Source organism: Neomonachus schauinslandi, chromosome 1, assembly GCF_002201575.2.
Source record: "Neomonachus schauinslandi chromosome 1, ASM220157v2, whole genome shotgun sequence".
Taxonomy (NCBI): Eukaryota; Metazoa; Chordata; class Mammalia; order Carnivora; family Phocidae; genus Neomonachus; species Neomonachus schauinslandi.
The window spans coordinates 174,492,823-174,564,911 of NC_058403.1; positions in this window are offsets into that span (position 1 = coordinate 174,492,823).

A 72,089-nucleotide genomic window follows, 5' to 3' on the forward strand; every position below is an offset into this window, starting at 1 on the left:
AGTAACACTGACATGAATTCCTGGTCCTTAAAGATGAGCAGTGTCTCAATAGATGCCTAGCAGAGTGGTGTTTCTCAAACTTTAATATGCATGAAATTCTTCCCAGGAATCTTATGAAAATGCAGATTGAGTAGAATTGTGGTGGGATCTGAGATTATGCATTTCTAACAAGTTCCTGAATATGCCAATGCTACCAGTCCCAGAACCACACTTTGAGTAGCAAGGCTGTAGTGTGCTTGATCATGGTACTTAAAAGACACCACTTCCCCACTCCCACCTTCCATAGAAACATACACTCCCAACGAGGACTTTGAGATGGAAAGTTGGAGGTCCTATGGTACTGATATTGTTTGCTTTGCATGTCATTCCAGTAAGTTCTGAGCTCCTACTTTCCTTTGTAATGCTGACAAGAAACTCAAAGTCTCCTCCATGATGACATTCGCAGGGAGAAATGGGGAGTCCTTCCATCCCGTAGCAGTGGTCAACGGGGTTCCTGAATTAGGAAATGAGACAAGAAGAGTTAAATGTGCCCCTCTCTGGGAGACTTCTCTTTGTTTCCTCAAGATGACTTCCAAATTTGCTGGTTTGTTTTTTCATCCAAATGTTTTATTCCATGGATAGCCTAACAATATAAATGTGTTTCAAGTACATGAATAAACAACATAATAATAAAAAGCACATGACTTTCCCAAGAATTTACCCCTGCAGTTCTGAGTTAACCAAAAGACAGCAACTTTCACTTTGGGGGAAGGGAATAAGGACAAGTTTCAAATGTGCTTAAGAGACTCAGAGAAGAGAGGGAAAAAAGAGGGAAAGAAAGAAGTATTGGCCTGCACGTACATTCCCCAGAACTGTTTGGGAGGATTGGGGAGGAAAAGGGAAACTATTACAGAAGAGATAAAGTGGCAAGAAAACACACATCTGGTTTTGGACTGGTTTTAGAGACAGGAAAAAGAATACCTTTTCCCGAGGAATATGAGAAAGAGCACGAGCTTTGGAATCAGGCACAGTCTGGAACAAACTGGCGTCATCCCTTTCCACACTGGACAAGCCTGTTCTCTCAGCTGAGTCTAAGTTTCTTCATCTGTAACATAGGGGGACTAATACCTACACTACTGCATTACTCTAGGAAGATACTAAAAATCACACATGGAAAGTACCTTGCTCAGTGGCCACTTAGCTTAATATATGCTCAGTAAATGGGTGTTTGCCACCTTCCTTCTCTAGGGGACTAAGGCTGTTGATCACAGACCCTGAGACCAGAAAGAACACCATATCCTAATTCCCCCGACCCACCTAAGTCATCAGGACATTTCTTTTACTGGGTGCATGTTCTACCCCAAGATGGAAGACCTTGGTACACATTCATGAGATGTGTCCAAATGAGCACTGCCATCAGTTTGCTCAATACCTCCTTCAGTCCCCATGGCCAAGCAGTCTCTCCTTCAAGCCCCACTTCACCCAGCCCTTACCTATGCCCCACCCCATGTGCCTTGGACACTGTCAGGATGCCAGCCTAAGCTCCAGATTGAACTGAAGCTTTCTGACTCACTAGCTGTGGGAACCTAGGCATATCACTGGAGTCTGCTAAGTCTCAATTTCTCCATCTGTAAAACAGGGAGACAATGAGTATAAAATGAGGTGTTAGCCCAGCGCCTGTCTCATGGAAGTCACTTTGCCATGTTAGCTGTTGTGTTGGTGGTGGTGGTATTTACATTGTTCGTAGGTGAGGAAATTGGCATTCTAGATGAATGAGTGATGAAGCCAATCTTTTAAGTTTGCCAGTTTCATGGAGGAAAAGGAGGCCCCAAAATGCAGAATAAAAGGTGTCTGAGCCAATAAAAATTGGAAGCCCATGATCTTTGCACAGCAACACCCTGCTAAGCACTGAGGAAGGTACAGAAAAGGTGCTGCCTTAGAAGCGCTTTCAGGGGTCCAGGTATCAGTGAATCCTGTATGTAGCAGAGAGCTGTGAATGACAACAGCAGTGCCCTGCTTGGTTGACCAGATGTCAGTGTCAAGGGATACTTTTCTCTCCTGTCAGTTTTCCCTCTATCCAAGGACTTCCAAGTACCCCCACCTACAAACCCTCAGACTTGTTCTGCTTTAGTAATTGGTTTCTCTCTCCAAATGAAAGATAAGAAAGTCACCTGAATAAGGCAAGATGAGACCCCATAAATACCAGAAGTAATTTAATGAATTATTTGATGTTACTTGATCATCACATCTGTTCAACTGGCATCTCTGCTCATGTTCTAGGTATTTGATGAGTACCTGGATTTGGACTTTCCACCTTCTATTTCAGGGTCTTGGAACGGCAAGATGCTTATCTACTTCTTGCCCATTGTTTCCCTGACCCATCTCTGGGGGCTTCCTGACTTCAGGTTTGCTTGCCTTCGTGGTTTTGACTCCTCACATGATTCCTTGAAACTTGCTTAAGTTTCCCCAGCACCTGCCCTTCAAGCTGCATTCACAATTCATTGCAATAGAAACTCTGTATCTTCTTCCAGTCTCCTCTGCCTTGATTAAAATTTATCTCTGAGTAAGAAAACTGCTATAGTGATTCTATGTGCTTACTGACTTTCCTACTCTTTAATGAGAAAGACTGTACCAAGTGAAAGGGAAGTGATATTAGGTAAAACAGAAGCAGAAAGATTAGTGCTTTTGTTTTGTAGCTGGTTACACAGTCCCATGGCTTAAACTTTCTGTCTCACTTTTTTTTTTTTCTAGCAACTTCCTCTTCTTCCCAACATCTAAATGATGGAGTATCTTAGGAGCCCATTGAAGCTCTCCTGTCCTCTGTCTGTATTTACTCCCTAGGTGGTTTCATCCAGTCTCACTTTTAAATACCTCCATCCACTGTGTCTCGCAAGTGCATATCTCCACCCCAGACCTCCCCTTGCACTCTGGACTTACGTATCCTCCCACCACCTGATCCATCATTCAAGCGTCCAACAGGTACCATATACTGAGTAGATCCAAGCCAAACTCTTCTCTTCCAGTCTTCTCTGTCTTACTTAAAGCATCTCTACCCTTCCCTTTATTCTTCCTACACAACACGGTTCTTCTTATGTGCAGCAAATCTTATGGGTTCTACCTTCAAAATATATTTAGACTCCAACCCCATTATTAATCACCATCAGTTCTTGCCAAGATTGTTGCAATAGTTTCTATATTGGTCTTCTGTTTCCACCTCTGTCGCCTGACAGTCCTTTATCAATAGAGCAGCCAGAGAGAACCTAGTAATTCAGAGCATGGTGCTCCTCTGGTTGCCTATTGCTTTCAGTGTAAAAGCTGACATCCTCATGATGGCCTGCAGATCCTATGTGACCGGGCCTCTCCCAACCTCATCTTATTTCCCCCTCTTCCTTTCCCACATCTTCCTGATGCACTGGCCCTTGAGCTGTCCCCACGCATACCAAATATTCTATCCCAACCCAGGATCTTTGTACTTACCCTTCCCTATGCCTACAATACCTTCCTCCAGATATCTGCACGGATCATCCCACATTTCATTCATGGGTCTGCTCACTTGCTCATGCTACCATAAGTCCTTTTTGGTCACTGTATCTACAGTGTCACCCACACTCCTTAGCCCCCATCATCCCTAGCTAGCCCTTATGTGCTTGGTCTCTCCTGGTACTTGTCACCACCAACCTCATCATACACTGATAGATTTATTTATCATCTACCTTCCCAAACTGACTCGACTCTCACATACACATACTCCACAAACACAGGCACTTTGTTTTGTCACTGTGTCCCCAGTGCCCCAGTAGTTCCTGGCATATAGTCAATACTTAATAAATATTTGCTGAATGAATGAACATTATTAATAATCCTGGCTCATTTTCTCTGTGAGTCTAGGTGGACCACAAGTCATTCATAGAACTCATATTAGGAGTCATGTGTTGTTTTTGTTGTTGTTGTTGTTGTTGTTTTTTAATATCTGAGTTGTCTCCAAAGGACTTAGCAACCTAGAAACCTGCTTATGACCCTGTCCTCCTACTGGTTCAGGCCCATCTCAAAGCCACCTTTACAGGATTAGCTCTTTATTTTTTTTTTTTTTTAATTTTATTTATTTGTCAGAGAGAGAGAACAAGCAGGAGGAGTGTAAGGCAGAGGGAGAAGTAGGTTTCCCACTGAGCAAGGAGCCCGATATGGGACTTGATCCCAGGACTCTGGGATCATGACCTGAGCTGAAAGCAGATGCTTAACTGACTGAGCCATCCAGGCATCCCCAGGATTAGCTCTTTAAAATGTCTATGTTTTTACATCTTTCATATTGCATTATTCTGAATTATTTCAGTTGCAAGTTACAGAAACCCAATTCAAACAGGCATAAGGTTAAGGAAGCAAAAAGGGGGTGGGGATTTATTGGTTAGTAGAATTGAAAGTCTCAGTACAAGAGCAGTTGGAGAAAGGTACTGGAAGGATTTTGCCAGGGGTGCACTTCATTCCTTTTATCACCTTTGCTTTTCTCTGTTTGGTGTGATTCAGACTGATATTCCCCAAGTAGGGCTAAAGATGGTCATCAACATCCCTAAGCTTCTATTCTACCAAGTTAGCAACCTCACTGTCAGATCTCACGTTAGATAGGGTCAGGTCCACCCAGATCAAATGGCCTAGGAGAGGTTGGGGTGGTTTCCTCAGGAAAAGTTAGTCTCTTGAAACTAAAGGAACAAGGATGGTTGCTGAGCAGATGAAAACAGTCCGTGTCCACTACACTGATTTCACCTCACATTCTTACCTTCTAGCACCTCTGTCCTAACCCTGAAATATCTAAGGATGGAGAGTAGGCTTGCTTCTGTATATCTCCAAGATCCCATGGGGGAACATACTTGGGCTAAACATGCAGTAAATGTTTGATACGAATGACAGAATCATCCCGAAGCCAAGTAGCTCAACACAGAAGTATGATGTGTTTTTAAGTATTTTCCATCCCAGAAAAATTTGAATTTCCTTTCAGAGTCTTAGTTTCCTTATTCACACAAGTCCCCTTGATCCCTACCTCCTTCCTTTCATGGCGTCTGCTAAAATCTTGCTGCATTAGCTATCTCTTGCTGTGTAACAAATCAACCCAGTACTGAGCAGCCTGAAAGCAACCGCATTTATTATCTCATAATTGCCGTAAGTGAGAAATCTGGGTCCTCTGACAGCATTGAAAGTGTCTGCCAAGGCTCCAGTCATGTCAAAGCTCTGCCAGGGAGATGTCTACTTCAAGATTACTCACATGTTTTTTTGCAAAATTCAGTCACTTACTGTCTTTTGGACTGAGGGTCTTAGTTCCCCGTGAGCTATTGACTGGAGGCCTCCTTTGGTTCCTTGTCATTTGGTCCCCTCCATGAAGCTACTCACATATGGCATCTGGTTTCCTCAGAGTGAGAGGGAAAGAGCAGACTGCCAGCAAGATGAAAGTCACAGTCTTTTGTTACCTGGTCTCCCATGAGACATCCCATCATCACTTTTGCCATATTCTATTCACTGGAGTGAATTGCTAGGTTTGGCCCACACTCAAGGGGAGGGAATTACATGAGGGTACAAATAGGAGGAATATTTGTTGATGATGGAAAGCTGTCAAAAATGCAGGACACACTTGTGTCACCCGGAGGTAGCCCCAGTAGATTTTCACATGATGACAATTCCAACACGGATGGACTGACTACATGGCGCCTCACTTTGACAAGCTTCTGAGGCCTCGTGGACTTAGTGGGAAAGAGTGCCATAATCGATTAGTGATGTCTGCCATGGGTGAGGCATGGAAGAACGGCAGCCTGTGTCCACATATTGTTGAGCCCCATTCTAACAGCGTCAAAGCCAGTTTGCCTGGGGCTTAATAGACATAACAATTTCTCTCTGGCACTAATCAGAGGAAATGATGAGCTGGCTAAAATTCACATATCTGATAGCTGAGGCTGAATGTGCTCTGATCAAATGGCACAGCTTGAGTTACTGCTAACTGATGCCTTGTCTTACTGGCTTTTTTTTTTTAAACATATGCCCACATCCATATTGAACCATTCTGTACATTTGCATCTAGTTTCCCACTACAAACATACTTAAGAAGTGGAGCAAGGCATATTTGTTCTGTTTTTTGGTTTGGTTTCAAGGGTTGGGTGAGGAGCTTGGCCTGATGGCTGCAATCGGTCCCAGGGTTCCCAGCTGGTGTCATGATGGCAGATAACCAAGTCTCCCCACTCTCAGAATTAGTAACTATAAAGGCTGGGCCTCTGGGCAGAACAGCAGAGAGAACAGAATCGCATTTCACATGGTACTTTCTCTTCCTCGAAAGAACTAGCAATATGTTTGGTAAATGGCAAAAACAATAAATAAAATAAAACAAGTCTGATTAAAAACATTGTTAACATTCCCTTCTTTTTCACTTAAGAGAATAGAGCTGGCTTCCTTTGACTTTACCCCAGAATAAGTGTGTTTGGAATAATGTAATAAATGGGGGGAAAAGAGCAAGTATCTCTTGCCTTAAAATATTAAATGATGTTCCAGAAATGAAACTACTTCTCTATTCATTGAATGTTATGGCAGCAGTTTTGTCTTTCACAACTTCTTTAGAAGGCCAATTATCTAAAATTAGTATTGCAGTTTCCTTCCTTCCTTCCTTCCTTCAATTCCTTTCCTTCCTTTTTTTTTTTCTTTCTTTCTTTTCAACCCAGTTGTATTCAAGGCTTGGGAGTTAACAGTGGAGTTCACAAAATGCAAAACAAAGAACCAAGACCAAAATAAGTTGTACACATGCTTTATTTGAGAGTTTATTTTTGTCCCTTCTCTTTGAATTGCTCTGTGTGCCGTGCAGGGACCAGGGCTACCCTGAGATTGAAATTTGCTGAGAGAAGGAAATCTCCACTCCCAAACTCCTCAAAGTGCACTCCAGGAAACCAGTCTTCACGGGGTTCGCATGTTAGTATGGCCACATGTCAAACTCAATCTGTTACAGGGCATACAAACCCCCCAAATCAGCATCTCAGGAAATGTAGCCTACATCCTGTGGCCATCTGGAGCCCGCTTTGCTGAGCCGTCTGTTTTTCCCCGGAGAAGTTGCAGAAAGGGTTAATCAATCACTGTGCCAGTTCAAACACAAAGCCTCCCTCCTGCCTCCTGCTCACTGCAGCTCTCCCTCCCCAGTCCCAGCCCCAGCCCCAGAGCCAGCTGAACAAGGCCCCACATCAAAGCCGGAAACTCAAAGCAAATGTGCCAAAAGCCCAAATGGAAGTGGCGGGATTGGAGATGCCTTTATTAAGTGTCACTTCTTAATACAGCCCCCAACCAGGCAGAGGTGATGACAGTCACACCCAAAGCAGAATTTAGGCACGCCCCCCTGGGTGGAGAGGAGGGCTCCCCAGCGAGATTTCCAGTCCCCCCCACCCCCGACTATTGTTTCTTTACTAACTCACCTGGAGAATGTGGCCAGGCCAAATGACAGCAGGGCCGCCTCCCCCCTCCCCAGGTTTCCAGAACAAGCCATGCCCTGGTGCTCTCTCGTGGAGGCCCACGGAAACGTGCAGGCGGTCTTCCTACTGTTCCTTTTGGAACATTTCTTTGAAGTGGACACAGATGACAATGCTTCCACCATCGTGTAGGCCCTCTGAGAAAGTGAGGGCTGGTGTGGTTCGGTTATCTTTCTTGACCTGGCTCTTTGCCCCTTAGTTAGAACATTGTCATTATCCTTCAGGGTAATAAATACGCGTGGTTCGATCTTCCAGTTTCCCCATCTCTTGCAAATGGGGGCTTCGCAGTCAGATGGGCTTGGGTGAAAATTGTGGCCCTGCCACATACCCATTGTGGAGCAGTGCACCTGCAGGGCTCACTTTCCCGGGTCTCCACTCTACCTCTGTAAAATGGGGACGAATCAGCCGTCCTTGAAGAATTTGAGTTGCTGAGAAGATTAGTGAGAAAATGCGTGTGAAGGCTCAGAACAGTGCTGGCCAGTTAATAAACACTCAATATAGGTGCTTCGTGACTGTTGTTGATCACATAATCATTCAACAAACATTCTCCGAATGCCCTCTCTGTGTTTGACACCAGCCTAGGCATGGTGGGTGGTGATGAACAAAATAGGCAAGATCTCAGTTTCCATGGAGCGTATGATCTCAGCAGAGGTAACAGAAGATTAAAAGCATACGAACAAATAGACAAGAACAAGTAGAGGCTAATGTGATAGAGAAAGGCCTGAGGTTGGGACACTGAGACTAGGAGCTCTGAAAAGTTCCTCTGAAGGTGAAAGGATGGAGCCCAAGACCTGAGTCCCAGGAGACACCAGGCACACGAGAATCCTGGGGCAGAACATTCTAGGCAGAGGTTACACGCACAAAGGCCATGATTCAGGACGGAGCTTGGCATGTAATCTGTGGACAGAAAGAAGGCTGATGTTCTCAGAGCACAGGGAGAAGGACGCATGGAAGAAGAGAGAGCAGGATGTGGCCGTTGCCTTACTTCTGTACAAGTTTGAAGTGTTCACATGACTCAAGGAGTAATTTTGCACTTCGCTCCCCACCCCCTTCCTTCTCGAGTCTGCCAGTGTGTTGCACAGGACAAGGGCAGAGTTCCCTGATTCCTCTGCAGCCCAAAAGCCCCCTCTGGCATTCATAAAGGCACAGATTGTTTCCAAGAGAAATGCAGAACCTCAGAGCCAAGCAGCTTTGAAATCTCTGGGGGGAAGTTTCCACACATGCCAAAGAAGGCAAAGTAGAAACATGGCTCTTTTTTTTTTTTTCCTTTCCCAGAAGTAAAATGGACATATTAATGTTAGAATACATGGTGACTGAAATCTCAGTTTCATTCCATTTGGTTTTTCATGCTTTGTACAAAGGGCTAAACGTCTGATTGCTATCTGCATGGCTTTTCTGTGAGGGTCTGTGTGTTCCGACAGCAGGAGCATGCCATGAAGAATCGTGTTCCATGATTGGCTTTTCAGTTCTGCACCTTAATCACTGTGTGACCTTAGTTAATTTACTGACCCTCTCTGGGCAGAGCCTCTCTTTCCTCATCTGCAAACTAAAGATCATAATATTTATGCTGTAAGAACTGCATTAGGATTAGTAGGAGAAGCACTTACCCCGGTCCTGGCAGCAAGAAGGGACCCTCAGTGAGTAGGCACTTAGGCAGAACTAGCAGTAATACAAGTCCCTAGCTCAGGGCACAGCCAAGTGCTGCCCGTGTGCCAAATCGGGACTACAGCCAGTTTTCATAAATAAAGTTTTATTGGAACACAGCCACACCTGCTTGTGAATCCTCTGTCTGCCACTGCTTTCCCGCTACAACAGCTGTGTTAAGGAGTTGCAACAGAGGCCGTAGGGCCCACAAAGCCCAACCTACTCTCTGGCCCTTCACAGAAAAAGTTTGCCAATCTTTGCTCTTGACTCCAAATGTCAATGCCCTTTCTAGTCTTTCAAGTTGCCTGAAACTTTGTTCCATGTCACAAAATTGTCTTGTGTTCCCCATCGTGACTTGCTCATAGCGGGCAGTTAACTACAGTGATTCAGTTGAATTAAATATGCATGTACACACACACACACACACACACACACGCACACACACCCATTTACATTTCTTGGTGTTGCTCAGCCTTTTATTATTCCCAGAGAGCCCTTCCCTCTGTTGCGTATTCATTTTTTTCAAACCGTTTTGGTCCCTTTATCTGTGCGGGGCTGACAGATGCTATAGGTTTGCAGCCACCAGATCACCTTTGCCCTCTGCAGGATCTCATGTTCCTGGGTTGACCAGACCCTGCTGACCAGCCGTCACCTTTGCATTCTATCTTAACGCTCTCTGCCCCTCCCCCGCAGATGTCAGAGGTTGGAAGTGGCTATTGAGACCTTCTCAATGTCCCCAAGCAAGAATTGCAAATAAGAGACCAGCCAGTAGGGGTCGGGTAGTGGGATCCTAAGCCAAGCAGCTGGGACTGGAATATCCTACAGAGTGTCTACCACCCCTCACCCCCTCCTCCTTCAAGCTTCATGTCCTGCCACTCTAGCCCTTGCTTCCTCCAGCCCAGGCCCCCCTGGCCTCCTTCCAGTTCCTCAGTCACCCCCAGTCACTTGCTCTAGCTGTGGAGTACCCTTCCCTCAGACAGGGGACCTTCACTCATGAGCCCTCTCCTTGAATCCTGCCCTGACCACCACGCTGAATAGTGCAACCTGCCACCACTATGAACATTCCTGCTGGCTCTCCCAAGGGGCCTCTAATTCTCCCATAGAATTTCTGACCTTCTACCATACTCCACTATGTGTTTATTATGTTCACTGTTTATCATTGATCTCTTCCATTATATGTAAGCTTCACAAGAGCGGGGATTGTGATGTGCTTTGTTCATTGCTCCATTCCAATCAAGCCCAGAACTTACGTATTTACTGATTTATCAAACACACAGCACTCATTTTATACTTGACACCATTCTAACCTCTTTAAAGATATCTACTTACTTAATGGTAGGTACACGATAAATAGTCACAGAATTGGGAGAAAGGAGAGAGACAGCAAGGGTGTAATAGTTCTGGAGTCAGACTGAGTGGCGTTCCTAGCCCGCACTCTTGACACATTCCTGCTGTGTGACCTTGGGCAAGTCACTTAAACTCTCTGAACATCAGTTCTTTTTCACTGAGGAAAGAGAAATAAGAATTCTCATCCAAAGAGTTGATGGGAGGGTTAAAGAGGACATTGCTGAAAAGGTCTTGGTATCATTTGCTGCACAGAGAACGAGCTAATGGTGGCAACACTTTGGTAGTGATGGTAGCATGTCACTAGACAGAGTCTTGAAAGTGCCAGGCAGGCTGTGACCTCTTGTTTCTATCACTATCCCTCTTTCTGCAAAGAGCAACAAGACTTATTAGGATCATCCATAAATGTCAGTTTTTTCAGCCAAATTAAGGAAGGAATTGGAAAAATTTTCTTGGGCAAAGTTCCATTAAAATTAATGGGAACTATTTCAAAAATTTCAGTTCTAGTGCCTTTTTTTTTTTGGATATTGTGGTAAGAACACTTAACATGAGCTCTACCCTCTTAACAAATTTTTAAGTGTGTAATACAGTTATTTACTGTAGGCACAATATTGTACAGCGATCTCGAGAACTTAGTGACCTTGCATAACAAACTTTCTACCCATTGAAAAGTCCTACCCCATCTCCTCCTCTCCACGGCCCCTGGAGACCACCATTCTACTCTCTGCTTCTAGAAGTTTGATGACTTTAAATACATCATATAAGTATTTGTATGTGAGATACTGCATCTAAGTGTCACAGTATTTATCCTTCTGTGGCTGGCTTTTCCCATTTAGCATGGGGTCCTCCAGGTTAGTCCCTGAAGCCTTAGATGGCAGGATTTCCTTCTTTGTTAAGGATGAATAATATCCCACTGTATGTATGGTGCCTTTTTTTCATGCCTTCAAAGAAATACTAAGAATGGGTAACTTAAATATAAAAATGGATTTATTTAGCCATTCAACAACCATTTCGTGTATTTATTGAATACCTGATATGAGCTAAGACCTTTGTCCCAGAAATTGAGGACACACAGGGATTACTCTACTTTGGGTAGCCAGTCTCCTACAGGTCACACTGTTACAGTAACGATGGGTGGGCTAACCACACGATAAATGTTGTGATGGAGAAATGCAGACCCAAAAGACACGCACATCTCCTGTGGTCGCTGTGGCTAGTGGCTATTGATCACTATCTTTCAAGTCCTGGGTACTACGCTACACACCGATGAGTGTTCATATTTATGGCATTCCTGTGATGTACTTTCTATCATTATCTACTTTTTGCAGGGAGCAAGTGAAGTTTAAAGAGGTTAAACTGTCCAAGATCAGTTAGTAAGAGACAGAGGCAGGAATGGAACCCAAAGCTCAAGCTCTTCAACTGGCCATAGATCAGTAAGTGGCTGATGTTAGCTCTACCCACATAGAGCTGATGGGCACTTTCTGAGCTCATTGCCTTTTTAGAATTTGTTTTCTCATCTGTACCGCTGTAAGACCATTAGAAGAAGTACGTAAGACAATAAACAGAAAGTAATGAGCTAAGACCTAGCCCATGGTATGCAGTAAATGTTAGTTCTCATCCCTCTTTCTTCTTAAATAACTTTTTGATTGTAGAGTCCTAAGTGGGCATACAAAGATATATACCAAATAATTACATTAATAACAACTAATATCAGTGAAGTACTTCCTATGTGCAAGGCACTGTGTGAAGCTCTTTCATGGATGAACTTACTGTATCCGCACAGTAACCCTCCAGGTAAGTGCCGTTATTATGTCTTTCTGCGAAGGAGACAGAAGCACAGAGATATCAGATAAATCGCCCAAGGTCGCCGAGCTCTTACAGGGCAGGCCAGGAGTCAATCCCTGGTGGTCTGGTTCCAGGGTCTGCCCTTGCAGGGTTGCAGATACCCTTAGAAGTGGCTGCTGGGGGTATGGTACCACCACTGGTAGGAGTCCCAAAACCCGGGTGATTTATTTGTTCTCAAAATAATGCGATAGTATTTATGCATTTATTTTCACACTGGATAGATTTTTCTGTGTCCCTGACAGCCTCATGTAGCTCATGGCCCCATACATTTCCCCTTGTAGCATCGGTCAGTGCCATGATAAGGCCTGCGTTAGCTTTCTTAGAATGGACTCCTCCACCCCACCATCGGCTTGCTTAGCATCAGTACACAACCAAGTACTGTAAATGGGCCCCCGGATAATCTTAGCGAGCTTGCAACACCTCCCAAGATTTGTAATAGAGCTCGTGATTTAATTTTGGAATGGGATATTGGGAAGCTGTCCCCATCCTGCTACCCCTCCAACTGCTCAGATATTTCTATGTCATTTAACTAAAAGTCATGTCCACTTTCTCAATGACTCTGTCCAACCCAATAAAGTGTGTTGTCCAAATTTTGGAAAATACTTTCCATTCCCCCACAGAATTACCCAAAAAAGACTTAAAGACAAGGAAGGAGGAAGGGGAGTCATTCCTTTGTGCTCCTTTTCAAAGCTGCAAACCTCAGTCACAGCCCCCAAAGCTTGAGTTCCCTCATCTGTATGCTGCTTTGCGAAGAAATCGGTCCTTTCTCGGGCAATGAAATATTTGCTAACTTCTCCTAATGAGTGTGGTTTTGCAGACTGTAATTTTTCTGCAGCTACGTTGCCAGGGCAGGTTTAAACAGAAATATGCAAACAATAAAGCACGACAGGGCACGCAGAGCTGGGTCATAAAATGCATGTCCCCTGTGTGTTGTGAGGCAAGATGCCAGTGGCCTTGTGCCCTCAGCCACCTGCGTGCGATTCCAGCCGATCATCTGTGACTCACTGGAGGCTGATCAGACTGTTTCTGTCCCGAGGCCATTTTATTATAACGTTCGGTTGTGAATTTCATTAAGTTTACAGTCCGACACGTGTGTGTTTATAACAAAAGCTATCTCCCCTTGTGGGATGACATTTGCTTTTATAAAACAAAAATTAAATCAAAATCTAAGCTTACGGAGGTTTAAAAAAATGTGTGCAGAAAACAATAAAAAATAAATTGTCAGCATCAACCAACATGAAATGTAAATCAATGTCAAGCGAGAAGCTTCAAGAGCCGTTTTAGGCATCACGCAAAATGCCATAGGAAACGTGGATGGGGATGTCCCAGAGGCCTGCTCCACAGACCACTGAGTAGCTGGGTACTGAACTCCAGCCAGTGTCAAGGAACACCTAGGGAGAAAAATACGAAATTTTACCTAGGCAGCAAAAAAGGAGGCATTTCTTTCTTCATTACAGAAGCTGGTGGATCCGAGTTGCCGTCTGGGGAGAGTGTTAAGGGAGAGTCACGGATCTCTGTCTTTGAGCTTCCTGCCTTTCTCGAGGTGGTGCGGATTCAGGGGAGGCAAAGGGACCCATCAGATATTGTGTTCATCTCTCTGTCTCATGGTACAGAACGGTTAGGCCTCAAACCTTCTAAGAAACATATACAATGACCGCATCTTATATTTGGGTGAATCATTTAGTTCGGGGGCTGACAAATGTTTTCGGTCGGGGGCCAGTATACATATAGTGAATATATTGAGCTTTTCTGGCCCTACGGTCTCTGTCATAACTACTCAACTCTGCTGCCGTAGCCCAAAAGCAGAGAGAATACATAAATGGAGGAGCACGATGAGGTTTTAAGAAGGACTTTTTTTTTATGGCCACTGAAATTCAAATTTTATTTATTTTCACACATTACAAAATATTATTTTCTTTTTTTAAAGAAAGCATGTAGAAACTGAAAAACCATCCTTAGTTCACAGGCTGTACAAAAACAGATTTGGCCTATGGGCCATCGGTTCTCTGACCCCTGATTTAGGCCAGTGCCAGAAACCCCGGGGTGGACGTGGGATATTGCCATGGGGTAACCTAGCTAGTTTTGTTCCTCAGTGAGGCTACTTCTCCAGTGGGGGGAATAGAGAAATTTGAAGAGGTTAAAAGCCAGTGGCAACTTTCTCATTGACATTCTGATATTTAATAATACACTCAACCTGGGGCGCCTGGGTGGCACAGTCGGGTAAGTGTCCGGCTCTTGGTTTCAGCTCAGGTGATAATCTCGGGGTTATGAGATCGAGCCCTAAGTGGGGCTCTGCGCTCAGTGCAGAGTGTGCCTGAGATTCTCTCTTTCTCTCTCCCTCTTCCTCTGCCCCTCCCTCTCATGCTCGCTCTCTCTCTCTCTCTCTCTCTCAAATAAATAAATAAATCTTTAAAAAGTATACACTCAGCCTAAATTATAATTTTTATGGAGATCACTAGGTATATTTAATCTTGACTTTTTATAAATGTAGTTAATAACCATTGTTACCTCATGTGATATTTGGCAGGATCTATTTCTCCCTGCCTATGTGGTCCAAAGCCTTATTCCACAAATTTTAAAAAGACAGATACAGTTGCTACACCTGAAATCAAGTTATGGCAAATTCTATTGTTCAGCCAGTGGTCACTTCTCACCCCCCTCCAAGGGAGAGGTAGTCTCCCCTCACCCTTACCCCCTTCTTTGATGTTAGGTTTGGCCAGATGACTTAATTTGGCCAGTTGAGGAAGCAAGGTCCATGAGGGTGGAAGAGACGGAGTGGCAGTTCCGAGCATAGACCATCCGAGGAATGGTGTGTTCCCGTCAGCCCTTCGGGAGTTTCTGACCTCCTCTATGAGACGATTATGCCCCGAGGAGCGGCGCCAGCATCAGAGACCCCAGAGTAAGCCTCACTTTGCTTGGCAGCCTGGAGCAGGGCCACCCCAGCTGACCCACAGACTCACGGCCAGAAGCAGGGCTGTGTCTGCCAACCCACAGTCCTGGGAGGCAGAAATGAATGCTTACGGTTGCATGCCACTGAGATTTGGGGTGGTTTGTTTTGCAGCATAATTAAGGCAATAGCTGACTAAAACACAAGTTAATGGCACAGCTGAGACAAAACCCCAAATTTCCTAAACCCAACCTGCTTTACTTGCCACTTAACTAGAAGGAAAATAAATTCGCGGAAGGCAGCTCTCAGCTGTAGACTATCCTGTCGGCGTGGCCTCATAGTCACAACTTCCAGAACAAGACAGGAGATCAGGTATTTGTGGGGTGAAATTATTGATGAACGCTTATTCTGTGTGAAACCCCTGAGCTTGTCTGGTGTGTGCGCCGCTCCCACATGTTGCCCCTCCTCCTTTATATAATTGTTGCATTTCTGTTTCTTTCTTTTTCTCTTTGTTTTGATTGCCAGCAAAGCTTGGCACGCTGTGAGAGAGAAACCTCTTTTTGTTTATCTTGAAAATGGATGTGAGAGAAAAAGATCATGTCTCTAAGTGGAAAAGGCAGTGTTAGAAAGAGAGGAGGAACATACCCTTAAATTGCTGAAGAATGATTCAAGTAGCACCGAAGGGCACAAAAGAAACCCTTGGGCAGACTAAGTTCCCATGAAATTGTGGGTGTCTAGAAGTTTCCGAGCTCATAAGCACATCTTCCGATTGCCAAGAACCAGCTCGCTTTGTGTTCTTGAACGGTTGTAAATTTGGTGCTAAGCTCGATTTAATGATTGACCTAAATAGGGCCAATATTTGGCACAGTGGTTGTACACTTGAGAAGGACAATTCAGAGCAAAAGAAAATGGATTCAGTGAAGTACCATATTTTCCCCTGTTGCCATTAATAATTTTCCCTGGGCACAGTGCTTTGAGAGGAGAGCTTGCCCAGGAAACCGTTTGGGTTTTTCTCCTTTGGTTTTGTAATCATTAAAATCATTTTTAAAAACAATTTCAAAGGGACGCCTGGGTGGCTCAGTCAGTTAAGTGGCTGCCTTCGGCTCAGGTCATGATCCCAGGGTCCTGGGATCGAGTCCCGCATCGGGCTCCTTGATCAGCAGGGAGCCTGCTTCTCCCTCTGCCTGCCACTCCCCCTGTTTGTGCTCTCTCTCTCTGACAAATGAATAAATAAAATCTTTAAAAATAATAATATATAAATAAAATAAAAAACAACTTCAAAGACTAAATATGTTCCCTTTAAACTGCTACCAGTTTTCTAGAAGCATCAATAAAGAGCCATAAATGGGGGTCCCTCTAGACCACTAATAAACAGAAAGATAAAGCCAGAAAAGCATCTGAAAAGCAAAGTTGTGCTTTGAGCGTAGTGTGACTCAGCACTGTAAGGAAAGAGCAGCCTTGAAAATTAACGATCTCCTGAATCATAAGTAAAAAATGGATCAAGTCTGCCGACTTTCCCTGTGGAAAAAAGAAATTATTCACGCAATATGATCAATTGTCATCAGTATGATGATAAAACCAGATTATATACTGGATCAAATATTGGGAAATCAAATAAAAGAAAAAAGGCGTGGCTTTTTTTTTTCACTTTTTCTTTAAAAAAAATCACCAAAATAAAGACGAGGCAAGCAACCTGAGAGCCATGATTTACATCAAAATGAGATTAAGGCAAAGCAGAGTCACTGGCATGTTCTTGTTGGCTGTGCCTGACACAGGGGTGCCCGAGTAAGGGGACAAGTGAAGCCCAAGTGTACCCTGCAGTCCCCGGACCAAGCTGCACTGCCTGGTGTGATGCTACACTGATGAGGACGGGGGAGGGTTACCTTTTCCTAATTCACACAGACACCCTCTAAGATCACCAAGTCAAGCATCTGCCGTAGTGGGTGTCATTTTCCTATTCACACAAAGGCTCTAATGTGGGCTAGTGGCCGCCCCAAGCCAAAGCAAAGTGATTGCCAAATACTACATTTGAGCAATAAATAATACTTACAAGCCTCACCAGTATTGTCAGCATGTCAAAAAATCACGGAAGTGTTCGTGAAATTACGTTTTAATTCTGGGCCTTGTCCAACAATATCATGGAGTTCTGTCAACTGAGCAATAGCATTCTTGCTTTTAGGACACATTGTTTTGCTCTGTGGATACCATATTTTGCTGGCTGAGAAAAGACTAAGCCCAGGATTAGAGACTAACGAAACGGTCCTTTGGTAGAACCTACCGAATATGACTAAGCCCATCCAGTTACACTGCTGGTTTGTTCACTAGGGATAGACGGATCTCTTTTAAGCCCAACCCAGATGAGCTTTTAGTTATGGGCTGTTAAAGGAGTCACAAATACTGTTAAAGTGGGATTTCTTATATGTTCTTGCAGATTCACTCAGGCTTACTCAGCCTCCTCCATACCATATCCATAGTCCAATAGTTTTCTATTTAAATTTTATCATTAGAATAGCTTAACTCAATGGAGTATTTCAAATGCAATACAATTTAATGTGATATAACGTTTCTTAAGGGCAATTTTACTTAAAATGAGGCCTGGAAATACTAGATCCTTTTGAATCAGCAGTTCCTGGCAACCTCCTCGCTATATCTCCTTTCATAATACTGATCTTCATTTAGTCCTTTGTTCTAGCATTTTCCTTCCTGTCTTTAAGTCTCTATACCTACTGTTCTTTCTCCCTGAGATCCTCTTCCTTTCTGTCTTCCCCTAATTATTTCCTGTTCATCCTTTGCATCCCAGCTCAAGTATGACTTCTTCGGTGAAATCTTGCATGACCTCCTTAAATTATTATTTCTGCATGGCTATTTGATTCGTGGCCTGTGTCCTCCACAAGTAGGTCAAGAGCTCTGTATCCCCAGAACCTCACCTATGGCCCAACACCGAGGAAACATTCATCAGTTGTTAGGATCTAAATGTTTTGTGTCCATCCCACAATTCATGTGTTGGAACTCTACCCCTCAATGTGATATTATGGGGAGGTGAGCCCTGTGGGAGTTAATTAGGTCTGATGTGGTCATTAGGGCCAGGGCCCCCATGATAGAAGTAGTGTCCTTATAGGAAGACGGAAAGAGACAAGAGCTGGCTTGCTCTCTCTGCAAGTCTGGAATACAACTCTCACCAGGAACTGAAGCTGCCACCACCTTGACTGGAGACTTGCCCGTCTCCAAAACTCGGAAATAAATGTCTGCAGTTTAAGTCCCCCAGTCTGGTATTTTGTTACAGCAGCCCAAGCAGACGAAGACAGCAACTATTTGTCGATGGACAGATGAATGAAAGGGTGAGAGGAAGAAGGGGAGAAGGGAAAATTTATCTGAAGGAGATAACCAGATACGTGTTCAAGATTTAGCCATCAGGATATAATCAGACCAGTAATCATGAGAGCAGAAGCCTGGAAACCAATGTTTCTCACGTGAGTAATCTACATGGCCTCTACCAATGACACCCTGTCGTTAGAGGGATGACCTCAGCGTATTGTTAGACAAATGAAAAAGGTTAGAAGGTAGTATTTACTGCATGGATCGCACTTTCTTTTAAGAAGAGTATAATAGAACAACACAAATGTGCACAATAATCTAGAACAAGGACCAGAAGCCATCAACACATTAAGAATAGCTGTCTTGGGATGGTATAAATCTGGACGACTCCTTCTTTTCTCTTGCTCACCCATATTTTCTCATTTCTCCACAATTAGCATGTGCCCCTTATGTGTACCATATGTTGCTTTCCTCCCACACAGGCTCCATTTTTCCCTCATGTCTACTTTGAGGCAGGCTCAGTACCTCTTTGTGTTCCCCAGAAAAGAATCTGCTTAAACTGTGAGCACTGGCAAGCAATGTAAATTCTATGGAAGTTTTTCAGTGAGACAAAGAGGATGCTTCCACCTCAGAGCCCACAGTGATGATTTCAAAAAAGGTCCCCACAAGACATTCTCTCATATTCAGATTCTTTTTAAATATCCCGTGGGTTTCCCTCTGTCTCTCTCATCTTTTTTCCCCCATGTAGTTTCTCAATCTCTCTTGGGCCCTTGTCTCGATTCCAGCTTCTGATTCTTATAAATGTAACATCACTTCCTTCTTCTGCATGAAAACTTGTCCTGGCCCCACACTTGCTCCTACCCCACAGCTGGCTGAATATAACTTCTCAGCAAAGGCCACATTTCCTCGGTTAAAAAAATCCTCAGACCAGCTGCTGAGAAGACACAATTTCAGCCATGTTGTTATGCATAAACTATAAAATTTAAACCGTAATTATCTAAAGATGAAAAAGTTTGTATGTGATTTATCATTTTCCCACAGAGTACTCTGTCACTTCCTAGTGAAGACCATTGCCGGCCTTTAAAGCAGAAACATTTCAATGAAGAACAGAAGTATAGACCACAGCCTGATCCAAGATTTCGCTGATCTTTCGGGAACATGATCCACTGCACATTGGTCTAGTTATCAAATTTCCCATCATCCTCTAGACATTGGTTTTCAAATTCTCCAAGCTGGTAAAACTTTGAAAATCCAATTCCTGGTGGAATTATAGGGCATCTTAAAGGGCTTGGCACAAACACAAATAAATAAATCTACCAGAACTCCATTTTCCTAAGAAGTCCCGACTGTTGCCTTTTGAGCCTTAAGAACTTCACAGGACCCAGTATGATGCCACAGTTCTTGGTAACTGAGCAGAAACTAGGAAGGGGCTGGAGATGACCAAGTTCTAAAACATTTTCCAAACATTCTAATTCTAATTCACCCCAATTTCCATCCAGAGCTCCCATATATAACTGAAATCAGAATTCCTTTCCTTGTAAATAATCAGATGTAACCTTTGTGAGTTTTCAATAACAGTAGCCAGGTCCTGTGCTAAAGCTTAGCAGGCATCCTCCCATCCAGTTCTCCCAGTAATCCTGTCTACATTGTACAGATACTGTTCCTGTCACTATCTTATTGGATAACCCAGGGGTTAAATGACCTGTGTAAATTCCCATAGACAGTGGAGGATGCACTTGAAGCAGTGGCTAATATCAAATCCACCACGACTCCTAACCCTTTGAAACATTGCTGCTTCCCCTATAAATTTAAATCTTCTCTGCCTTCACTGTAGCATATAGCTAGAGAGAATTATATGATGTCCTTAGAACAGATGCACTAATATTATGTTTGCAAAAAAGTTTTTCTGTTGCTTTGACCCAACTATTTTTTAAAATGACCCCTATTAGATAGCAGTTAAATACCTGTGTTCCCAAATGGTTGGGAAGAATATCATGTGTGTTTCAGCCCCTAACATTGTAACTCCTAGAAACCAAGGAGAGTAAATTCAAGGACTATTATTATAGAATATATTAATATTATATCATTCCAAAGTCTTGGTCTTCTGAAATCAAAATTGTCATATCCTATATCTGGTAGAATGTGTGTATACTTAGACAAGAGCACAAAATTGTAATTTTCCCAAAAAATTATTAGAAAGTATGCATTAGTGCTTGATCCTTTAACCGTGTAAGCTCAAAAAAAATCTTTAAAATTATTTGTCCTTTCGAATCTGTTGTTAAAAAATATACAGAAAGAGTGTAAAATTTGTTCTTCAAGATAGATTTTTATGAATATAAAACTTCTTATCCTCTTCATATAAACGTGTAGGTATTTTCTTCCAGGTCAGACTCAATTAACCCTCACCATGTCTTCATACTAGAACTGTTTGTAATTCAGCAAAAGACAAAACAAAGTTATGATGAACATGGTAGTCATTTTGGGTTTCGTTTTTCAAGTACAAACTCAAGGATAAAGTTTAAAGAGTATCCTAGTTACTATCCAAAGTCTTGACTCCCACTATGAAATATTACTGTCTCACATAGAAATAAAGTATGAAGAGGGAAATTTTTTGTTCTAACCAGTCCTTCTAAATTTTCTTATATGTGTTTATGGCATCAAAAAATAGATATCCAGGGGTACTTCTTTAGAGAGCCCCATTTCTTACATTCTTTTCAGTAGAAAGCGCTGCCATCCATCCAGTTTGAGTTCCAATTTCAGCTCCACTGGACACTAGCTGTGTGACCTTGTGCAAATTCCTTAATCTCAGCTGCTGTGGCTTGTAAAATAGGGATTATAGAGTTAAAGTGTGGATGAAATAGGATAATATTTGTAAAGGTCAGATATCCAGCATGATGCCTAGCACACAGTAGGTGCTTAATTCATCGTCACTCTCATGATCATTTCCAACCTTCCTCTAGCCACTTCCCAATATCTTATTGCCCCTGTATGAATGCAAATCCACTAGTCCTACCATTGCCCTACCAGTCTGGGATACACAAAGTTCTGGTCGTTAACAGCCATGATTCTTGACCTGGTGTTGTTTAATGAGCCCCTTGGGTCTTCCTTTGCACTCCAAATTTTCCACTACCTACCTAACTCTTTGGGATGAAAATGCTGTCTTGGGAAGATCTCTCACATCATGCAAATTTCTGAGACACCACCTAACACTAAGTCCTTAGTTTATATTACCTAACTCTCATATGGCAAGGATTGTTGAGAAAGAACAACATAGGACAGATAAGTTTTGATGAGAGAAAAGGACAGGGAAAAGAACTTAGCAAAGTTGGCATCAAGGGAACACATGTCTGAGGGATCAGCATGCCCACCATTTTATACGCAACAGAAAAGGTCCCTTATTTCCTACTTCACCAGTACGATTGCTGGGTGTGAGCACCCTTCCACTCATGAGTCTGGCTCCCCTTCCAATGCTCAGTTATCAGGACTGAGTCCACATTCATTTTCCCCAACACAGACAGACCAGACTTTTTGCATGTTATATTCTGTAGCCCTTTAGAATAGTACTTCTGAAATGGTTCACGTGAATGCAAACTGCCTGAAGACCTTGTTAAAATGTAGATTCTGATTCCAGAGGTCTAGGGTGGGGCCTGAGGTCCTGAATTTCTAACCAGCTCCCGGGTGATGCTGATACAACAATGAGAAAGAGTACTCTGAGCTTCCAGATCATTTTCCTAGTGACCTCTTGAATTCTGACAACAAGCCGGTGGAAAGGGAAAGGCATGTATTTCATCTCTATTTCGCAGGTGAGGAGTATAAGGTGCATGGCAGTTAAATGCCTTCTGAAAGTCAGGTGGGCAGACATTCAGTCAGGTAGTCTGAATCCAGCATTCTTCCAGGAGTGCAGTGCTGCCCTCACTTTAATCCCCAGAGCCTTACGTGTCATTACTGACTTCAGATCAACTCACAGATATATTTTAGAGGAAAGAGAGTAAATGAGTAGCTAGCTGACTTTTCTCTCTCGTGTTCCTAGATCTGTTATCTACTCCATCTTGCCCATCTATTCCCAACCTACGCCTCTGCCCCCCTTCTCACAGTCTTCACTATGTAAACCCATATCACACAGACGGACCACTTCACTTCCACCTCACAAACACTTACTGATCTTTCATTTGGGCAAGGATTTGAGTGATGGCCTAGGGACAACAAGGTAAGATTGGTCCCTGTCCTCAAAGAGCTTTACAATATCAAAAACCGACATTTATACCAATTGCTAAGGTAGAAGGCAAGCCATTCCAGCACAAACCATGATGTGACAAAAAGAATAAACGAAGTGAAATGAAAGCACCAAGAAGAGAGCAATTCGTTTCTTGAGTGGATCAGGGAAGATTCTTCAGTGGAGACTGTATTTGTGGGTTAACCTTTAAACTAAAGCAGGATTTCGACATGTGGGAAAAAGTGTGGAGGAGGAAGAGAAGAAAGAAAAGACAGATTGTGGGCATGAGTAAAGGCTCACTGGAAGATTTGCGCGTTTGAAATGGTTAGCCTCCTCTGCTTCCACTTGTCCATCAGGCTTGTCCATCTGTAACAAAGTCCACGGGAAACACAATACCTTTCCTCTAAGGTGCAGTCTGGTATCACTCCCCCTCGAAATGGAACCCATCCAGATTCCCACATCTCATTCTTCCTGAGTCCAATCCACCTCAGGAGAAGTATTACTTTTCAAGAAGGGACTTAGAGGCTCAGATAACAAATCTCTCATTGGTGAGTCATGTTCTTCTTGGCAGTCCAACAGCCCATGGATATTTCCTTTCCAGCCTCTTTCTTTTCCAATCATCCCTAATGGAAACATTGCCTCATGCCTTCCTTTGCCAAATCCTCTGGCTCACCTGAAGCCCAACTTCCGGGATTTCTTGCTTGAACTCAATTCCTATCTCCCATAAACAAATCAGCCAGGCTATCTTCCTTGAGCTATTTGGGTCCTAAGCATAAAAGATGATACTAAGTCATCGCAAGACAATTTTTATTTTTAGCTTTTCCGGGCTATACAGTTTAGAAACTAGCAGTAAAGGAGGTGAGGCAGGTAAAGTACTAAGCAAAGAGTAGATGCTCAATACATGTTCATTGTTCTTGATATTATTGGCTTTCATTTACCAACATGGTTTTGATAAAACCCAACTTCAAGGCATTTTTAATTTTGCTTAACAAGAGTTCCTCTTGTGAATTCTCTCCTGATATCTTCTTTCAGTAATGTGGAACATTCTACACAATCTCTGTTATTTCAAAAAGGTCTCTGAACCAACCACCTTTGAAGAAGAAATCCTCAATGAATAATAGGACTGTTTGCTTCCAAAGAAAAGGTTCCAGCCTTGGAAATATTGCCCCAATGTCATTCACCACAACTATTGTTAAAGTTTCAAATTACCCATGACTAGCAACTCTTTAAAATATTCGTGTATGATCTTCAGCAAGTTCTCTCCTTGCCAACATTTTATAAGTTCTTTAAATGGGGGAGAAATCATAGCTACCATCCCTATGGTGAGGTCTTCCATCCTCTACAGAAAGCATCTGCCGTTTACCAGAAGTCACTTCCCATCCTTGGAACTCACATCTTAGAAGAATGAATAATGTACATGTATTTAGTAGAGGGAAGGTCTGTCTGAAACAAGGAAATGTGTATTTTAAAAAGTATAAGTGTAACCATATTACTTTGAAAGGCATGTAGCAAAAAATTAATGAAATTTGTAATTAGTATGCTAATTGTTTATAAATTGAGGTCTCTAAAGTGCCCCATATTTGAGGTAATCTTGTAGTTGAAATAGTTTTTCTATTTTTTGACTACCATATTCCTTTTTTTTTTTTTTTAAGATTCATTCATTTATTTAGAGAATGAGCATGCAAGTAGGAGGGGCAGAGAGAGAGGGAGAGAGAATCCAAAGCAGACTCCATGCCGAGCATAGAGCCTGACACAGGGCTCAATCCCATGACCCTGAGACCAGGGCCTGAGCAGAAACCAAGAGTCTGATGCTTAACTGTGCCACCCAGGCACCCCATGACTACCATATTGTTTTACTGAAAACCTCACCCTTGCTCAAATCAAGCAGAATCTCCAATTAGAAACTATGAAAATGAGAAAAAATGGTTTTCTTTTTTATTAGAAATTTGTTAATTATGAATAAGTGTGAAAATCAATACATTTTTAAGAAAGTAATCTTTAGTTCTTCTCTTTAAGGAAATGCTCCATCAACATATTAGTATACTTCCTCTTTAGTTTATATATATTTGCATAATTGAGTTCATATTTATAATAATTATTATTATAGCATTTTCCACTTAATTATATCTCTTGGAAAAACCTCATTTCACTAACTACATGATATTTTTAAATGCATATGTCTAAACATTTATTCATACTCTTATTATTTTATGTGTGTATTATTTCTAATTTTGTATTGTAGATAATGCTATAATAAACACTTTGTACATAAATTGTTATCTGTGCTCTTATATACTGAAGAGAGATTCTTAGTGAAATTATCCAACCAAAAATACATTTTTTTAACTTGTTATTTTGACCTAGTTTTAAATTTACAGGCGAAATGGAAGGGAAGTACAAAAAAATCCCTTACACGCTTTTACCTGGATTTCCCACATTTTGCCATTTCACCACATTTGCTTTATGAATCTCTCTCCCCACCTCCTCTCCCTCTCTCCCTCTCCTTTTTCCTAACCCTCTATCTCTCTCTCCCTTTGCCTTCTGCCTTAACCTTCTTTCCTCCAAGCTCTCTCCTCTCCCATTTGAGAGTAACTTGCAGACATGATACACCTTTACCCCTAAATGCTTCAGTGTATATTTCCTAAAATTATAGATATTCTCCTATAGAAGCACATATAAAAATCTGATATAAAATTAACATTGATAGTGTCTATTGTCTAATCTACAGAATTTATGCAGATTTCTCCAATTATCCTGATAATGGTCTTTATAGCAAATAAAATCCCGGATCATACATTGTCTTCAGTTGTCATAAGCCTCTGGCTTTCTGTAATCTAAAACAATTCCTAGGGGTGCCTGGGAGGCTCGCTTGGTTAAGCGTGGGACTCTCGGTTTTGGCTGAAGTCGTGAGCTCAGGTTGTGATCTCAGGTAGTGATCTCAAGTCGTGAGATGGAGCCCCACATACCATTCTGCGCTCAGTGGGGAGTCTGCTGGAAATTCTCTGGCTCTGCCCCTCCCACCACTTGCTCTGGAGCGCACACACACTCTTTCTCTCTCTCTCATATAAATAAAATCTTTAAAACAATTCCTCAACTGCTCTTCCTCTTTTGCAATATTGACATCTTCAAAGAATAAAAACCCATGATGTTGTAAAATGTCCTTCACTCCGGATTTCTCAAATATTTTCTCCTGAGTGGTTACAGGTTACGTACGCATTTGTGGCAAGAATACTATGATGCGGTATCGTTTTCTTCTCAGAGCCTCATATCATAAGGCCCCTGATATGGGTTTGTCTCATTACTCAGGATGTTAACTTTGATCCCTTGGTTAAGGTGGTGTCCTTGTAAAGATACATTTTTTCTCTGTTGTAAAGATACATTTTTTTCCCTTTGTAATTAATACATATTTTGTAAAACTAGGGAAATATCTATTACTCATCAAACTTTGACCCACTGGTTTTAGTATCTATTGACTATTTTAGCTTGAATTCATGGTTACTGTGATAGTTGCCAAATGGTGATTTTCTGATTCTGTCTTTCCCTCTGCATTTCTCAGGTACAGTCAGTCTCCTAGAAGGAGAAACTTCTTTTCCCTAACTAATTATATCTATATGCATTCATGGTGTCTTATTTTATTTAACTGGTCATAGTCTATCATTATCTCTCTTTGACACTCAAAGTATTCCAGATTTAGCTAGTGAGGGTTCCTTCAAGTTGATACCCATGTCCTTTTGGCATATCCCCATAAGTCTTTGAGCACTTCCTACTTTCAGACATAACATGAAGTTCCAGGTCTCTGTTGTTTTTTGTTTGTTTTTGTTTGTTTGTTGCCTTTCCCCTAGAGTCAGCTATTTCTCCAAAGGGTCTTAGTTCCTTTTAGGGGGAAATGGCATTTTGAGACCAAGATAAGAATGCATGTGGTCACTGAGGTGTTATTGCTTCTAGACCCTTTCAACCTACAGAGCTGGAAAATACAAATTTGTATATCCATACACTCTCATGTATATGTGTGTATACATACACCCATCTCCACTTGTGTCCATATCTATAACTGTATCCACAGCCATATACATTAAAAATAATGAGTGTTTTATGACCTCCAATTGGAATGACCTACAATTTCAATTTAACAGAATAGGATTTATTCTACTTTTTGCCCTTTTTGTATTTGTAACTCCCTTCTCCAATAATCTGAAACATTGCTACTACTATCTGCAATCTGTTTATTTATCTGTTCCGTCCTAGTTTACACAGAAAGTAGTTTCAAAATTGCTAACCCATAACTCTGTGGGGAAAAAGAAATGTATTAAGTACAGGTACATACTTGTTAATAACTTCTTTGTATTCAACCTGAGGATCACTAGCCCAAATACAATGTTCAAAAAAATGCAAACTTTTGACAGATCTCAATATATATCCTCAAATCATTTTCTCCAGTAATCAGCAGTGATTAAGAGTAAATGATTGAGAGCAACTTACCCAACCTTGAGTGTAGTCATTCACACACATACACAAAAACCAAAACAAGTTTCCTAATTGAGTTAAGTTTAAAAATGTTACTGTTATCAATTGTATTTTTTATTCCTCTTGCAAGTTATTACTGTATGAAAAATGATTTTGAAATCCCAAATATTTTCTGTGAATTGGCTCTGGAGTTAATGCCACTGGGATTTTACCAAATACTGAGGACACCAAGCAGTGGGCAGCGCCTCTGGGAGGGGTAGGTGAAGAACCAAGATAGGGTGAAGCTGAATACAATATAAGTCTCTTGTGCATACATACACAATCACCAAAGGAACCATCTTTGCTCCTTCTCCCCACCACCAAGCTCCAGGCTATGTGTTTTGGTGACTTTTATATCCCTTGCCCTGAAAATTCATTTTAATCTGAAATTACTGAATTCAAATGTTGGGCTGGAAGCTAGGCCACCTGTGCTGTGATTTGCTACCTACTTCAGTTGCCCTTTGGCAGAGTCATTCAATAATTCAGAGAAAACCAATGCTATTCAAAAGTCCTATGGCTCTTACAAGCTTAGTAATAAATATTAAGTTAAATCACATATACGAGGACTAGTTTCTGAATTCAAGTAGAGGATTCATTCTATGGAAACTACATATGTTTGGATAATTCCCTGGGTCTCTTCAACAGGACCACCAAGACTCAGAAATTAAATGAGATGCACTCAATTCTCTTTCATTTTCTTATATTTACATAGACTGCTCAAGATAAAGCTTCCTGGCTCTTCAAACACCACCACCACCCCAAAATCCGCCAAAGCCATTCCCAACCCAAAACTATTTCATACACATTTTAAAGGGTGAATTCTATAGTACATAAACTATATCTCAAAAACAAAACAAAAAGCAACTAGTTCCTACAACTGTTCCAATGATAAAACTCACCTTCATCATATCATATTGGAGATGATATGCCAAGCGCTAGGAGGCAGAACCTCTTATTATTTCCATTTAACACATCAGGAAACTGTGGCTCAAAGAGGAAAAAAATGCCCAAGAACATGCAGGTAATAACTGGACAAACCAGGACTGAAACCCACCTCTTTTCCTTTCCAAAATCCAGGATTTTAACCCACGCACCATGACTCCAATGAAGACAGACAAGGTGCCTCCTGCTGTTAAGTCATGGCAAGTCAACATAGTGTCCCATCAGAACAAGGCTTTGCAACAGCAATGATCAATCACTCAGGTAGGTATTTTGGTTGACATTATAATGAATAGTTGTCTTGGCTGATGGTTTAGGGATTTTGTGAGAATGCACTTTTTTCTTCACAGAATTAACCACTTACCTGACCAGACTAATTGATTCAACCAGTAAGTTCAGCATCATGAAAACATACTCCCTGAACTGAAATTCAAAATAAGAAATTATAAGATATATTGAACTGCCAAAAGGTACAATAAAACAAAATAAAATGGAGTTTGGGGCTATGGATTTATAACAAAGACAGTGGTAGTCATTATACTGGTCTAGAACAATGCTTCTCATACGTTAGTGTGCATACAAATCACCTGGGGATGCTGCTGACATACAGATTCTGACTTGGGATGGGGCATGAGATTCTTTGTCTCTAACGTGCCTCCAGGTAATACCAATGCTGCTGATCCATGGACCACACTCTGAGCAGCACAGGTCTAGTGTTTCTCCCCATACCACCCCATCATGAGGATTATCTGAAGCCCCTTTGAAAATTGCACATCCCTAGGATCTATCTCATCCTGCTCACCCCAAATCTCTGAGAGGCCAGGAAAGCTAAATGTCTGTTGGGCCTACAAAGTGACTCAGATCATCAGCAATCTCATCTAAATGACTCTAAAAACCAACCATGGGACTCTCTTATACTACAAATATACAGGAACAATGATTACTTTTAAAATCCAAGTCTTTCAATATGTTGCATCAACTGATCTATGCTATTTATGCTTAGTGATTTATGAGACCTCATTATTTAATGAACTATATGTATATTAGGCAGTCTTAGTAACATGAGCCCCGTCTGTCTCAAAGCCCCAGCTATAAAACTTCACTAGGAAATGGATTAAGGCTGACACATACTATACATATGCATACTTGGGGTTGGTATGTATGTATGGCTAGGGTTTTATTTGTACAAGAATGTTGGTTGTTCAGTGGTTAAAATTGGAGAGGGGGAAAGAAAAGAGCAAGCACAAAAGTTATAAGACTTTACAACATCTACATTTACAAAACCAGTAAATATTAGTAATATTTAACTCTGAAGCAAAACAGTTTGCCAATCTTGAAGATGTGCCAGATTCTCCTTGTTTCAATAATATATTTAAATGTCCATCTCATAATTAGCAAACTGACACATAAATGTACACACACACACACACACACACACACACATATGATGACTGCAAGGAATGTTTTCTAGAAAACCAGAGAGTGTGTTTGTCTAAGTTGTTGTTTAGGACTCCCCTACTTGGCTCTGGACCACTTTCCCAACCCTGAGGAACCCCATCCTTATAAAATAGAATTGTTGAAATTAATAAAATTATCTGTGTTCGATTACTTAAGTTTTACATATACTATTATTAAACTGTATTCTTCAGCCTTCTGAGACAAGGGAAAAAATACTTTCTGGTATGTAAGTTCAAAGAAATGGACCTCTTACCAGACATGAGCAGTTGTCTTGGGAATGCAGATTTATGAAAATTGATAGCCTGTCTTTGTCTGGCAAAACAAAGTGCCTTTCTTTCCCACTTTGTTTTCTCTCTGTGTAACAGAGACCAATTTTTTCCTTTTTTATTTTTGGGGATGGGGGTGGAATGTGAATTTTTAAATTAAACATACCTCTCAGGCACATTGCAAGGAAACATCTCTGGGGTCTCTGCAACTCCTTTGAGCCCCAAAGAAAAAGATGTTGACCTTCAAGTTCAAGCTGAAATGAAGACTGAAAGCAAATAAGTTGGGGTAGAAGGAGACAGATGTTCAGATTGTATGTTTAAATTGATGATGAGTAAACAGGTTATTATAAACAAAGCCAGACGGCTGGATATGGTTAGAGAGTGTTTATAAAAAAAAATAAGTCAAATAAATAATATTTAAATTCTCTTTTTTAAAATGAGAGCATAAGAAAATGCTGAAAGAAAATAATATTGTTCTATTTTAGTATTGGGGAGGCATTATCTAGGATTTTATACTTTTCATTTCCATAAATCATCTTTATATGTATGTTGCACTTACTTAGCATATGCTAAAAGTAATGAGAACTTTTCATCTCCTGGGACAGGTCACATGTTCCCCCAATTAGCCTTCTTACAGTTTCAGGGCAGTAAGCAGGAGTGCTAAAAAGGTAAACAAGCAGCTGAGATAACACTACAAATTTAAAATGTCACTTGAACATATCCATTCAATAAGGAGACAAAGGGGCCACGATGGCCTTTTTTCCCTGCCCTAAAAATCTGGAAAGCAACTGGGTTTTCTATCACACTTTTGGGGATTTGAACAGCATCCAGACATCTGTAAGACGTGTATTTTTAATCACATCTGACTTTCACTCCCAAGCCTTGTGTACCAAAATTTGAAACTGCCATGTGGCCTACAAGCCTGTAAAGGAACCCCCGCCCCCAAACATGTGAAGTTTCCAAAAGCATTTGTTCCCAATTTCCACAGTTTGGGTTAGAGTACTTCCATAGGGCTCCCTGACTCTTGGAAAACTAGAAACCTGGCTTGATTTGGCTATGTTTCTGCTCGCTGCACCTTCCCAAGAGTCTTACTTTAACCCTCTTTCTCATCTAAGTAAATGTTTTTTTCATATGCCTGGAATGATAGAATAATTTTACAAGTAAATAAAGAACACATTTATTGAGCATTTATTAGGTATCGAAGTCAGGAAAGCTTGGTGGACAATATTGTGTCTGCTATCGCTGAGCTTAGTGTCTCTAGTTGAGAAGGAAGACACAGGCAGGTGAAATGGTCAATAACAATCAAAGATGCAAATGACTATATGAACAAAAATATAAAACAAAAGTTATGTTGATAACTATTGCCAAAGGATGAAGTATAAAAATGGCAGAGAGAGTATTATGGAAGAGATGCCAAATGAGCAAGGGATTATAAGAGGTTGACCAGATGTACCAATTTGGCTGTGTTGTGGCATCATATTGGCTTCTTTCATTTATGAAAGTGTCCCAGTTTGCATGAGAAATTACATGGTCACACCCTGTTTATAGAAGACTGAATATAGATACAAGGAAGAGAGAGTAGGGAGGATATTCCAGAAGGAAGTAAATGAAGATTATGAGCAAGATCAAAGAGAAAAGAACATATTAGTCATGTGCCAAGGCTCAGTGAATAAAGCAATATGTGTGGCAATGACAGAAAAGCACAATTACTACCAACCCACTACTTCACAAAGTTATACAAAAGAACGCTCTGGTATACAATAGAATAAACAGAAAATAGAAATAGGAAAGAAAAAAGATTCATAATTGCCTGTGATTTCTCCCACCCAGTGTTCACCATTAATGTTTGGTTGGATGTCATCTGAGAGATTTCTTTTTCTTTGCAGGTGTCATCCAAAATATGGTATCATATCATCCATATTTATCTTAAATATGCCTTACTCAATTTCTACATTATGAATATCTGTCTATATCAATAGATTTATTTTATGTCTTTAATAATTGTTTCATAAAATTCATTATACAGATAAACTGTGATATGTTAGACAAGTTCCTAGGTCAGACATTTGGGACTTTCAGACTATAATTTTTTGCTATTATGAAAACAGCATTGCAGTAAACATTCTTATAGAAAATCTGTGTTTAGTTACCTGATTACTCTCATATAATACATAATTAGTAACACAATTTCGAATTAGATTTTTTTTAGAGTCTCTAAACTCACAGTGGAGAAGCTAAGTCACCCAGGCCATTAACCTATTGCCATTTTGTTCCCAAATGACCGGAAAGAATAATTTTGACTTCTCTCTGACTTTTCTCCATTCCCATTACAGCCATCTTAGTGTTCCTGAGGTATTGTGATAGCCTCTTCATTTATCTTATTTCCTCCACTCTAGCTCTGTCCAAAATATTCTCCACAATGCAGGAAAACAAGTTGTTTGAAAACTGCCCAGCTTATGCCATTTCTCTACTTAAAACCCTTTAGTGTGTTCCAGCGAAACTCAAGATCTAATCTCCCTAGCATGATGCTACATGATCCAACCTGTCCCAATCTCTTGCCCCATCCCCACTGCCTACTACACTTCAGCCCCAGTGGCCACTTTCCAGTTCCTAAAGCAAGCCAAGCTCTTTCCTGCTTCTGGGTCTTCACATATCAGTTCCTGAAACACTCTTTTCCTGTATAGCTTTGCTCAAATTATAATTATACTAATTTGTTTCTAACTAGCTTTTGTTCAACCTTTTTCAGTAGACAGTAAATTCTATGGTGACACTAATTAATTTTTTTTTCACCGCTGATGTGGCAGTGCCCCTAATAAGGTTGATTGGCATATAATAGGTACTCAGTAACTAATAGGGAGGTAGATGGATGATGAATGACATCAGTGGCCACAGACCCAAAGTACTGCCCCCAAAATAAGCCTGTGTCCTCCATTTTTTTCAGCATGACACTCTAAAAAATCTAGCTAACCATAGTAAGTATGTAAGCATTGTTGGCATGAGATGACAAATGCCAGCAAAGGAAGGGCCTGGAAATAGACTAATGTTATCAGTAAACTACCTAGAATCTGGCATCTTAGACACTCCTTTAGCCCTTATGCATGGGCCATTTGTTGGCTGAAGGCCAAGCCAAGGCCAAAATTGAAATAAGTAGTCAGAACACCACCAGCATGAATTTCAGAAGGAAAGAAACCCTCTGTAAGCAGAAGTTACCCCAGGGGCTGGAATGAGTGACACAACACAGCCGGCCCAGGATGACCAACAGGATTAGCTGGGTCAAGGCATTGGCCAACCAAAGCAGCCATGACAGGCCCAGCAGATGCCAAGGAGTGATCGTGTGTCACCTCTGCTCATCCCCATCTGTTCGTTCAGCTGACCCTAGAGCTGGCCCCAGCTTTCTTTCCAAACTCCCAGGCAGCTGGGATCCGAGGAAAATGAGTATCATGCAAGAGTGTTTAGCAACTGTCTGTCTGATGTGTGCTCATAAGTCATGGAAATGACCAGGGCGAGGTGTCAGCTTACAATTTCTCCATGCTTCTCCTCACTACAAAGGCCATCCTCCACAGCCAGAGAGAAGGGAGATGGTGGATGGCAGAAATCTCTGCACAGGTAATTTAGGAGATAAACAAATCAGAGAGAACTGGCCAAAAGTCTCTCTTGAGCTGTGTTTTCACGTTACCCCAGGCTCACTTAGACTGAGAGATCGCCTTGGGCCCAAGGGCTCTGGATTTTGAGTGGCAGCTTAAAATTGACCCCCTGCAGTTACACTTCTGTGTGACCTCAGGTGAGTTTCTTAATTTTGCTGAGCCTCAGTTCTCTCATCTACAGAATGGGAATCACAACCCCTCGCAGCTCTCAGTGAGGACTAAATGACAGAAAAAATAGCTCAGTGCATGGAAAGTTCTGATAGATAATAGTTGCTTTTATTATCATTGATATAAATTATCCAAGGTTTAAAAAGAAATCATAGAATCTCCCCCCAAATTCCCAAAGCTTTGGAATCATTCTGTAACATTTGTTTTTCCTGCATGTCATCTAGTCTAAGATATTCTCTCAGATCTTTCCTGGTCAAATATTTTAGTATCTTCTTCTATCTCATCTTGAATGCTAACCTTGATCAACTGCTAATGGCTGCCTAGAGTGAAAAAGTGTGCTGTGATCCATTGGCAATGTCTGTCTCAGGCAAGGACGAGGAGAGAGGTGACCTGAGGTTCTGATATTTGCTACCCATGAAGAGCTGGCACCAATATGGTATGAAATTTCTATTACCAAGATGGTTTGCACTTCTTCCTGAGGATGCTTTTGGCCTTGGCAGGAGGCTCTTACCTCTCTAGCTTACCCAAACACTACAGTATGGCCTATGTTCCCTCTTCTTAAAGCCCCTACCCCCATTCCCAGCAAGAAAAAGGCAGAACAACCATATGCTACCAAATGCATTTTTCTTTTCCAGCATCTCTTTGATTCTCTTTCATGAATCTGAGTCATCTCTCCACACCCACCAGCAATCCCAGCTGAAATTACTGTTTTCTACAGCACTTCAACTTTTCATATCCTCGGGACCTGCTTTCTATCTGGTTCAGAAGCCTTTGGAGGGTGGGGGAGGGCAGCCAAGCCTTCTCTCTGGCAGGGATTTCTTGCTGAAATGTATTTTCTCCTCCACATCAAAGTCCATTGGAAACACAGAAACCTCAGCCCATCAGGGGTTAGATACATATATAAATACATCCATCAGATTCTCTAACCCTGGTCTTTATCAAGAGTAACTCCTTTGCAGGGGCATGAGAGCACATTTCATAAGGCTTCTGACATGATCAGTGGCCTCACACCTCAGAGGGGTGACGCTGGGTATTTTCCTTGGCATTGCCCAACTGTGCCTGCTGTCCATGCTGTGATCTGTGTGCTCTCGGGGTCTGCACACCCCATTCCTAACCATTGCTCAATCAAGGCAGGTTTAAGGAAATCTTACTGAGTAGCAACAAAATCTGTGCACAGCATGATGCAGGCCACAGGTTCTGCAAAAGGAAATTCCATTGCAGAGGGAATGTCAGCCAGCCCCAGAAGAGCCAACTTCTTAGGCTTTCTGGAAGCAGCTAGAAAGCTGAGCTGACAGACAGATCTGAGTAAGCTCCCTGCAGCAGGAAAAACTCTGGCAGCATTTTCTTTCCCGACTCTTGCCTCAGTCGGAAAGACCCAAATCATTATGTCTACAGGACGATTCTTGAAGCTTGAATCAAAGGGAACAGGAAGGGTGGGGGGCGGGGGGGGGAAGCATCTTGTTTAAAATACAGGTTCCCATGTACCCTCCAGACCTACTATGCTAGTTATCCCTTAGGGCAGAACCTAGGAATCTGAATTTAACCAAAACATGCACAACTGGGCATGCATACACAGGCTGAGGTTCTTCTGCCCAGGGAAGTTTTGAACTGCAAAGAAAAGGTTAACTGGCCAACTCTAGAGTTACCTTGTTCTTCACAGACCAGTGAAGAAATGTGTTGCTTGATTGCTGAGTAGAACAAAGTCTTGTAGCACCGACTTCCCAGGAAATATTTTCAGCTCTTATTCGTCCCATGACAGCTCTTTTGTTGTGGGGTCTCTGCTGTCCACATGCAAGCTCTGCACCATTCTCAATATGAAAGTTAAGTTTCTCCATCTACTGTCATCCTCTTAGATGGATACATTCCATAGCAACATCTGCTGCTGCTAAGACCCAATGGGAAAAACAGGTTTAAATCATATCAGTGACAGTCCCTCTTGAAGCTTCATGAGAATGAGAATGCCATCCTATTTTTTCCCACTTGTAGCTATTTTGCGCCTGCCTTTGTTTAACTTCTGGTTCCTTTTGGTTGCAAATAATAGACTCTCCTGAGATGAGTTTAAGAAAGAAAGAAACAGAAGTAAGGAGAGAAGAGAAGAAAGAGGATTATAAGGTGCCAAGGGTAATTTTGGCAGGGAGGTAGAGAATACAAGCAGGCTACCCAGGGATCTAAAGCCAGGATCTTGGCAAACATCAGTAACCATACTAGACACGGTTGACTACTTGCCCAGCATGGTTGACTACATTGCCCAGCATTCTCCTTGTCCTACCTTCTTCAGAGAGTCCCAGTTCCCCTCCGCATCTACCCTTTCCCTTCAGGGCCCAGCAGTCTACAGAAGATCCACCCAGCTCCCATTGTTGAATCTGAGAGGTCCAAACCACCAACTCCCCTAGCAGATTTATGTGATTTGTAGTATCCCCTGTACTTACCATGAAATGAAATTCAGAGATACCATATTTTATAAATTCATCATAATTCCCAAACTGCCATATAAAAGATAAATAGAAGTTTCATATAAAAAAGTTATATGCATTTCGATCAGAAAACGCCTAGGCTGACTCCACTAAAGTACATAAAAACAAGTGGGAAGACTGTGCTCGAGGGAAGATACAGTGTGAATTTGAGAACTTTTGAGGATACACCAGGGTTTCTCAACCTTGGCACTGTGGACATTTGGGCTCGATAATTTGTTGTGGGGAATGCCCTACTAGATGTCAGAAGCACCTCCAACTCCACCTTCTAAGCAACCAGAATGACTCCAGTCATTGCCAGTGGGTGGTGGGCACAATCAGGTCTGGTGGAGAGCCACTGGCATAGACTGAATATAAGATGTGAGTTTTCTTCTGGTAACTCCAATACAACAAACAGTGCGGTTGTCAATAATGTGATTTTTCTGAAGTGGTGACCACTTCCTAGTAAAGTTCCAAACAAAGCGTATAGTAAGGCATCACTTCATTTCACACAATGGCTGCACGAAACAATGCTTTATGTTTATATGTAAATCAGTGTCATTTAATACACTCAAATAATTAGAAACAAGGCCATTTCCATGTGCAGATCAGGTAAGAATATAAAATGCTTTGGAAAACAATCTGGCAGTTCTTTAAAATTTTAAACATAGAATTACCATATGACCCAGCAATTCTATTCCTAGGTATATACCCAGGAGAAATGCAAACATGTTCCTATGCAAACATGTGCCTTTGCAAAAACTGGTGCAGGTGTATGAATGCCCAAAGTGGTATTGATGACAGCCCCAAAGTGGAAATAAATCAAGTGTCCATCAACTCATGAATGGATGAATAAGGCGTGGTATACCCATACAATGGAATATTACTTGCACTAAAGAGAAATGAAGTACCAATGCATGCTACAATGGTGGATGAACCTTGAAAACATGCAAAGAAGTCAGTCACCAAGAGCCACATATTGTTTTGTTCTATATATATATGAAGTGCCCAGAACAGGCAGATCTATGGAGACAGAAGTAGATTAGGTGTTGTGTGTGTTGAGAGGGTGGGGGGAGGCTGATTGCTATGGGGATGTATTTGCCACAGAGAGGGGCAATGAAAATGCTCTAAAATTGTTTGTGATTAGAGCTGCACAACTTCAAATAATCTTAAAAAATGGATTATACATTTTAAATAAGTGAGTACTATGGTATATGAATTATATCTCAATAAGACTGTTATCTTTTTTAATATTTATTTATTTACTTATTTTAGAGAGAGAGAGAGAGAGCACAAGCAGGGGAAGGGGCAGAGGAAGAGAGAGAGAGAATCTCAAGCAGACCTGCTAGTAGAGCAGAGCCACACACAGGGCTGGATCTCATGACCTTAAGATCATGATCTGAGCTGAAACCAAGAGTCAGCTGCTGAGCTGACTGAGCCACCCAGGAGCCCCTCAATAAGGCTGTTATTTTTTAAAACGTCCTGCAGATAAGAGGGCAATTCGTTATTGCATGATTCTGTATTGCAGTCCCCTTACCCTTCATAAGACATTAAGCTTCTCATCTACTTGTTCCCCCAAATCATTGTGAGGACAATAACAGCCCCTGCAGTGTCCTCACAGGGCTAGTTTCAGCCCCATGGAAAACCATGAACCACTGGTCTAAGCAATTTACATAAATGAATTCCTCTTTGCCAGTGATTGGTTCAGGAATTCAGACTTAAGCCAGTCGGTAAATGTTTTTAGACTGTAGTGGTCACATGATCCTGTTGGCCCAATCAGACGACAGGAAACCCTTTTATCCAACGTTTTGCGGCAGAATCTGGTTTTCTGTCTCTGACTGGGATTGAGCAAAGACACACATACTCTTAATTGTCTCTGACAGCCATCTTGAGATGGTGAGTGGAACCAGCTCTAGAATGAAGCCAATGGTGTGGATGAGGGGTGGGAGGGAGGAGAATCTGGGACTGTTGCTGAACCATTAATTAACCAGCCCTAAATCCCAGCCTACTTTTTGATTTTCTGTTCTGTGAAATAATAAATTTCCTTATTTCCTATGAAATAGGAACCAAAGTGGACAGAGGACAGGGAAAGAGATAATGCTACTGCCCTAAGACAAGCTGAGGTCCCAGGACATCTGTCCCTTCATGGGAAGATTTCCAGCTCTGCCCAGGAAGTGTAGGAAGTAGAATCACCCATGTCCTCAAGGGAGGGAAGATACCAGTGAGTGCTCCAGCCATGAGGACCAGGGTTCAAGGAAATTGGAACTTGCTGACCAGGCTCATTATAGGACCAAGGTGAATGGAAGAGCTAAAGAAAACATATTCGGCTGCAAGGATACTCAGAGTTCATCTCTGCCATTTCTGGGGTTGGATAATAGTAGCTATTCTGAAGCTTGCCTTTTGTTTATTTAAACATTCAAAAATAGTTGTTTTATGACCTTTTATTGATGAGTCCAATATCTGAAGTCTTTATAATGTTGTTTTTGCTTTTTATCGTTTCTGCTGGTTCTCACTCTTGGTGCTTTGTTTCTTTATGTGCTTGATCATTTTTTAAGATTTTATTTATTTATTTGACAGAGAGAGACACAGCGAGAGAGGGAACACAAGCAGGGGGAGTGGGAGAGGGAGAAGCAGGCTCCCTGCAGAGCAGGGAGCCCGATGCGGGACTCGATCCCAGGACCCTGGGATCATGACCTGAGCTGAAGGCAGTCGCTTAACCAACTGAGCCACCCAGGCGCCCAGTGCTTGATCATTTTTAACTGTATATTGGTCATTGTCCTTAAAAAGTGTTTGTAGGGATTCTGTGTGACTAAAGTTGAAGATGTCAGCCTCCAGAGATCATTTGAATTGCCTCAGTCACATATTTAGATACATAATCAGTCCAGGATAACTTTAACTCCCTGGGTTGAGATAACGATGGACTTCACGACTGAGGAGCATATCATCAGCATCAGTAGCTGTATTCCTACCATGACTGTGCACTGATTCTGTACATGCATGAGTCTAAGTCCTTCAGATGTCATCACACTTAAACTTGGCAGCAACCTCATGATGCAGCTCTTGCAATTATTCCCCTAGTACAGAGAGAAAGCTAGGGCACAACACACTAAGGAATTCTGGAACCCACAGTCACATAGCCAGCTAATGGCAGAGAAACTAAAGTCTAGTAACCTAAAGCCCAATACTCCAGAGTCCACTAAAATAGTGAGTACTTAATAAATACATGTTCCTGATGTTCATCTCCGCTAGGTATTGTTCTTATGAGTTAAAAAAGGAAATGGGGAAAAAAAGTATAGGTTCAGCTGGATTTAGTTTTTGAGATAAGTCCTCCAATCTCCACTTCCCACCATACGCTGTGTGGATGCATTGTGTCTGCCTGGAAGTGAGACATCCAGCAAGATGTGGCAAGGCAGTCAAGTGTTATACATAGAACAGCAGGCCTGGGCCATGTTCCAAAGAGAGTAGACCTCTGAGAATCACAAATATACCACTGAATTCACAATTAAAATGTAAAAATATCTTTCAGGAAGAGAGAAAATTTTGCAGAGGTACTGTCAGTAACAGCCTGGATAAGTTATGTGGGGACAAAAATGGAGAGAAACTTCGTGGAGCTTCAGGCTAACGTTAGGCCAACAAATAAATATGCACTGAGGATTCCCAAGTGCGACTTTCTGCAGAAGCCCATTAGTCTGCTTCACAACTGAGATTCTCACTGGTCCCTGGACCTATGCCCACAATTGCTCTGGAGGCTGCCAAGGCAGGTCATTAAGCCACTGGGCCAGGTGAACCAATGCATTGTCGCTGCCTTAGGTCTGGCCTTCCTCCCTGTTCACCCAGACAATTGAAATTGATTCTAGACAAGACTCCAACCTCTAGCTGATGGCAAGTTCCTTCAGGACAGGGACTGTTGATCTTTTCGTCCTTAATCCTCAGCACAGTGATGACAGACTTACCCACTGGCTCAGGTCACAATTACTTCTTAAGCATCTACTCTCTGCCAGTCACTAATGACATAATGGTAAACAAAATCCTGCGTGGTCCCTGTTCTTGTGGGGTACATGGTCTAGTGAGGGACATAGAGTAGTCAAATAAGAAAACCCAAATGCATAATTACAAAGTCTGATGAGTGTTATAAAGGAAAGGAATCAGGACATTGAGAATATGATCTCTTCTAGGGGTTCGGGGGAAGCTGTCAATAAAAAGTGACATTTGAGCTGAGGTCTGAAAGATATATAATTTTTTTTTAAGATTTTATTTATTTATCTGAGAGAGAGAATGGGAGACAGAGAGCATGAGAGGGGAAGGGTCAGAGGGAGAAGCAGACCCCCTGCTGAGCAGGGAGCCCGATGTGGGACTCGATCCTGGGACTCCAGAATCATGACCTGAGCCAAAGGCAGTTGCTTAACCAACTGAGCCACCCAGGCGCCCCGAAAGATATATAATTTAATCAAGTAAAGAGGAGAAAAACATTCCAGACGAAGGGCACTATACCTGCAAAGGCCATGTGGTCAAAGGAAGGGAGGCACAGACTAGTTGATCAATAAAAATTGGTTATATGAATGAGTGGTTGGCTCAGAATAAGAACTAGCATCTCTTAGATGCTTCCCACGTGCTGCGTATTGTTCTAAGTGTTTAATTCATATCAACTCATTTAACTATCACAATAACCCTATGTGGTAAGTGGTATTATTATAGTATTATATAATAAGTAGTAGTATTGTCTCTGTTTGACAAATGAGGAAACAGAATCACAGAGAAAATATATAAAATGCCCACAGTTACACAATTAACAAACTGCACCACTGAGATTTGAACCCAAGAATCTGGACGAAGTAGAAAATCACTGCTTTCTTGGCGGTTCACAAAATCCCTGGAATCATATGTATCATTAAGTGGAGCAAATAGGATGGGCTGAAATAGTGAACATCGGTTCTAAAATTGAGTCTGTGAAATTCAGGAGCAAGGTCCTTGGAAAGATGTGAGCTACTCAAAGGAATATGGAATAGAAGGAAGAGTACAGTGGAATTCAACAGATAGTAAAGTCTTTTAAAGTCAGTTAAAAATCCCCTTATTAAAAAAAAAACTGTTAAATTTTGTAAATTCGCAATGAAGAGTATAGAGAACAGTAAAACAAAAATCTCATTAACTAAATCAAAGGAAAACTTTAAAATTAAAGTATTAACACACTCAGCATTATTTCCTCTGAATATTCTTTTGTATGTATGCATGCCATCAATATCATAAACACCATTTCTTCCTGTAATTCGCCCCTCCCACCTGCAATCTGTGAATGGACTCCAGTGATCTTTGTCTCTAGGTGCAAGATACATTGAGAATTGGGAGACCCTGGAAAGCTCCTCATAGCCTCACAGTCATGAGTAGCGATGAGCCCCGCTGGGAAATCCATTCTGGATGAGCGTTACGAGTATTTCCTCTCTAATGTTCACAGATGCATGAATCCAAAATCCAAGTGAATCTCTAAAGTTGTTGGACCAGGCAGGCCAGCAGGCAGCGGCTCTGCCATTTTCAGTTATCTCGACACATCCAACGTGACTGGTTATTTGCCCATGAATTGTTCCCTGGATGTTTTGAGCAAGTTGAACATTCTAGAGTACTTGAGGCTGCTAGTTTCCTTTAAAATCTTTTCTCTCTCTCTCTCCCCCTCCCTTCCTCTCCCTCCCTCTCTCTCATTCCCTTCCTCTCTTTTGTCCCCTCCTCCTTTCTCTCACCAGCCCCTCTCTTTGGCTCTGTCTCTTTCCATTTTTGTCTTTCCTTCGATTCTTTGCCCCTCTTGGCCACTCTTAAGAGCAAGCCCTGGCAAGCAGTGAATCAAAGGGGGCTATTTTTGCACTTGCTGTGAGAATGTTTACAACATACCGAAAACTCGGCCTGTGGTTTAACGTTGTGTATATTTTCAGAAAACCTGAGTGGTGTCCAAAGGCAGAGCATGGCTGGGAAACCCACAGAGGGCTCTATGGATAGGAGCAATGCCTCGGGACCTGTCCTCACTCTACACGCTCCCACTGCGTCAAAGATCGGCCCACACGTGTAGCACCAAAAGGATAAGGCTGCTGACCAGGTTTATTTCCTAACAATGCTGATTTTATGACCAGTGACTCAAAGCTGTAAAAGAAGAAACTCAAAACTAGCTATGTATGACCAAGAATTCTAAGAAAACTCTATCTGTGGCCTAATTAAATTATTCCTCCTTCCCACCCAACCAAGCGGCCCCCAAATGTTTTGGATACATGTAATGTGTCACTAGAAGACAGTTAATCTTGAATGTATTTTACCATGAAATATGAACATAGTAATTACAGAATTTTCCATTCAGTGTCCCCTATCATATTCCTAGCATATTGGATTCTCTTGGAATAGCATTTAAATGTTTTCATATGGTCTTCAGCTGACATCCTAGAACATTTGAAATAGCCAATAATTTCACTGCACCAAAACTTAGTCAAATGCTTTCTCTTTTTTCTTTCTTTCTTTTTTTTTTCCCCTGCAACTCCAAGTTTTAAAATAAGATTAAGGCCAGCCTAATTTTCTAAGGGCCTCCTGCAGATTTATCGGCTGATAGCAAGTCTGAGAGGTATTCAAGCCAATTAAACTGGCTCTCACAGTTTTGCTCAGTGGATAAATATGAGGTAGAAGTGTCCGGGAGGTCTTTTTTTTCTATCTGGAGCTGAAATCAGAGGGAGCCTCGCAGGCGGATTGGTATTTGTCAGGGTGGTAAGGAAACAGCCCACTGGTGTTCATTAAAAACTGTCCTGGCAACAGCCCTTCATGAGCAAACAGAAACCTCAAGCAGAGATGCTCCAACAGTGGTCAGTGGACAGAGAAGGGCCCAAATGGGGCTGGCCTGCTTTCTCGGATCAAGGCTCACCTTCCATGGAGGTTTCCATTCTTTGTACTGCATTAAGTCCTTGTTTTGTGAGTGACTTCTATTGTCTAGGGTATTCTGCTGGCTCACACTGAGCAACACTGGGCCTGTTGTTCCAATTCGTTTGGAGATTCTGTAATTTAAACAACACGGAGCGTGGGCCAGCCCAGGAGTTATAGCCTAGTTTAACTGGATTTGGAAAACTGGTTCAACGAGGCTACAACTCCCTTGGTCTTAGACCAGCTATTTGCGTTCTGTTTTTGTTTTTCTTTTTCTTTCCCCTCTGTTGGGAATATAAATTCACTCCCTTTGGAAACATGAGGATAAGAAAAAGGAGAGCGAAGAGTACTTTGGCGGGATATATTTGTACTGGCACCACAGTCTTACCTTTAACAAAGAATGTCTTCAAAATGTCCAGCATTTGCTAATGGCCCCAGCCCTCATATACTAGCATTGCCTGTTCAGGTCTGACTTCACCACTAGGACAGTGGTCCTCAAGCTCCACAGGACATTGTAATTGCCAGGAGGGCTTGTTAAAAACACAGACTGCTGCCTCACCCCCAGGGCTGCTAATCCAGCAGTTCCAGGTGGAGCCTGAGAATTTCCCTTTCTAATAAATTTCCAGATGGTGCTGGTGCTGCTGGTCTGAGGAGGACATGTTAAGAACCCCTATATAAGACAGTGAGTTCCTTGTGGGCAAGAATTTTCTCATTCATCCCTATCTTCACAGCATTCTGTCCTGTGTCTGGCACAAATATAAATGATTAACTGTATCTATTTATTCAACTAGGAATTATTCAGGTATCTACTGTTCTAGACACTAGGGAGTTCACAGTGAGACAAAGGTGTTTCACGTGCCCAGAGAGTTTCCATCCTCATAGGCCAGTCAGGGAAATAACACTTTATTAAATGATTTCATTGCTAAGTGCTGTGAAGAAAATTAAGGTAGGACAAAAGGAGGAAGAGTGATGGGGGTGGAGCTATCTTTAGATTGGGTGTCAAGGAAAGCTTCTCTGAGGAGGAGATGTTTGTAGAAAAATGAATGAAATAAGTGAACAAATCATATGAAGATCTTGTGAAGGAAGGTTTCAGGTGGAGAGAACAGCAAGTGCAAAGGCCCTGAGGCAGGAGTAGGCTTGACTTTACAAGACAGCACAAGAAGTCCAGAGTGATGAGAGTGAAGTGATTTAAAGGAACAATAGTAGTAGATGGCAAGATCAGAGAGGTAACAGGAAGGCTTAGGCCAAGTCTTAAAAGCAATGGCAGGGAATTTGGATTTTATTCTCAGTTTGATGGAATGGCAATAAAAGGTTTTGGCTCAGGAAGCGATATTATAATTTTATTTTAAAGGTCATACTGGAGGAAATAATAGAATCAAGGAGGCCAGAGAGAGGCTACTACAATAATCCATGCACAGAGTGATAACTTAGACTAGGATGTTGGTAAAAAATAAGACAAGAAGGAATGAGATTTGGGGTATATTTTGCAGGTAGATCCAACTGTAATTGTTGGTGGTATGTGAAGAAGGGAAGACAATAAGTCCAATGAGCATTTTCTATAAAAGAAACACAGAAATGAGAAAGCAGCATAAAATGGATATGTAGACTTAGGAGGGTTTTTAAGAAGGGAAATTATTCACCCTGGTCAAGCCGATCCAAGAGAGAGGGAAAAATTATGTAGGAAGGAGCAGATTCACCTCCAGGAAGAGAAATGCTAGCAGGTGAAAAGGAAGGAACCCAGGTAGTGGGTTGGTCCAAATAGAACCAGAAGGGCACCTCAAGAATGAGAGCACAGATACATCACATGTTTATTTATTTATTTTTTTTTTTAAAGATTTATTTTATTTATTTATTTGACAGAGAGAGATAGAGCGAGAGAGGGAACACAAGCAGGGGGAGTAGGAGAGGGTGAAGCAGGCTTCCCGCGGAGCAGGGAGCCCGATGTGGGGCTCGATCCCAGGACCCTGAGATCATGACCCGAGCCGAAGGCAGACGCCCAGTGACTGAGCCACCCAGGCGCCCCACAGCACATGTTTAGAAGCAAGTGGGAAATGGGAGTTCCTTTCCTCCCCAACACTGGGGGAAAATGAAAGTTTATTGAGCATGAAAGAGACGTGTAGATAAGTAAAAGAATAAGGAAATGTAACCAGGTTGCTGAACTATACTTGACATCTGTGGCTATGGATGTAATGTGAAGCCCATCAATATAGTTATATGTGTTCCTCAAACCACATTTCCCTGCTGGGGATCAAGCTTGGAGTAGGCAGAGGATTGGCTTTGAGATAAAACCAGGGATGAAGTGTATCAGGTCAGACGCAAGGAATTTGAGGATATATGCAAGGGAGCAATGATAATGATAGACCATGGACTTTTACCGGGTAGGCAGGAAAGAAGGTGAACTGGATCACTGGATCACTGGCAGGATGAAGCCACAGATGTCACCTCTCCAAACATACAATGCAGTTGGGCAATCAGGTCATAGGTACAAGAAATGAAACGAGGCAGTGCATATATGATACATGCCAAAAGAATGGTTCCAACATTATGTATACCATAGAGTGAACAGAAGGAAGAGGTCATTGTGAATGAGACACTCACGTAATTCATCAAAAATTTCCTGAGGATCTTCTAGGTACTAGGCTCAGACCCTACTGCTTGGGATACATCGGTGAGCAAAACACAAATATCCCTGCCTTCCTGGTGCTTATACTCTGGACAGACAATAAACCACAGACATAAACACAGCATAGCATTCATTAGAAGGTTATGGATGCTATGGAGACAGGGAGAGCAGGGAAGACAAAAGAGACTGGACATTTTTAAAGGTTAGGTTGGGACTCACTGAGAAGGTGACATCTGAGTGAACACATGAAGGACCTGCGAGAATTAGCTGTGCAAATATCTGGGGGAAGAGCATTCCTAGCAGAGGGACCAAAGCCAAAGCAAAAGCCCTCATTGTGCCTACTAAGATACTCTAGTGACAGCACAGAGGTCAGTGTAGTTGGAGTGGAACTAATAAAGGTGAGAATAGAAACAGACCAGGTCGGAGAGGTGATGGTGGGGAAGCAGCGAGGTAGAGCAGATCTCATTAGGTCTTTTTGGCCTTTGTGTGCGCTTGACTTATTACATTCATGAAATGGGAGTCATTGCAGAGTCTGGTGGAGGAGGGGCCTCTTCTGATGTGCATTTTAAAGGATGCACTGGTTGCTGGGTAAGGAGAGGAGGGAGAGGGTAAGAGCAGAGGAAGGTGAAACTGTTAGAAAGTTCCTGCGATAATTCACGAGTGAGACGGTGGGAGCTTGGGCTTGGGGGTTAACTGTGGGAGCATCTAGATTGAGCCAGATTCCGGACATGTTTGGAAAATAGAGCCAATAGGATCTCCCCATCATGGAGGCCATGAGCTTTAAAAAATGGGCAGAATTAGCTGTCAGAGAAAGAAAAAGAGCAAATGAAATGTAAGGCAAAGCCAAGAGATAGAAAGCACCATGAATTGGCAGGCCACTGTGAAAGGAACATTTGATTGGAGTAGAGAACAGATATAGGGAAGGAAAGGAAGGTTGGCTTGGGGTTAGGTGTCAGATGACTTCAGTGTGGGTTAAGAATTTCAGACTTCATCTTTAATGGGAGACACTGAAATATCTTGAGGACAAGAGTAGCATCATCGAATTATGGATTAGGGAAGTAACTGGACCCTGGTAGGCACTGTGGTAGCAGGGAGCTCTCTCGCAGATGTTCCAATGACATGAGTGTATAAACCAAAGTAATAGCAGGATTATGTAAGGGTCGGGAGAACAGATTTTAGCATCAGACAAACATGGGTGGGATGCTGGCCTCATCCTATTTGCCATGGTCAAATTATTGGCCTCTATGGGTTCCCCTTTGCTAATCTGTAAAGTGGTGATAACCATATCTAATTCAAAGGGTTACTGTGGGCATTAAATGATACAGTGAATATTAAATTAGTAATCCAAGACCTGGTGCAGAGTAAATACCCCAAAACTATTTGTGACTATTGTTAGTAGTTTTAATTTCAAATGGAATGAAAGGAATTAATAAATTTCAAAAAAACAAGGGAAATAAAAAATCACCATCAGAACACCACGGCAATAATTCTTGCTTGTAAGACCTGGTGATGAATGCTAAAATTGGTGGAAAAAAAACTGAGGATAAATCATGTATTTGTATAGTCTCAAAGCATTTCCTCTAAGACATTTGTTAATTTCAGGGGGAAAGTAGTAACTTTACAGTGGAGAAGCCCAGAAGACATATGATCCATGTAGTAAGGATGGACATTGACATTTTCACAGATTGAAGGAGACTAAGGAGATATGACAACTCAATGCAACGTGAAATCCTAGAACTGAAAAGAAGGGGAAAAGGGTGAAATTTGAATAAAGCCTGTAGTTTAGTGAATGGTATTGTACTAATGTTAATTTCTTAGATTTGATAAGTGTGTTATTGTTGTATAAATGTTAAAATTAGGGGAAACTGGGTAATGGATGTAGAGAAATCCTCAATACTATTTTGCAGTTTTTCTGTAAGACTAAAACTATTTTCAAAAATAATTGTAAAACATGAGTGGGAGAAGTTGCCTTTGAAAGGCATCATGAAAGGAAGTATCATCAGTACTTGCTGATTGGTTAGTTTTGAAGATTAAAGGAGTAGGTGGTGGGTCAAAGCTACCTTGAAGATATTGTTTGAGACATTGGGTCCAGAATTGGGAAAGGCTATTAGTGAGGACCTGCTTATGTGAGTGTGAGTGTGTGTCAGTGGGTGTGGGCATGGGCGTGGGCATGTGAGTATATTAGTCAAGGTTCTCCAGAGAAATAGAACCAATAGAATGCAATAGGATATATTTGTGGAGAGAGAGATTATAAATAGGGGTAAGAGATGATAAAGAATTGGCTCAACAGATGTCTGAGAAGTCTAGACGCAGAGGATCCCATGGTGTAATTCCTGTCTGAGTCTGAAGATCTGAGAACCAAGAGAGCTGATGGTGTAAGTTCCAGTCTGAGTCCAAATCCAAAGGCAGGTGATGACTGATGTCCCACCTCAAAGAGTAGAGAGAAAGAATCTATTCCTACTCAGCCTTTTATTTTATTTAGGCTTTCAACAGATGATTGAAGGATACACAGCCACATTGGGGGTGGCAATCTGCTTTACCCTCAAATGTTAATCTCATCCAGACATGCCCTCACAGATACCTCAGAATAATGTTTAACCAAATATCTGGGGACCCCCATGCTCCAGTCAAGTTGACACATAAAACTAACCATCACAGTGAGTGTATATGTATGTGTGCATGTGTGCATTGAAGGAGGGGAAAGGAAGTAATCACTTCCACTCTAGATGTGTGTGCTAGCATCTTCTAGGCAGCAAGATAATGAAAGTGTGAGGTAAGAACAGAAGATGCGGGGCAGAGAAAACAGGATAGGAGTAAACTGCAGAGAATATTTGAAGACAAATGTAGAAACAAGATCTCTAACAAGGGGATTTGGAAAGGTATGAGAAGACCTCGGTGGATAATTGAGTATTAGTGACTTTCCACAGGAAAAGAGAGAACATTCAGAAAATGACAGAGATAAGGTCACAGAAGGAGAAAAAGTATCAAGATTGTAGAGCATTGTAGGAACAAAGAGAGGAGACTGCTTCAAGGTCAGGCCAAACTTGACCAATGCTGTGTCAGACCAGGTAGAAAAAAGACTGAGAAAAAGAAGAGTTGGTGAGTAAGAGGCAAAAGGTGATTTCAAGAGGACCACTTCATTAGACCAAAGTAGACAGAAGCCAAAAGGGTAAAGTGGGGAGTAACCAGAGAGGTGGCTTCTAGATTTGGAAGCCATAAGCGTGATCCTAAGTAGATCGCCCAACTTTAAAAGGAACTAGGAAATCTGATTTTCTTTCACCCACTTGTTGAGTAAGCATTTGAGTGCCTACTATGTGCTCGGAGCAGCAGATACACAATGAACAAGAAAAACATTATCACTGCCTTTGGAAAGCTTCAATCCCAGTATATTCTGCCCTCTGGCATTCAGGCTTCTCGAAAGATAATGCTAACACAGCAAGCTTTAAATTTTCTTTCTGGGAGAGATTGAGAAAGACACTGGAGGAATTAGCAATAATACATCTTTTTTAACACAGTGCTAGTATTATGGTTGACATGACAATGATGTATATTACGCCATCCAAGCCTTGAACATTTGATCCACAGCTCAATTTTCTAGATGCAACTAGTTTTGCTCCTGAGTTTGAGTAAATCTGTTCTTTTGTTCTCCACTAAAAGCAAAGCCCATGACATATGCTTAGTCTGGCCAGACTTCCAAATTTCCCATCATGAATTTTATGAGTAATACTCTTTCTTTGAAAACCTCACTCATAAATTGCTGAGTTTAATTTTACAAATAACAATGAACTAGCATAATAAGACAACAAGACTATGTTCTTTTTTTATAGTAGGCAATTCACAGTTCATAATTTTGTCCTGGTTTATAAGACAAAATTTATACCTGGTTCAACTAGAATAAGTACAATTTACTTCTCATGCTGAGATGACAAAATGCCTAAGCAGAGCAAGGAATGTTACTATTTACAACTTAACCTCAGTCAAGTTACATAACCTCTCTGAGTCTCAGTTTCCCTAACTATAACACAGGAATGGCATACTGCTTATTTCATACGGTCGTTTGACTATTTAATGAGATTATTTAAAGCATAGTAAGTAAATTGTCAAATAATAATTACTTTTCTTACTTTCCCTTAAAAAGATTTGACAGGATTTGTTACATTTATTCATCCCTTGATCCTTACCACCAGAACCCTAAGCAATGAATCTAGCTGAAGAAACTACATTTTCACACACACACCCTTATACATAGGAATAGCCAGTGAGATATATGCAGAATAATTGAACAGGGGCAGCTGGAAGAGCCCTTTTGGCCTTGCTCTTCTCTTCGCTCCTACACAGCAAGTTGACACAATGACTGGAACTCCAGCAGCCACCTTGTGACTTAAGGATGGAAGTTATGCTTCAAGGCTGGCAGAGGAAAAGGGGGATAGCTGGATCCACAATTATTCTGTGGAACTTCCATACCATCCCTAGACTATTATTACCAATGATTTTTTTTAAAGATTGATTGATTGATTGATTGATTTGACAGAGAGAGAGAACGAACACAAGTAGGGGAGCTGCAGAGGGACAGGGAGAAGCAGGATCACCACTGAGCAGAGAGCCTGATGTGAGGCTCAATCCCAGGACCCTGGGATCATGACCTGAGCCGGAGGCAGATGCCTAACTGACTGGGCCACCTAGGCACCCCACCAATGATCTTTTAAATTAGAGATCTTTTATTTTCCCCCACTGGTGCTTTTTTATTTTGACTTTATTTTTTAATTTAAATTCAATTAGCCAACACATAGTACATCATTAGTTTCAGATGTAGTGTTCAACAATTCATCAGTTGTGTATAACACCCGATGCTCATCATATCATGTTCCCTCCTTAATGCCCATCACCCAGTTACCTCATCCCCCAACCCACTTCCCCTTCAGCAACCCTCAGTTTGTTTCCCATAGTTAAGAGTCTCTCATGGTTTTTCTCCGCTCTGATTTCTTCCCATTAAATTTTCCCTCCCTTCCTTTATGGTCCTCTGCACTGTTTCTTATATACCACATATGACTGAAACCACATGATAATTGTCTTTCTCTGATTGACTCATTTCACTTAGCATCCTACCCTCCAGTTCCATCCATGTCGATGTAAATGGTAAGTCTTCATTCTTTCTGATGACTAACATTCCATTGTGTGTGTATATATACACAAACTGTGGCTCTTTCCACAGTTTGGCTATTGTGGACGTTGCTACTATGAACATTAGGGTGCATGTGCCCCTTCTTTTCACTACATCTGTATCTTTGGGTTAAATATCTAGTAGTGGAATTGCCATGTCGTAGGGTAGCTCTATTTTTAACTTCTTGAACCTCCATACTGTTTTCCAGGGTGGCTGCACCAGCTTGCATTCCCACCAACAGTGTAGGAGGGTTCCCCTTTCTCTGCATCCTCGCCAACAACTGTTGTTTCCTGTCTTGTTAGTTTTAGCCATTCTGATTGGTGTGAGGTGATATCTCATTTTGGTTTTGATTTGTATTTCCCTGACGACAAGTGATGTTGAGCATTTTTTCATGTGTCTGTTGGCCATTTGTGTGTCTTCTTTGGAGAAATGTCTGTTCATGTCTTCTGCCCATTTCTTCACTGGATTATTTGTTTTTTGGATGTTGAGTTTAATAAATTCTTTATATTATCTTGGATACTAGCCCTTTATCTGATATGTCGTTTGCAAATATCTTCTTCCATTCTGTAGTTGTCTTTTAGTTTTGTTGACTGTTTCCTTTGCTGTGCAAAAGCTTTTTATCTTGATGAAGTCACAATAGTTCATTTTTGCTTTTGTTTCCTTTGCCTTTGGAGACGGGTGTAGCAAGAAGTTGCTGCAGCTGAGGTCGAAGAGGTTGCTGCCTATGTTCTTCTCTAAGATTTTGATGGATTCCTGTCTCACATTTAGGGCTTTCATCCATTTTGAGTTTATCTTTGTGTATGGTATAAGAGAATGTTCCAGTTTCATTCTTCTGCATGTGGCTTAAGTGAATGATTTTTTTTTTAAGATTTTATTTATTTATTTGACAGAGAGAGACACAGCGAGAGAGGGAACACAAGCAGGGGGAGTGGGAGAGGGAGAAGCAGGCTCCCCGCAGAGCAGGGAGCCCAATGCGGGACTCGATCCCAGGACCCTGGGATCATGACCTGAGCTGAAGGCAGTCGCTTAACCAACTGAGCCACCCAGGCGCCCTTAAGTGAATGATTTTTTAAATTGATTTGAGCCCCTTAGTTGGGTCTCTGTTTTTAAGAGCAAAAAGCAATTCCTAACTAATATCTCAAATAACTGAACTTGAAGATCTTCTGAATTTCTCTTTACTTTCTTGTTGACTTGACAACAGATGCTCATACAGCTGTAATTAGTTTGTCTCCCTTTCCAGCACCTACCTCTGTGGTGACAAACTCGTCCTTCTCTTCAGTCTCGACTTCACTCGGCCTTTGTGGAGATAAGTTTTCCTCAGTTACCTATAATTTTGCCTGTAGAGTAGCACACTCTTATCTTCCCATTCTTCCATTGTTTTACGCATACACACACAAAGTTTAAGTTCTGATCTAGACATACCAGGATGTTTTAAATATGGAAATGAGTAGGAATCAGACATGAGTAGGAACTTAGTTTCCAACAGTAGAACCAAAGCCTAGGCCAGATGGATTTCTAGAACAAAACAAAATATTTCCAGTGTGTATAGATGTATTCTTACCAGAAGACTAGACATTCCATGGTGGTTTCTGCCCACCACATAGTCTTAGAAACGTTAGTCTCTCCTGCAGCTGAGCAGTGGCCTCACTCTCCATTTCTTTCTTTCTTTTTTTTTTTAGAGAGAGAGAGAGAGAGATCACAGAGGGAGAGGGAGAAGCAGACTCCCCACTGAGCAGGGGGCCCGACATGGTTTGATCCCAGGACCCTGGGATCATGACCCGAGCTGAAGGCAGATGCTTAACTGACTGAGCCAACCAGGTGTCCCCTCACTCTCCATTTCAAGCCTGAAGTGATAAGAAAGAAAAGACATCAAACATAAGGATATAGGAGGCCTGCTAAGGAGACTACATAATGAGATCATTTTCCTAAACCATGGAGCAGAGAACACAGGTCACAAATTCTTGCCTATTTTAATCAGGGAAGTTTAAGAAAACTCATGTGAGCACCTGAGCTCTCTTTCATTTTCGCACTTTGATAGATGCATGGATTTTAAGACACTAATGCACTCATAGAAAAATAACATCCTAAGTGCAGTAATTAATGGTAAGCTGAAGGAGTCTCAGTGTCTGAGGGAGAAGCAGGAATGGTGAGAAGCATGATGAACTGAAGGGCACCTGCCATCTGTAAAGAGGGAACCTCCTTTCTCGGCTCCAGCAACTATTTCCACGCCAGATCTTCTAAGTTTTCAAGAAAAGCAGGAACTGATATTTTTGTCAGAAACACCCCTTTTTTTTTTTTAAAGATTTTATTTATTTGACAGAGAGAGACAAAGTGAGAGAGGGAACACAAGAAGGGAGAGTGAGAGAGGGTGAAGCAGGCTCCCCGCTGAGCAGGGAGCCCGATGCAGGGCTCAATCCCAGGATCCTGGGACCATGACCCGAGCCGAAGACAGATGCCTAATGACTGAGTCACCCAGGCGCCCCGAAACGCCCTAAATTTTAAATGTTGGCTCAATTTTTAAAATGCTGTGTGATTCAAAGAAATAAATCACCTCAATTGACCCAAACATGCCTAGCCTGCAACTGAGCCCTAATGAAGAGCAAGAACTATAGAAGCATAGAGGGGGAAGGAAATTGAGAATATAGTCATTGAATGTGTTCATTCATGTAGCAAGTGTATATTGAGTAGTCTTCCTATGTGCCCAGCACTATGCTAAGCACTAGATATGAATGAAAAACCAAGATAAAAGGAGGAGATGATAAGGGATTGTTAAATCCAGCAAAAACTTTGAAATATAATAGGAAGGAAATTATAAAATCTATTGGGAAGAAGACTCTAGGAATCCAGGAAAGGAGGCAAAAAATTATATGTGCTGCCGAAGTGAGCACAAGGAGGCAAAAAATTAAAGTACAGAGAGTTAAGAAAGAAGTGAATAGTAAATGTGTAGCCAGCTTCCCAAATGGGAGGTATGTGGCCAGGCTACAAGTATTCTCACCCTCTGGTACTCACACTCTCCCATGCTGAATAGGACTGACTGGGTGACCAACAGGATGTTGCAGAAATAATGAGTGTAACTTCCAAAGCCAGGTCATACAAGGTGCTCTATATTCTAGTCTTCTCTCCTACTCTCTCTTAGGTCACTCACTCTAGGGATAGCCAGCTGCCATGCCATGAGAACCCTCAAGAAGCCCTATGGACAGGTCCATGTGGTGAGGGACTGAGGTCTCCTGGGAACTGAGCCCTCCTGGCAATAATCACATGTGGGGCCATCTTGATAGTGGGGCTTCTAGCCTCAGTCAAAACTTTCGGATGACTGAAGCCCCAACTGCAGTAAGAGACTGTGGGATGGAAACACCCAGCTGAGCACTCCTGAATTCCTGACCCTCAGAAACTGAGCTAACTGGGGTGCCCCTTAATCTACTCAGGTTTGGGGTAACTTGTTATGCAACAGTAGGTAACTTATACAGTAGGAAAAGTAGAGGCTTTGAATATAAACCACCCATCCCAAAAAAGATAGGACAAAAAGAGAGTAAGTGGGTGTCAGGGAGAGAGTGTTAGAAGAGAGTATAGTAGTAAAAAGCATGGCCTTTTGAAATAAATCAGACATGAATTCAAAACCCAGCACCAACACCAGTGTCAATGCGATGTGTCGTCAGGCAAATACATAACATATCTAAGCTTCTGTTCCTTCTTTTATCTGTGTTCTCAGAATAATAATAACTACTTCATATAGTTGTGATGATTAAAAGGCAGAATGGCCATGAAATAGCTACTTGGCACATGGTAAACATTAGATAGGCTTAAGTTATTACTGTTAGTGATCATATCATTGAAGGCAAACATCACATACTCTTCAGATCTGGCATTGCCAATCTTTTCAGGGGAAAGAGTACCATTTTTACGCCCCTCTCTCTCTCTTTTTCTTTCCTTCTTTCTTCCTCATTCTGAAATATATCAGAATCTTGATTAACTTTTTTAAGTAGCTGTCTTAAACTTAAGTTCTGTGTATCCAGAACATTCCAAGGAATCAAAGTACAGAATACAAAGCAGAAGCTAATAGATCTGGAAAGAATATATTTGAACAGAAATTAAAATTGTTTCAAGAAAATGATACTTTTTTTTCCCTTTTGAGCAGTGTAGACATCACGCTTAGAATGCACATATAACCTTATCTCACTGAGGGCAGATGGCTAATGTCAGCTCCATGTTTATTACTTTGAAGACAGTAAGTTTCTTCAACAAGAGCTACTATACATTAAGGCACATTCTTAAAGTCTTCAAGGTCTTGGTGTTCTCATTTATAGCAGCAGTTCATTTATAAATGGATGGAGGAATAAATTAAGGAAATAATTTTAAGCAAAGTAAATTAGCTTCGGTGGTATAAAACTTTTTTTTCTTTTCTTTTCATGTTAATGATGTGCATCACCTACCCAAAGAATAGGCCATAATCCTTTCATGGTCAGCAACAAGTCAACACCAGCAAGAATTAGTTTGTTGTTACCAAAGATTGACAGGGTTTACACACTGGTTGTCAGATGTTGCTATTTTTCTAGGTGTAGATGTTGGTAGCATTTGAAATGTTTCTCCTCTTTGCTCTTTCCTCTCCAGGCAATCAACACACTCCTGTAACAAAATAATTCCACTTCCTTCAGAGTGGTTCAGTGGTTGGACCAACCTGATCTAGCTAGTTAATTAGTCAATAACGGGGCCTAAACCAGAAACGTGGTCTCTTGTTCCCAAACTTAGTGGGGATTTTTTTTCTACAATGCCAAGTATTTTAACAACTTTCTTAACTTGTGTCACCAAGTCAGCCATCTTCCCCTTCCAGTCATCCTGGTCATTCACATTTTCCCCTTACTCAAAAACCTACGCTGGCTCCCTTTTGCCACCCCTGCCAATCCCAGATATTGTTACCTATCTTTCTGCCCCTCTCTTACACAATTAACTGATTTTCCAAATGCTCCTCAAAATTGACTTTCTCACTGAGCAAGATTGCTTTCCTGAGGCAAATGGATCTCCTAAAAGGGACCACACCGATGTACTCTAGTCTGCGTGCTTCTTTCACCTCAGTGCCCTGCTCTCCACTCCCCTGCTTTTGAAATCTTTATAATCCCTCTGATGAAATTCCACCTCCTCCACGACACCTTCCTCAACTCCTCCAGCCTGTCTGGCTTTCCACATGCTAGGACTCCTCCTCCCATTGCACTCAAAATCGACACTTTGCAGTTCAGAATTTGCTGTTTCAGTTGGGCCTGCTCAAACCCATTCATCATCCTTCTCCACCTGCTCTGTGCACCTGGAGGCTAACCTGTTTAGTCAACGTCAGTGGTTCTCAAGATGAAATGCCAGACTGCAGCAGCAGACTCCCCTGAAAACCTACTGAATCAGAGACTCTGGGGAGAGGTCCCAGCAGTCTGTGTTTTAGGAAGCCCTCCCGGTGTTTTGGACACAAGCTCAAGATTGAGAACCCCTCTTCTACAACCCCAGCTCTCCTGTTCTTTGGCTTTGCAATTGGTCACACAGTTTGGTCAATGTGTGACCCTAGCAGGAAGGAGAGAAGATTGAAAGATTGGGGCTATTCTGGCAGGTTATCCCTGGTGCACACCTTTGAAGCCTCTTTTTTACTTCATTAAGCCTTCTTTTGCTTATCTTACCATCCTGTTTTGCCATTCATTTTCTTTTGGGACCCTGACTGGTATACCTTCCATATTATTTTATAATCAATACAAATGAAATGTCCCAGGTATACTCTTTTCCTTGCCTTCCTGCCTCCCATCTCCTAAATGGTTGACCAATGAAGTCCAGGGTTTTTCTTAATTATTTTCTCAGAACCCTAGACTTCTTAGGTCACGTGTAGTAGAGACAGAATAATGGTCTCACAAAGATGTCCATATCCTCACCTCTGAAACCTGCAAATATGCTTCCTTTATGACAAAAAAGACTTTGCTGATGTGGCTAAGTTAAGGATCTTGCCATGGAGACATTATTTGGACTTATCCTAATGGGCCTAATCTAGTCATATGGGTCCTCCTAAAAGGAAGGCCAGGAGGTCAAAATCCAAGGAGATGTGGCAAAGAAAGCAGAGGTCCGAGAGAGTGGGAGAGAGAGCCTTGAAGCCACTATGCTGTTGGCCTTGAGGATGGAGAAGGGGAACATGAGCCAAGGAAGACAGCAGCCTATAGCAAATGGAAAAGGCAAGGAAACAGATTCTCCCTTGGAGCCTCCAGAAGGAATGTAGCCCTGCAAACACGTTGATTAGAGCCTGGTAGGGTTTATTATAGACTTATGACTTCCAGGACCAGAGAGAATAAATCCGTGTTGTTTTGAGCCACTAAGCCTATTGTAGTTGGTTATAGCAGCACTAGGAAAGTTACACAAATGGCTTAGAGAAAAGGGGTGTCTTGATCAAATATGTCTGGGAACTCTTGCATACTGTACCCTGAGAAATACTGCACCAAAGAACCGTTTTGAAATTCTTGAAACCTACTGCTTCCCACACTTTTCTCTAGGAAGGCTATTGACATTCCACAGATTGGTAGTTGTAGTAGTAATAGCACTTAACATTTGGAAAGTGCTAACTACACTCCAGACGCTGTGCTACATGCTTTCAATATCAATTATCCAATCTCCTAAAGAGGTGATTGTTACTATTACTCTTATTTTACAAAGTGGTAAACTGAGGTTCAGAAAGGTTGGTAATTTGGTTCACGGTCACATGGTTCATAAGTGGTAAAGCTCAGATCTCCAACATTACCTAACTCCAATTACCATGTTCTCAGTGTTCCATTCTATCTTCCTAGTCTTGAGAAATACTAAACAGACCCAGGCTACCTTATGGCTTAAGTGAAAACCCTAATGCATGATGCCCAACATCTTTACCATTGCCAAATGCACCCTGCTCATAGTTTAAAATAGTCCATGCTAATATCACAGCCATGTGCAGAATGGAAAGCTATTTTAGTCTGGTTTGAAAGCAGCTAGACCAAAGGAGTGTGTATAAAGTTAAGGCAACTTCTTTCTATGAAGGAACAGCTTTCTGACATAAAATAGCTGAAGTGTGCAGATGGGCCATGGCCACAAAGGATTCGTACATTTAAATATAACTCAGTAGAGAGACTCCATTCAGAAGTCACAAGCCTGTCAGCATTTCCCTGGTTTGCCCATAAAAATTAATTATTGGCCAAAAGTAACCAGAAAGTGTCAGAATGTTAGGTGGATAATATTTCTATAGGCAATCCTAACTGTACATAATGTTGGGGGAATTTACAGAAGAGAGAAGCTCATACAGCAGAGTTAAAAGAGTTTGTATTTCTAAATAAATTAATTTTTTAAAGATTTTATTTATTTGAGAGAGAGAGAGCATGAGACAGAGAGAGATCAGAGTAGGCGGGAGGGGTAGAAGGAGAAGCAGACTCCCCACTGAGCAGGGAGCCCAGTATGGGCCTCGATCCCAGGACCCTGGGATCATGACCTGAACCAAAGGCAGACGCTTAACTGACTGAGCCACCTAGGTGCCCAGACCTTGTGCTTTAGATGTGTGTTTTAATATGTACACATGCTGTTATACTGGAATATTTTATTGGCATGTGCTTTAAATCTTTTGTGATAACTACAGAAAAAGTTTGTGCCTATAATTCTTCTAAATAATTTTTCTGTCTTTCTTAGTCTCTATGTTAAATATTGTGAATTACTTTAACATATGTAAGTTCTCATGAACATTAAGCAAATTTTAAATTAGTCACTCTATTTTAATAGTTTTTTATGCAAATTTATACTAAGAGACTTTAAAAGAAAAAAACTTCTATCTAATTTATAATCCTTTATCCCTAAAATAAGTAACACTAAATACAATTTTTTAGTTCTGGAACAGAAGCAAGACACTAGGAAGAAATCTGAACACGGTCTGGAGTTTAACTCATAGTGACGCATTCATGTTCATTTCTTGGTTTTAACAAATGTACTGTGGTTATGTAAGATGTTAACATTAGTAGAAATTGGATAAAGGATATATAGGAACGCTGTAATATCTGGCAACTTTTTTGTAACTCCAAAATTATTCCCAAACAGAAAGTTTATTTTAAAAATTAAAGAGTGTCACTCGTGTCAAGTCATATGAGTCTAATAATTCTGTTACTTGCATGTGCTGACAAGGGCTCAGAGGACATCTGAGTCCTAGCATTTCACTCTTCCCATTTCCACAGCCTATGTTTAGATACCAAGCATCTAAATAGGTGTTCAACCAGAAAAATAGGGCCAATGAGCAAAGCAATAAAATGTCCTGTGGTTGACACTTCTAAGACATGATGGCTGGTTTGTTTAATCAAATTCTTTTAACTTGATCCACATCTTCAGTGAAGAGCTGACTCCCTGCGGGTGACACAGGGTACTGTTCAAAATACAAAACTCAACCTCAAAATGTCACCTCATGGCCCATATATATCTGACCACTTGGAACTTATTTCTCTTCTGTTTCCCCATTTAGATTGTGTGCCCTTCTAGAATAGGAGCCACCAGTGAACCCCAGCACCTCGCCTGACAGAGTGGATGCTCAAACATCATTTGATAACAGGTGAGTCAATGAATTAACTAGCTGACATTTGTATTCAAAGAGTCTTGCAGGATGTAAAGAAAGGACTGGATACCTCTGGGTAGGCAGTGAAAACAGAGGTCTGGGGCCCACATGTGTATTTTTCAATCAATTAGGCAACAAAATTCCCAGTTGCCTGAGTCATAAATGTGAATTCAGAGCTGAATCAGCCCAGGCACAAAGAATATGAGGAATAGCTCTCTCCTTAGGAATTAAACCATTCAAACCAATCCGTGACACGGTGAGGGTAAAGAACAATGCTACCACAGTAAAACATGACCCCACATATTCTAACGTGGGAGGGCTCCATTTACCCATTTATTGGACAGATCATTTTTAAGACCCAGGGACTCGTCAGTGAATAAAATAAACAGGAGCCCTTGCCTCATGAGGCTCCCAATCTGAGAGTAAACAAGGGAAATAAGTACACAAGATGATCACAGGCGGGTGGGCGCCCCTCCACAGCATCAGGTCCAAGGAAGGAGAGTACTTGGGATTCCAAGTCTCATGTCCTGCGCAGGCCGCGTGAGCTGACAGAACTTGGGTGTTGGAAAGGCGATGGCGAGCATTAAGTAAAATGATATGAGTGCTCTTTATTAATCAAAAGCACTTTAGAAAGTACTAGAAGGCAATGTATTTGTTCATGTCACTATTTCTACAGTCATTCACTTATCACACTTTCACTGGGCACCTACTTCGTGCCAGACACCGTCACAGAGACGCAAAGATAGAGAGAAGGTCAACACGCCTCTCGAGGAGTCCACAGGCCAGAACGGGAGACCGCAAAGCATTTCTGTGATGGCCAGAAAAGCAAATGTTTTTAAGCTTCATAGGCCATTTAGGGTCTTTGTTGCATATGCTTCCTTCTTGTTTGTTTGTTTTTGTAAAACTTGATTGATGTAATTTTTACCATTTTTAACATGTTTCTAAAGCGACCTTACAAAAACAGCCCAGCAGCTGGATTTGACCCATGTGACCTATGTTGCAAACTGCTGATCTGGAAGCCTGACAGAATAAGAACTATGTAGCATAATCCACGCTGAAATTCATGTCTGTGCTGTCATTATTGGCTACTTTCTGATGTCATTCTCAGAAAACAATCCTGTACATTAGCATCCAGCATCTCACCCCATTTTCTACATGGAAAACCGTGAGGGCAAGAGTAGAAGAGGTAAATTCATCTGCCTCTTCCTTGCTGTCCAACCCCAGTTGGTTCGAAGCAGCGATATGACTGAGCTAAATACTTCTTTCTCAGGCTTCTTTGTAGTAAGAAGTGGCCTTGGGCAAAGTTCTGGCCAATAGTCTGTGAGCAAAATGCCGCTCGGGTTTCTGGGTAAATTTTTGCTTTCCTAATGAAAGAAGAAGATGCCATCCATTGTGCCTTGTTCCTGTTTACACTGGTATCTGGGGTGACAGCCACCATCTTGGCACCAAAAAGCAACCAGAATGATAAAAGGGCCAAGGGATTCACAGATAGACTATCCTTTAGATCACTGAGGCTCTGAGCCAACCAGTGTGAGCAAGAATGCTCTTTCCAAACACCGTTACATATTTTGTAGGCCACTTTCAATCTGTCACTAATTGCTAAAATCCTTCTTGGTTAAATAAGTTTAGTGGTCTACAGAACATATCCCACAGCATTTCTGACAACACTGGCATGAGGTGAGAGGCCCCTGGGCTCCTTCATCATCATTACTGTCATCCTCATCATCACCCCCACTATTAATGTCTATTGAACATTGACTGTATTATTTTTATTACCTTGCTATTTATCAGTTCTTCTCTACTTTATTATGTAATTATTGTTCAATAATCAAAACAGTTGCCTAATTATCATCTAATTATCAACTATCTATGTATTATCTAGTATCACAACAGCGCTCAGACAGAAGCTATTAATATCACTAACCTGAGTCACAAGGCTTCATTTGTTCACAATCTCATGGCCAGACCAGGATTTGGAGCAGTCTGATTCCTGAGGCCTTGCACTTAACCCCCTGCATTTCATTTCTTCAACTCTGTCACACATCAGTCAACACAAATAATAAGTATAAAGGTTCAATTCTGGAGTCGGCTGACTCAATGGGTAGCTTTAGTCACAGTGACCCCGGTTCTCAGACAAATCCCAGAAATAAGCCTCAGCCTTTGAAATTAGCAAAGTTGAACAAGTCTGTCACTTAATTTCCTTTTTCTCCCCAGTGTTAGGAATTATTGTCAGTGGGAACATGCAGTTTTCCAGAAGGTGACAGCTCAAGTAGTTTGGCATTTGAAAATTACCATTATTAGTTTTTTTGCTGGAGTGGGGGGTGGGGTGGGAGGGATGGGGTGGCTGGGTGATAGACACTGGGGAGGGTATGTGCTATGGTGAGCGCTGTGAATTGTGCAAGACTGTTGAATCACAGATCTGTACCTCTGAAGCAAATAATGCAATATATGTTAAGGAAAAAAAAAGGAAGAAGATAGTAGGAGGAGAAGAATGAAAGGGGGGGGAGATCGGAGGGGTAGACGAACCATGAGAGACGATGGACTCTGAAAAACAAACTGAGGGTTCTAGAGGGGAGGGGGGTAGGATGATGGGTTAGCCTGGTGATGGGTATTAAAGAGGGCATGTTCTGCATGGAGCACTGGGTGTTATGCACAAACAATGAATCATGGAACACTACATCAAAAACTGATGATGTAATGTATGGTGATTAACATAACAATAAAAAAGAAAATTATCATTATTAGTTTTAGCATGTTAGCGATTTCTTCCAGCCTCATGGTTTGCAGATTTTTTCTGAATCTTTTAACTAATGATGAGATGACATATTTGATTTGTTTTCAGAGTTCCTCCAAGATTCTATCCCTAGTAAGACACCTGAATTTTAAACATTTCTATTGAAAAACTAAGCCCTCAGTTTAATCTTCTTGCATTTTTATCCTCTTTATTTTGATGCTACCAGATTGGTCTTAAAGATAAAAGAAAGAAATTGAAAGTCATTCATATTCATTTTTCTCATACATTAAATAATCAATGCTCTGAACAATCTGGCAGGTAGGTTAGTCTGAGTGCTAATCTTTGGCTTAACTCTTGGGTGATCATTATCCTTGTCATATGAAAACAAAGCGAATGTTAATTTATGCAGCTTTACATGAGGCTAGGGCACAAAGATGTAAAATAAATAATAATCCTGATAACCATCATCATCATCATAGCAAAGCCTCAGACAAAGTCCCAGGTAATAATATAAACAGTTGACACCTTATCTCTCTTTTATTATGATAAAATATATATAATATAAAATTCGTCATCTCAACCATTTTTAAATGTGGGGCACAGTTCATTGTCACTGAGTACATTCACAGGTACAACCATTACCAACATCCATCTCCGGAAGTTTTTCATCTTTCCAAACTAGCTCTGACTGTTAAAACCAAATTCCCCATTCCTCGCTCCCCCGGCGCTTGGCAAGCACCACTGCACTTTCCGTCTCTGAATCTGGCTACTCTAGGAACCTCGTGTAAGAGGAATCCTATAGTATTTCTCCTTTTGTGACTGGCTTATTTCAACTAGCATCATATCCTCAAGGTTCATCCATGTTGAGGCATGTGCCAAAATTCACTTGCTTTTTAAGGCTGAGTAACAATGTGTTGTGTGTACACACCACATTCTGTTTCTCCGGTCATCTGTATATTAGTGGACACTTGGGTTGCTTTTACCTTTTGGCTATTGCGAATAATGCTATGAAGGTGTAAAAATACCTCTTCAAGTCCCTGACTTCAATTATTTTGAGCATATACTCAGAAGTAGAATTGCTGGATCATATTGTAATCCTGTGTGTAATTTGTTTGAAAACAGCTGCCATACTGTTTTCCATGGCAGCTGCACATTGTACATTTCCAACAACGTTGCACGAGGGTTCCAATTTTTCCACATCCTTGTCAGCACTTATTTTCTGGGCTTCTTCTTTTTTTAAATAATATCCATCTTAATGGGTGTGAGGTGTGAGGGGTCATTTTTATCTCCATTTTGTAAGTGAGGAAATTGAGACACATATAGCCTGCCTGAGGTGACATATTTATTATGTGGGACGGGGATTCACACCCGGTAGATGGTGGCCCAGAGGCCACACTATTCTCCACTGACTTTTTAAAAACAAGAGCAGCTATCATTTAATGAGCATTATAATGTGCCAGGCATGGCACTAAGCATTTTACATGAACTATTTCATCAAATCCTCACAATTAACCTGAAAGAATGTTCTTATTAATTGTCTCGACTTTTCTCACAAGGAATATGGAAAGATGTTCAGTATATTGTCCAGAGTTACTAAGCTAGTAAATGGGAGAGGTGGGATTTGAACCCATGTCTCTGAATCCAGGACTTGAACAATTGATCTCTAGCTCATATTTAGTTTTAGATAAATGATCATCCCGTTAAATTCTGTATCTTTCTTGTGTGTCCTCCGTAGAGAGATTTTCCCCTCCCTACAGTTAATCAAAGTCCTTCAAATTGTATTTCGTAGTGATATGGATCTGTTCATTGTCTCAGAGAGGCTTATGCTGGCATTTGAATGCAATTCCTCAAGGCTTTCTGATGAGCTCAGTAAGTTGAAACATGCACACCTAATGTAACATTCCTTCCCAGGTAGAGTAAGTTGGCAGGACCTGACTTTTCATGGAAGCTGTGACTCCCAAAAAGCCTCTCACTTACCACTTATTCCCTCCTAGTTACCTACTTGTTGTTCTAAAGATATTTTCTTCTGACTGGTAATGCTGAAAACAAAATTTTCTCACAGTCTCTCTCACTAACTCCTTCCTCAACCTATTGTCATGTCTTTGGGGCAGATGAGCAAATTTTACCACCTGCACTCTTTGGTATGCCCCCAAGACCAATGTCTTGGTGTCCTTCAGGAAGTTTGCTAACTCTTTCCAACTATTAGTGTCATGGTTTTGTCACAGATGAGTCCCCAAAGAAGTGGGAAATGCTATTCAGAATAATGGGACATAAGCATGGTTGAGTGGTTATGAGCACAGACTTTGGCGTTCATTCAGCCTAGGTTCAAATCCACTCAATCACTTAATGGATGTTTTATTTTGGGTGAGCTATTTTAACATCAGTTTCTCCATCTATAAAGCATGGATAAAAAAAGTCTCTGTTTCATAGGATTTTAAAAGGATAAATGAGATCATATTCATAAAAAGCATAATATTTGGCAAATAGTAAGCTCTCTATAAATGTTAGCTGTTCTGTTAAATTTCACCAACCAGAAGATAGCATTCCAAAGGTAGAAATTAATTCGTAGTGACATACCCAGCATAGAGGCTTATATACAGTAGGTGACCAAGAAAAATTTGGGGATGATGATTTCTCATTATTTTGATGGGATAACCATGACGTTTTCAACATTGTGACTCCAAAATCACAAGTTTCAAGACTAAGGAACATGAAGGACAAGGGTAAGGAGGGCAAAGAGGCTAGGGGAAGCAGGCATGGGAGGCAGGCGCACACAGGAATTTCAGAAGTCATCATCCTGTGAGATCCAACCTTAAGGAGTGCTCACACTTGACGCCAAAATAAGTTGGCTAGAGTCTCTGTGTGAAGAGACAGATTGTTGAGCAAGGAGCTGCATGTCTAAACCATTCCAGCATCTTGCCCACCTGAGGAGTTGTCCTGACTCTTCTCCCCAGTGATTATTCTGCTTTTCCACACCCACACGCTGGGAAATTTCTCCTCTCTAGAACATTCTAGGCCAAATCATCTGCATTTGTACTCTGAATGCAGTCAGGCCTGGCAGCATTTTGCTTGTAATTGGAATGTTGTAGGGTTGTACTAGAAAGCCTGCCCAACACTTACATCACTGCTGGAATTTGAACTCTATTTCTTTTCTTGTTGTTCTGGAACTGAGCTGCCCAGGATAGTAGCCACTATACACAAGCACCTATTTAATGTAAATTAATTAAATTGCAATAAAATTTAGATTTCAGTTCCATTAGCCATATGGCAGGTGCTCATTCGCCATATCTGGCTAGTGACTATTGTATTGAATGGAGCAGATCTAGAACATTGACGTCATCACAGAAAGTCCTAGTGGAGAATTGCTCTAGAAAATAAGATCAAGCATCATGAAACAGTAATTCTCATGAGAAATTGTCATAGTTAGGGCGCCTGGGTGGCTCAGTTGGTTGAGCAACTGCCTTCGGCTCAGGTCATGATCCTGGAGTCCCGGGATCGAGTCCCGCATCGGGCTCCCTGCTCGGCAAGGAGCCTGCTTCTCCCTCTGACCCTCCCCCCTCTCATGTACTCTCTCTCATTCTCGCTCTCTCAAATAAATAAATAAAATCTTTAAAAAAAAAAAAAGAAAGAAATTGTCATAGTTACATGAGAAGCAGGGGGAGCTCTTGTTTCTCACGTATACTGTGGTGGTTTTAAGACACGTCATGAATTCTTTGCCCCACCACCCATCAAAGTGTGGAATCTAATTCCCCTTTTCTTGAATACGGACCAACTTAGTGACTTACTTCTATTGAACAGAATGAGATGGATGTGATACTGTGGAATTTCTGAGCTTATGTTAGAAAAAATGATAGAGCTTCTGCTTCGCTCACTCTCTCTCCTGAAATGTTCACCCTTGGAATCTAGCCACCATGCTATGAGGAATCCCAGGCTACATGAAGAGGCTACATGTAGGTGCTCTGGTCAACAGTTGTCACCACAGCCCCAGTGGACACCTTGCTTATACTCGAGACATGGGAGCCTCTGCAGACTCTAGCCTCTGGGCCACCCCCGCTAATACTAGGTGGAGCAGAGACATGATATTCTCACTATACCCTATAGATACCTGAGCCCAATGATGTTTTTGTTTTAAGCCACTATATTTGTGGTGCTTCGTTGTACATAAATAAAAATCTGAACATAAATATTCTCAAAAAGTAGCACAGTTTACATGAAGCATCACTAGTGAATGCAGTCCATAATGAAAAGATGTTAGAAGAACCACGAGAATCACTCTCTTCAGTGCCTAATTGAAACATCAATGGTGAGAACATGAGACAAATCAAAAGAGTAGGAAAATTATAATGTGCTTTTAGAAATGGTAACTGTCGGACACCTGGGTGGCTCAGCCAGTTAAGCATCTGCCTTCAACTCAGGTCATGATCCCAGGGTCCTGGGATCGAGTCCCACATTGGGCTCCCTGATCAATGGGAAGTCTGCTTCTCCCTCTACCCCTCCCCACCCCCGCTTGTGCTCTTGCTCTCTCTCATGCTCTCTCTCATGCTCTCTCTCTCAAATAAATAAGTAAAATCTTTAAAAAAAAAAAAGAAATTATAACTGTCCCCACCACCAACTACAGAAACTGCACCTTCCTCTAGTCCCACTCTCAGGGGCTAAAAACATGGCAACATTTTTGTGCTTGCTCCTCACAACTTCCAACTCATTGTCTGCTCTACAGTTCTATCTAGGGGTTGTAGTCTGGCTGGTAGAGGACTTTTCTCAGTATTATATCTGCATAGAACCCTTGATGCTTTGAATAATGTTATGTGTGATCATTTGAACAAAATGACAAAGATTACTAAGATGCTTTGATTCTTAATTCACATAAAATTGGAAAAGTGTTCACTGTCCATGTAAAAATTACGCTTCTTTATCTGCTTTAATTTTGATTCATTTTGTATTTCCCCACAAGCATCCCCTAAAGAAAAAAAAAAAAAAGACTTTTGTGCAAGTAGCTCATTTGCAAGTATAGGATGAAGAAATAAACACAGGGAAATGAATGAGACCAAACACACGGATGCATTACTGACAATACTAACAACCTCTAGGGGAATCTGGGTGCTAATGCCCTGGGGCTTTCAGAGAAGCTGGATGAAATGCATCTCAGGTCCACCCACCCCAAAGGAATGAAAAAAGAAGCATTTACCAGGGGCTCCTATTCTCCGTGGATCAATTATTGCCCCATACACTGTGCCTAGGTGAATGCCAAATGGATTGCCCGGGGCATCCCACACCACAGCATGAGAGAAATCCTAGAACAGAAAGCAGGAGACGTACATTGGAAGCCCCAAAGAAAGCATTTTAGCATTGGCTGAAGCATGAGTGGAACCACCGTATCGCAGATTGGCTAAAATAAGAGGTGAAGATAAGAACAGATAAGAAGTTCTGAGGTGAGACACACAATGTGTGTGATACAGTCTACCCTTTGAACCACTCAGCTATGCGTTTACTCTCTCAGTGCAAATAATTACCCAGTTTCTTTAAAGTGGCAGCCACCACAATCTCTGTAAAGACTTAATGCAAGGGGATGAGTGAACCAGCCAGATGACAGCGGCAGCCAGCCCTGAGGCCTGAATCGATACTCAATAGACCTCTTTGCACCAACCATTCTGGATACCCTTCCCCCTTGGCTAGCACTTCAGCTGGCATGTTTTTCTGGGAAAGACTCAAATATCCACCATCAGAAGGTCTGAGCCCTTAGTTTCCTTGCCACTGTGGGCCTGGTTATTGCACTTTCCCATAGACAATTATCAACAGGTATGGAAAAAGCAAGAGACACCCCGAATGAATGCCCTGGGTTTCAGGCTTACTTCTCACTACCTCCCATTATGGAGCAGCACCTCCATCTTCTCATGGTGAGAAGAGTCAATTACATTGACTATGATGGTGATTCTTTCCTCTGCCTCTGGCCTCCTGTCATGAGAAATTGCAAGTAACCCACACCTCAGTTAGACAACTGAGTTATTTGAACACACTTCCACTAACTGATCCTTTGAGATAACTATGTCCTTTTGCTACACGTAATTTGCAGAGGAAGCATGAGAAATAAATGCATACAAGGATATAATGGGGTTTGAAAAAAATGGATGTTCAGACAGAGATGACCTGTTAATGTCTCAGTGTTCAAACAAGGAATCAGTCTCATTTTGTGTGTGTACTAACCACTCAAGTTTCAGAATTTGCATCCATCTGCAAAGGAGCAGCCATCTGAGTGGAAGTGAACAGCCAAAAAAATTGTTTTAAAGCTGCAGGCTATAGTAAGTACACTGGTTTTACTTAGTATGCTTATTTAAGATAGCTTTCAGCATAGTGAGGAGACATAAATAGCATCCCTTGGCAAGTATACTGGTGTATTTTACAATAATTTTCCATATTAAGAATTGCAGTAGAAACCCATCATAGCAGATGCCTGGTTTTATGCTGCATCCCATTAGCATGGCTTACTTCCTATTCTAGTCACAGCTGCAGTGGACAATTCTACCCACCTTATGCTGGCAGGGGACACTCACCTCAAGTGCATGACCGCACCTTATATCCTACCTTAGCACCTTCTGTGGCACTGCCGGACTCTACTGGGCCCATAGCAAGCCCAGCCTCTAAGTGTGGGGAAGTTAATGCCCCCATCCAAAAAGGGATAAGAGCTAGTAGATAAATCTTCCAGCTTCCCATCTTTGGAGTAAATAATTCTGGGAAGCATTCCACATGTATCTCAGCTGTTCCAGCACAATCAATGTCCCATTTCCAAGAGTGACAGCCTCAATGACGGCTGTTGGTTTTTGTTCCTTCCCTGTTTTACCCTCCTCATTCCCTCACTCTTGATCTTGGATCTTGGGATCACCTCCCACATAAACTTATGTTTATTTCAGAAAAAGAAATTTATCAGGAATAAATAGGGGCATTTCATTGATAAAGAGGTCAATTCTCTAAGAAGACTGAACAGTGATAAGCATGTATGCATCTAACAACGGTGTCAAACATGTAGGGTAAAAACTGATAGCACTGCAAAGATAAATAGTTAAATCAGCTAATATGGTTAAAGGTGTTAATACCCTCTTTGGGTAATTGATAGATCAAGCAGGCAGAAACTTTCTAAGATACAGTAGATCTGACCAACACTCTTAGTCTACTCAATCTAATTGATACCTACAGAATACTCTACCCAAAAAACAGCAGAATACACATTCTTTTCAATCTTGCCACAGAATATTCACCAAGGAAGACCATATTCTGAGCCATAAAACCAAATCTTAACAAATTTGTTATCAGATTACAATAGAATTAACAAATAACAAAACCCCCAAATACTTGAGAATTAAATAACACACTTCTAAATAACACATGGTAAAAAAAAAAAAAAAGTTTCATAAGAAAGTTTAAAATATTTTGAGCTAAATGAAAATGAAAATATAACTAATCAAAATTTGTGGAGTTTGGTGAAGGCTGTGCTTAGAAATTCATGGCATTCAATGTATATATTAGAAAAATAGAACAATCTAAAATTAGTAATTTAAGTTTTCATATTAGGCAACTAGAGAAAGAAGAACAATCCAAACCTAAATGAAGCAGAAAAAAAAGAAATAACAAAAACTAGAGAAATCACTGAAATTGAAAATATGAAGTAATAGAGTCCACAAAACCAAAAGCTGATTCTTTGAAAAGATCAATCAAATTGACAACCTTCTAGCTAGGCTAACCAAGAGAGAAAGAAAGAAGATACAAATTACTAATATCACAAATGAAAAAAACCCATAACTACTGATCCCATGGACATTGAAAGTATAATCAAAGAATATATGAACAACTCTATGCCCACAAATTTAATTATTTACATGCAATAAACCAATTCTTTCAAAAGCACAAACTGGGGCGCCTGGGTGGCTCAGTCGTTGGGCGTCTGTCTTCGGCTCAGGTCATGATCCCAGGGTCCTGGGATCGAGCCCCACATCGGGCTCCCTGCTCCGCGGGAAGCCTGCTTCTCCCTCTCCCACTCCCCCTTCTTGTGTTCCCTCTCTCACTGTGTCTCTCTCTGTCAAATAAATAAATAAAATCTTTAAAAATAAATAAAAAAATAAAAAGCACAAACTACTAAAACTCATACAAGCAGTAAAAGGTAATCTGAATAGGCCCCTGTTTATTATAGTAATTAAATTAATAATTAATTAAAAAACCACCAGCTCAGCTGGTTTCACTAATAAACTTTCACAAACATGTAAAGAAGAAATGATACCAATACTCCACAGTCTCTTCCAGAAAATAGAAACAGAAAGAATACTGTCCAACTCATTCTAGGATGCTGGTATTACTCCATTACCCAAAAAAGATAAAGACATCACAACAAAGGAATTATAGATCAATATCCTCAACAAAAATATTGCACATGAAATCCAATAATATAGGAAATTATACAAAATTACCAAATGCGATTTATTCCAGATATGCAAGATTGGCTCAACATTCTAAAATCAGTTAATATAATCCACTTCTATGGACTACAGAAGAAAGATCATATGATCATATCAATTGATGCAGAAAAAGCATTTGCAGAATCCAACACTCATTCATGATAAAAACTCAGCAAACTAGGACTAGAGGGGAACTTCCTCAACTAGATAAAGAACATCTATCAAAAAATTCTAGAGTAACATTATCTTCAATGTTGAGAAATGGTTACTTTCTCTCTAAGATTAGGAACATGCATGGCAAGGATGTCCCTTTTCACTGCTCTTATTCACATATACTAGAAGCTCTACCTAGTGCAGTAAGAAAGGAAAATGAAACATATTCAGTTTGGGAAGAAATAAAACTGTCTTTGTTCACAGATGACACAATTGTCTATGTAGAAAATCCCAAAGAATTGAAAAACAAAACAAAACAAATATAAAAACAAAACCTCCTGAAGCAAACAAGTGAGCATAGGAATATTGCAGGATACAAGTTTCATATACAAAAGTCAGTTGTTTTCCTATATACCAGCAATGAACAATAGTAATTGAAGGGGTTTTTTAAATTACCATGTATGGTAGCATAAAAAATAAAATAATTAGATATAAATCTAACAAAATATGTACAAGATCTATATGTGGAAAAGTATAAAACTCTGATTTAAAAAATCAAAGAAGATATAAATAAATGGAGAAATATTCTGTGTTCATGGATTGGAAAATTCAATAGTCCTAAAATGTCAATTCATCTCAACTTGATCTAGGGATTCAACAGCCCAATCAAGAGCCTAGCACACTAATTTGTAGATATCAACAAACTAATACTAAACTATATATGTAAAGGCAAAAGACCTAGAATATCCAACATAATACTGAAGAATAAAAACAAAAATTTAAGACATACTACCAAATTTCAAGACTTACTGTAGAACTATCATGACCAAAAAGCATGATATTATGAAAAGAATAGACACATCGATGAATGGAACAGAAAAGAGAGCCCAGAAATTGTTTCACACAAATATAGTCAGTTGATCTTTGACAAAGGCACACAGGCAATTCAACAGAAAAAGGATAATCTTTTCAAAAATAGCACTGGAACAACTGGACATCCATAAGCAAAAAAATAAAATTAAAATAAAAAAACGAATCTAGATGCTGATTTTATGCCTTTCACAAAACTTAACTCAAAATGGATCATATACCTGAATGTAATATAGGGAAAAAATCTCTAGTGATTTGGGGTTTGACAATGAGTTTTTAGATATAACACTGGAAGCATGATCCATGAAAAAAAATTGGTAAGTTGGACTTTATAGAAATTAAAACCTTTTGCTCTGTGAAAGACACTATTAAGAAAATCAAAAGTCAAGCCATGACCTAGGAGAAAATATTTTCAAAAGGCATATCTGATAAAGGACTTGTGTCCAAAATATACAAGTGTTCTTAAAACTTAACAGAAAGAGGGGCGCCTGGGTGGCTCAGTTGGTTAAGCGAC